Raw genomic sequence first — 57500 nt, 5'->3', positions numbered from 1 at the left:
ATATATATATATATATATATATATATATATATATATTATTTTCTGCCATAAAGCCAATACGCTTTCCTATTCTTTTCCCTAAAGTATGGTGAAATACAGAGTATTAGCTTTGCCAACATCAAGCAATTTGTACAATATGTACAATATGTAATGGGTTGAATTCTATTCTGGACTAAATGAAATTTAATCCGATTATTTAATTCACTTAACAGTACTAGTAATATTGATATCTTTGCCAATTCAATGAAACTTTACAAAACAAACATCTTTGCGGTCTTGTCTATGTGATTTTAATCTTTTTGTCGTATGTTTCTTGTATGTAGTTTTTTTCATTTTCAATTTTGTCTCTTAATAGATTTGTATTTTATATTTCACATTTTGACTTGTCTGTAAGGGGCTGCTAGCTGGCGCTGTTGACAGAATAAATAAAATAAAATAAAACAAAATAAAATAAAAGACGCACATTCATTGCATACACATGCGAAACTGTATCTTAAAATAGAAGAAAGGCCCGGAAAATAAAAGTTACAACAGATGGAGTGTTTTACAAAATAACAGTACTTAAACTTTGAAGGAACGTAATGTTTCGGAATGCAAGATCGAAACACTCTCTTAGCTTTCAAAGAGTTAACGTTGTTTCTGCATAAAAAGCGCCCCCGTTTTCGTTTATGGGAAAGCAAATATCGATGAAAATGCTTTCAATTATGTTAAAAAGCCAGTAAGTAACTTTGATGATTTTTTTTCATTTTTTATTCAGCATGTCAATTACAAGTTTGTATTCTGCTCAAAAAAGAATTACGAAAGACCGACTGTCTAGCTTGTCAATATAGCGTCTGTATGTGTAATTATGCACTGTTATTGTTTACTTTTAATTCTAGTCCGGACAAGAATCCACTTGTCAACAATAACAACGCGGCTTACATATGTACAGGCTGGGTTGACAAGCTTAATACAGTGTATATCAACATGCTTTTTTGGAGTAGAACAAGCAATTTTGGTTGACATTAAAAGCAAAAATAGTGAAGAAATCATCAAAATTTAGCATTACTGGCCCTTTCAGCGAGTTTACCCGTCTTACGATAATGTGACCAACATCCACTTTTAAAGCCGTCTTTAAATGCTTATGGAATTCCCAATTTGCCAGATTATGCGTTCCAGCGGAAAATAATTAAAAGACGCATTCAGCGCCAAGAACTAGAGTTTTGGTACTTGTATGACATGTGAAATATGAAAGACATTTAGGAAGAATAATCATGGCAGAGAACACGTGCACGCTTTTATTATTTTCAGGCAAAGATAAGGAGTCGATTACTGATCGGAGAAATCATAAACCAATAAAAAGTAAATATGCGAACTTTATCCATCCTTTATTACATTTATCACTGTATGGTCAATATTATCACTTTAAAAATATGTGCAATATCGATGGTCACGTGGAATTGCTCCAATTTGGAACAGAACAAAATCTGTGTACAATGGTCAGCATATTTGAACGACCTCTGCCAAAATTGCTTTGAATGGAAAACAAGAAATTGGTCTATTTACACTGATTTTATAGCTACAAAATGATTCTTTCAGAAATTAAATGCATTTGTATGATTTTCAAGAGATATGTGATATTGAACTTTATTACTGCTGTTATCTGTTGCTAAATTCATCATTCAACACACCACCCACACTGAAAGTAATGTCATACCCACCCTCGAGCTCTTAGAGAGGCCAACTCCATATAGTAGTCAGAATTATTTCTTTATCCCTTGGGTGACCACTATACACAGGTTTGAGTGTACATATATACACTATGAGTGTGAAAGTTTTGGCGAAAAATATATAGTTCTTCTTAAAAGCATGTGCATATCAGAATGATGAGAGACTGGCCTTTACGGAACCTCGGACATAACCAAGTACGAGTACATGACATGTATAATTAAAGCATACAAAGAATGACTGTTGATGATTTGTTTAATATCTTGTAATGAAGTGTATCATTCCATGCAAAGAATAAAACGCATTGATTGGCATTGATTGGCCTACTCAGCGTTACCGAACCGATGGAAAGCGCATGTCGCAAAGCTGACGTATTCCGATGCAACTGCGACCATAGGTCTGGAAAAATCACCATGAACACGTATTGCAGGTCAAATATGACGTCCGTTTGTTCTTTATTTTCAGTCCACCGGCAGTGTTTCAGGAAAGAATCTTATAGTTTCGACAGAAGATTTCTTGGATATAGATCAAGAGGTGTTCTTTTGATTTGGAGAACGTAATCCAGTGGCGATGAGGCAAACTACTCGTCCGACATCGGCAACATTAAAAAAGACGTGCTTAATCCGAGGCAAATGCACAATGCTTGCATTAAAGAACTCGGGACTTCTCTCTTTTTCAATAGAGACGCCGGCGATATTTCGTAAGGGGGGTGACCGACGATAAATTATCAGGTTTCCGGAGGCTTGTTATTCCTTTGCGTGCCATGAAACTGGCTGGTACAGCGAGCATAAAAATTCCCTGATCTACTCGACACATATCCACCGTACACAAGGACGCCATGGTTGCCCGGTTTTAAAGGCACCTCGATTGTTTTCATGCTACAAAAATATATTTTATGAATTCTCGTAATGTTTCGGTAGTTTTTTTGTTTTGGCGTGTATTTTTGGACGATCTCTGACAGACTTAACACCATAGAGAGGATGTAGGCTGTGTAGGGCAGCTGCGCACGGCATCTCACCTCAGTTGGCGCTTCTTTGTTCTCTGGCTTACCGGGCAGTGGCGTAAATCCATCGTACTTTGCCCGCGACATAACGTCCACTATAAAACCGCTTCTCCGATTGATCGAGATACCGAAAATGACTGAAACTTTAAGGCGTCCAGGAATCGTAAATCATGGCCACGTCGCCTTTTTCCAGGACGAAGTTTGTGGTGTGTTAGATCTGTACACTATAAAACCATGCACCGTGCGAAAATAATTTGTGCATTCTCACCAAAACCGCGAGAAGGTGTCACAGTACGGCCCTAGTTATAGTCAATGTGTTTACTACCCAACAGGCATTTTAATGCAAATATGTTTGAAGCGTTGAAAATCAGTTGACCAGCTTACTGACAACGAAAAACAAATGCATATCGTCTGCTTACGATTTTCAGGTGTGAATAGAAAGACCATGGCCGTATTCAAATACTTACAGTGTAACTGTGCAAGTCAGAGGGACAGTTATGCTAACTTTTAATGATTTCGTCACTCTTTTGCTTTTAAGGTCAACCATAATTTCTTGTTCTACACTCCAAAGTATATGTTCATATACCCAGTATTTAGCTCGTCAATTCAGCATGTAAATGTGTAAGTTGTGTTGTTATTGTTTACAAATGAATTCTGGTCCGGACTAGATTTCAAAAGTAAACAATAACAGTGCATTTACACATATAGACGCTATAATGACGAGCTAGATATTGGGTCTTTCGCCATTCTTTTGGGAGTAAAATAAGACCTTGCAATTGACATTCTGATTAAAAATAATGAAAAAAAAATCATCAAATGTTAGAATTACTGCTTCTTTAATATTTATCAGGGAAGCACGTGTAATTTAATGATTCGACCTCTTTCTTGATAAACGTGAGGTTTTCAAGTCAAACAGTGTACTCGTGTGTACTTGTGACCTCATGAATACGTATTATTTGTAAGTGTGAATATATATATATATATATATATATATATATATATATATATATATATATATATATATATGTGTGTGTGTGTGTGTGTGTGTGAGAGAGAGAGAGAGAGAGAGAGAGAGAGAGAGAGAGAGAGAGAGAGAGAGAGAGAGAGAGAGAGAGAGAGAGAGAGAGAGAGAGAGAGAGAGAGAGAGAGAGAGAGAGAGAGAGAGAGTGTTTTGACTTTTCGATCTTAACTCAACTTATGGAAGTTCTATGTCCAACAATACTGTGTGTTAATCCGAGATAAAGTCACTAAAAGTGTTCGGAATAATTTTAACCAAAGTGGGTTACTCCGTTGGGTCACAGAGCGAAATCGACGGTTAGCCCGGTCAGTCGGAAAACGTCAAGATGTTTGCTCAAAGGGTCAGATGTAATGGTATACAGCAAAACTTACACAGTATACAGCCGACCCACCACGTGACTTAACATTTGAGTACGCACATAAAACTGCACAGATGAGTTCAGTATGTAATGAATGCAAATTGAAAACCCGCCAATCTCTCCCTAAAAACACACTACTTCTGTCGATCAGATAGGTCGAAAAGTTCATGTTCGGGTCTTTGTTCCGTGGGAGAGTGGAGCTTAAGTCTGAAAATACCCACCAAGAGGCTCCCTTCGTGTATTATATAATAATAATAATAATATTTTATTGCTTGCTTGTAAATATAGGATTTACATCACATTTGTGGCAATAAAAGTGTGATACAAAAATAAGTTAAAATTTTCTTCAATAAAGATAAAGTATTACAGTATAATAATAGTAGCTAATAATAAATATAACTAGGTATTTCTTTGTTTGTATAAAGTAAAAATATAATCTGCAAGTTGTTCATTAAAAGAGAACTCTTGTTTTGTTAGTAGAGATATAAGCTGATTTTCAGTATTGTCGTTTGGGAAGTTGATTTTACTGAAAAAGTTCTTTCTTTGGACTTTGTATTTCTGACAGACTAATAAAAAGTGTGTTTCATCTTCAATACTGTTGGTGTTACACTGATTGCAGTATCTTTCAGTAATTGGGGTTTTTGGAACAGTGTGTCTTCCTTTTTCAATTGCTAGATCATGATTGCTAATGCGAAGTTTGGTGAGTAATTTTCTTTTCTCACCTTGTAACTGTGTTAAGTAGGGTTCTATTCTAATGTATTTGAATTTCCTTATTAAACGTTTGTGTGCGGGTTGAGACACAACAACAGGAACACTGGGAACAGGCGGTGCCGCAAAGCCTATTAAACGGCGTTGCGACTCTGTTGACACAGAGCGTCGAGAAGCTCTATTCCCTGGTACTGTTTGAGTGACGAGAAGCTCTATTCCCTGGTACTGTTTGAGTGAAAACAAACACATTTGGTGAATTTACGTCTTGGGTCACCTGCCGAACTCCGCCGTTAAAGACCAGCCAGTAGCGCAAAGTTGGACGTGGATGATTACTTGATTATGTCCTAGACGTGAAGGTGTCAGTGTACAAACTGACGTGTGGGAGGACATATTTGTAGAGTTAGTTGCCATGGGCTCAGTTTGACTTCGAAAAGTGCTCCCGGCACAGCTATAACTTCGCCGCCAGCTTTTCCGTATATCAGATTCTTTAGTCGCCCGAGTATTTACCTTAGCCAAACGAGTGAAGTAGTGGTTTCCACCCAAAGTCCGAAAATTGCAAGACAGCCTTTCCCTCGCAGTAACTATGGATATCTATCGGTGATTCTTCTCTTGTCATCACTTGTGTCATCACTGCTGACAAAATATTTTTCTGTCATTCACTTCCGTTACAGCGCCCTGGCTACTTTGTTGACGCAGTTGCTGCATCATTTTAATACTTCCCCTCTGGGTGAACATATCAAACAACGTTCGAAGCAGCATAGTCTACATAGTGCTTCTACTCATTGAACAGCGCATTCCAAGACCAAGAATTGGCCTCTAGCATCGAATGCCGGTCAGTAGGCCATGAAATTTCCTAGGCGAGAGAAAGTTTTCCGTTCGCAAAATGGCATCGGAGAGCAACTTTCTCTTCAAGGAAAACACCAATTGTAGACTCTCTAAGAAGTAGGAAGAGATTCCTGTTTGTTGGATTGTTTTTCGCATCCTTCTGTTCTCGCACTAGCAAGTTAATGTATAGATCTGAAATTACTCACTTCTGAGCGGTGTTTGACCTTTGTCGTGTTTGGGACAGTAGTGATTAATGCGTATGAAGGAAAAACAAACACACAAACTCGAGGAGTCTATCAAAATCATTTTATCTCACATGCTGTTGCTTTAATGAATTAAACTTTATCTGGTACGATATTTTTAGCATATTTTAGCGAGTAAATAGAGATAGAAAATGTGAACGTATAAACATGGATACTGGCTACCTACGGGCCCTTCGAGGGTGCAGTTCTGTGTACCTTTAATTGTAAATGTACAGTATACCATTTTGATTGTTCATTTCAACGATATGTTCCGATACAAAATTAATATTTTGCCAGCATATTTGTTTGTCAGCTTCTCACTTATGCATTCTATAAATGTTTATCGCTTTCATAGCGTTGAAGTGTCCTTTCGCCGACAAGAGCGAAGTGTCAGAACAAAGAAATCGGCCGCCAGCACTATCGCAACTCCTTCATCCAACGATCACGTGGAATTTTTTCTTGCGGTCTACTCCTATCAAAGTTGGTTTCAGTCAAAATATAGCAAAAATTTCCTTTTTGACTTTGCTTCAGGACAACAGAGGAATATGTATGTTCTCGTTAACATGCCCTGCAGGAAATAGGTTAGGTCGCTGGGGAACTTCTTTTTTATTTCTTATGGAATGTGACCATTTAAAAAACAACCAACTTTGGCAAAATCATGAGTGGTGTTCAAAATGCGACAAAATCTCAGTGTCATGGGATTTGGAATAGGATATCTAGGGTTTCTTGATACACATGTTTTTTATTCAGAAGGTCTGTGGCGGTGACAATACTTTATATAAAAATGGAGCGATAAAGAACCAATGTCTACTTTTAACAATATTTGGTCATTGTTGTTCTCAGAACTATTACACTTTTTCATCCTTTTTTCGGAAAAGATGATGCAATACAATATATTAAAAGTAGCCCTGACAACACCTGGTATTGTGTGCCATACTATTGTTGATAAACGAATCGTAATCTGCATTAGAATTCATGTGTGGTGTGCTGACACTTTGAACAATAACTTAAAGGGGACAGTCCTCAATCCCTGGTTCTCACATTAGTTCTTGTTGACATTGTGTATTTACTTGGTCTTAGTCTTTTGTTTCTAATTGAAATTGTTATCAGGTTGGTTTATTTGCTTTTAGATAAAGCTGATAAATGATGTGTCCCCTTCACTTTGAGTATTAAGCGAGGAGTGCTAGAATTCCAGTTAGTATAGAGAAAAGTCGGAAATACGTCGGAATAAAAACTACTGGATCCACAAGCCGTCACTTCTGATGTTTTGACATATTTTTACTTCCTTTTGAAAAGCACTTTCTAGACTTTTACCCCCAGCGTTCCCATTGAATTCCTAGCGTTCAACGTGTGAAACACAGCCTGTATGGGTGTACTATTTCAGATGAACGTTGACAATAAATTGTTGCCCGAATTATTTGCGTATTATATTGTACTCAATGGTTCGTATTTGTAAGGCTAGTAACTCGGCATTTCAATGCTCTCTCTGGAGGAGAATAAGACTGTGGTCATATTACTGAACACAAATCATGAAAATTTTATCAAAAGTTCACAGCCGTCGTCCCTTTAAACTATTAGGAAAGTCAGGGTAATAAAGAACGGATAACATCGTACCTAATATATTTCTCAAACTCCTACCCACTCCCCTCACTCGTCGTATCTTTTTAGTAAATGCATATTCTAAAGTTTTAAATGTACAAAATATTTCTTTTTCTCTGCCCGTCTCTTCTTCTCAATGTATTTTGTCTACCAACCAGCCATCTTTTTTTCGACCGCCTGTCTATCTGTCCGTCCATCTTCTATGTCTTTCTTTCGTAAATGCTTTAGCATTCATTATGAGTGGAACGACAACAGCTTGCGCAGAGTCGCGTAATTGGCCCTTTCCGACATCAACCAATGTCGCCATGACGCTTTGCGTGATTAAATATTCAAAAACGTCGTACCTGCCAGTTGAAAAATATCTTCATAGGCCTCATTTTCAGAGATACCTTTAGTTCTCACCAACCGGTCCCACTTTTCACCTTTACCCAAATGTCTCTCTTCACAAGTACACCATCAAATTTTAACATTTCGTCCCTCACTTCTGAAAGGCGCAACGTTTTACATTTTCAATTTTACAGGCGGTCTAGTTCAGGCCATGTATGTTTGAATACCGATACGAGCAATGATAGACTCCAACGTGTCCATGAAATTCCCTAGGTGATTTATTGCCAGGCCGAATTGCGACTTGCTGCAATATGCAAAGTATCTTCTGATGTCGTTGCTTCCTTCTATTAAAGGTTGGTTCACTGTCACATGGGGAATTATATTTTTCGTTGATTTTGGTAAATCGCGGTAGTCACTCGATCATCCGTTGATATGCAAGGCCAAGTGTCAGCGACGGACTTTTGATGAAAATTTTCTGGTCAATTCTAGCGTCTTAAAATGTAACAGGTATTTAGTAAATTTATTGACGAGCCGTATATCAGCACCTGGTTTTTCAAGGATGCCCAACTATATTACTTAAATTTACAGATGTTTTGTTCCTAGAGTATTTTAGGCATTTACCACATATAGTAGATATGGTCACGTGACAGAGTGTTACTACATTTCGTAAACGCCCGGACTGTTAAACCAGGCTGAAGATCGAGGCCTCCAGTAAATGACTTGATGGTAACATTCTGCAATTGAAGTCGGAATGCTCCGAGTTCAGGGCCACGACTATTTACGTAACTCAATCACGTGGTCGATCGCAAACCGTTACTGACAGTCTCCGCAACTTGACTCCGTGCTACAAAGTGACGCTCAGAAACGCCATGGATTGGTTTGTTTGACAAGTGCGCCCATTCACATATCTCAGGTCGCAGCTACAGCATCTAATCGACCCAGGTTGAAATAAATGAGGCTGAAAAGAATAGCTCTGTGACGTAAGAATGGATGTCGTGAGGTGTGTACCGTTCCGCTGGTTCCAACGTTAGCCAACAACACAGCATTTTTAGCATGGCCACACTTTTACATCTATTTTGAATCTGGTTTCGCCTCAGGTCTTTCAATTTCGCATTTTAGATGGACATTTATACCATATGCGTGCCTGACTTCCTCGTTAATTACTTGACAGTTTAGGATGTAGTGCGAAAAGAAGGCATAAAATATGAAGAGAGAGAGAGAGAGAGAGAGAGAGAGAGAGAGAGAGAGAGAGAGAGAGAGAGAGAGAGAGAGAGAGAGAGAGAGAGAGAGAGAGAGAGAGAGAATATTATACAATGTTAAACTAAATGTTTGATTGACTTCACAGCGTTTGGTATAATCAAAGTTTATGATATTTGACTTACACTAATATTTGTCCATGTCTATGCACCAGCAGACCTCTTCGGGCCTCCCAAATCTATTTCACAGTGTTGGCCACACAACTGTTTTAATTGCCAAGTCTGCTTTTCCATTTCCCACAGACTCACGCGACTAACCACGACGATACCCCGATATCCGTACACATACTAACTGTAGACTTTTGATTCAAGCCCTCGTAAAATAGCTATGCCTATGAATTTGGTTTGATTTTACGAGTCTTTTCGTTGCATTGCTGGCTAATGGGCCATGGACATGAATTGTTCATGGCGGTATATCATAACAGCACGAACTTTGTACGAGTGGTACAGTAATGGTTGAATATGAGGACACTGCCAACAGACTTCATTGTGCCAGTAGTTTTTTTCCTTTCAAAAACGCACATTTCATACTGTCTTCTAACCTTGTGGTAAGCTTATGACATGGAATCAACAAGGTAAATAACCAACTTTCATGTGGTACACCTCATGAAACAAAACAAAACAAAAAATGCATGCATTCGCCAGGTGTATTTATTTGTTACACGTTGGTGTCTAATGTTTTTCACAAGTGAGACACTAATAGCAGACATGCTGATGAGTAATCAAAGAAGATGTGTTCGGTAGTTATTGTTCTTTTGTCCTTCTGTGCAGTTGAAGGCATGTAAATTTCAACAGTTTCGGTTTACGCTGATCTCTCTAGATAATCTTAATTCTATGACGTACTTTCACGAAACAAAAGGCTGAAAGGGACATATCCACGTACGACTAGAGAGACTCTCATGAGATTTTGACCAAAATCCAGGGTATTGGTTTGAGATCTCCTTGCGAAATTCTACATTATCTCCATCATAAACATATCAAAATTATTATAGATGTGGCGTCGATGGCAGGCCTGTCATCATGGGTTAATGTCAATATTTAGGTCAGGACAAGAAATAATCGTGCCATGTCAGAAACTGCCTTTGTTGAAAAAAATCTCAAACCCGTAATTTTTCCCATTTTATATATCTTGTTTACGCAAGAATCATGGGACTGAAAAAAAACGAGCATTTTTTCCAATTTATGTATTCACAACAATCATGAAATGACAAGAACACGATACATTGATGAATATTGTGGCGGGACAAACGCTTAGAAAAGCTGAACGCTGACACATTTGTGGCCATTTTGAGGGATTCCGAAAAGGATTCACAACACATGGAAACGGCACTTAATTCAAAGGAACAATCCTTCATGTTAACCTGAATCTGAATGCGACTTTTGTCAGGTTGTCATCATCTACGTGTTCATTCCGCCCCTCAACCACAAAGTCTGCCGATTATAAAAGCAAACGTAACGCCAGGGCAACAACGAGTTGTAGATTTTTTTTTGCTTTGTCTCCTTACTTTATCACCCGCTTCTAACCATCGTCAGAGTCAAAGGACTGTTATCATTGATTTTGGTGTTGGCAAAGTTTCGTTTCTCTTAATGTAAAGTTTTGCGGTAATACATGTAGTGACACTGCGCTATCTGTTCAACTAGATGTATCTCTGGACTGGCCATATTTCATCGAAACCTACCCCGATTTTTCTTTAATAATCATGTTTTGGTGTTCAATCGTTGTTATAGTTAAACGTGAATATATTTAATTCTCGCATATGCACGCGCACTGATCGCACGATGAAATACAAGCCACATCCTTCAAAGCTGAGTCTATGGATACCGCAGACCACTCTATTCCCCGGCGAAATAAAAGCCTTCAAGTATATTTACACTTTAACCGAAGGGTTGAATGCATTTAAGCCTCTGTGATCGTTATAGGCCGGCCCGGAAAAGCTCTACTTTCGAACAGAATGCATAGCGAAGGGAAAGCCAACGATGGATGTGTGTGTAGTGCAATGCCTTAAGGCACCGCGCTCCAGCCGACAATGAGCTAAGTTTTTGCCAGGCGTTCCTCCCACACCAAGCAGAGGGCATGCTCATCACAAAAGACAGATTGGGGCCAGCTTTCACGGGCCACTTAATTAATAGCGGAATTCTCGCAAGTACTCCTATTGCTGAAAACCTTGAGTATTCTGTCCACACATTTCTTTTTTGTCAGACTTGTGTTATGACGTTTGTAAAGTACGAATTCTCAAAGCCAGCACCTGGCCTGAAGAAAGTAATGTAATACATGAAGTAACGTGGCACTTGTACATTCTGGCATAACAAAAATAAAGTGTTATTTTCATTAAATAATAATCGAATGTAAACAAAATTGTCCTTGGGTTCTTTTATAATTTTTGCTGACCATTAATAACTGTCTCTCATACTTTGTCTTGAGTGAGATATATTTAATGACTAGGGTGATGGAAATAGTTTACAATCGCCTTCAATAATTGTCAGGTCAACTATATTTATATAATAGAAACCTCAGTCACTAAAGGGCAGTGGTGAGTGATCAATTTTTGAGTTTCATGTATATCGGTTTTGCAAGGACTCACAACTAACTTCAAGATTGTACCGAATACGTAGGGATAGTTTATATTCCTCCGCCCCTACCATCGTGGAAGTGATGGTTTAAGCCATGGAAAACGTGGTACATTCGTGCTCCTCTTTCGACCCTTGGTTAAGGGGATTTTTCATTGATGAGCATTGGTTGAAGGGAGAGTGAATAGCAGGGGGATGCGACCCTACGCTATGTTAATTGCCCACCGTCTCCAAGCGCTCATTCACGACTCAGAAATGCACCCAGTTCACCTTTCACCCCTTGACCCTTTCCCACCACCAACAAACAGCACAGGCAATTTTTTTAAAAGCGACTGAACAATAACATCATGGCAGCCTGTGCATTACGACGTTTAGGACGCATTATGCAATGCGGTGGCCCCTCGATTTACCCCTTTTGTGCCAAGGGATACGTTCTCACTGACACGTACGTATCCACACAAAAACAAAACAACACATGCACATGTGTGTGACTCGTTAGTAGAGTCAGAGTCCCTCCACCAGGCGGGGGAACTGTGGTAGAGTGGAGGGGCAAACTAAGAGGGGCATGTGTACGATATGTCATTGGCGAAACGTCCGTGGATATGTCGAGCTGAGGATTTCGTATTGCTGGTTTTGCTCGGTACACTTGATGTAGGGCCCTTGATGTAGGATAAAGCTGGTATTTAATATCAGAGATTACTGCACTTTACGTAAGTTTACGCTGATACAGGAGACATTTCAAACAAAAGCAATTCCATTCTGATAGCCTTTGACAACCAGACCTCCAATTGTAGATATCGGGGCTAGCATATCTTCTCTTCAGGAGCTTGCTCCTTTCCTTCAACTCTTTTTTTAACTGCCCCCCCCCCCTGAACAAAACGATGGGAAGAATGAAACCAGAGCGTGGATGCATTTGCCAAAGAAAGAGAAACAAAAGCAAAATGAGCGACTCTCGTGGCAAACAATGTCAACATTCAGAACCTTTAAACTTGCACATATTTGTTTCTCGAAGTCAATGATCACAAAACCATTGCAGTATTTGCGCGAGTGCGTATCTAACCGAAGACTGCACTGAGTCCAAGCGGTGTTGCTGTGACTAAAACCCTTCATTTTTTCACCTTTTCAAGGTTCGCGTGCAAAGCAGCACGATTGAATTTCTACGGGCGGAACAAAATGTACAGAAGTCTGGGGTATAAATAATCCATAGTAAAAAAAGGGGGAAGCCTTACGATCTTATGTGCGATAGCTGTTTTGAGATTAGCGATCAAAATGGCGCACCACATATAATAAATCTACACAAACGCGAATGACGCGTATCTTCACCCCTCGTCCATAGCATCTATTTATTTAGCAAGTGCATCGTTTTTTTCTGTCGTCTTTTTGGGTGCTCAGATTGACGATCTTAACTGTCGTTGATGAGGGAATTACATTGCTGGTCAATATACCGCCGTGTTCACCTCGAGCACCTCTAAACGTGATTATGCACGCCACAGAATACATAATCTGGTCTCCGCTACGATTTTTTCTCGTCCCTCGGGTTACAGAACGCTATACTGCAGCTGGTAAGAAATTCACAGTTGCATTCAGCGAAACTCCATCTGATGTATTCGGGTTAGTCGACATGACACCTACGACAGCAATAGCCCTTGACCATTCGAATTACCCTGCTGTTGTCTTACGAAGTGCAAATGACGAATTTGAAAGCATATTTAGCTCGCAAAGAGATTGATTTCTTGCAATCGTGCGTATGTCAATGATATCTTGGTTTTGCCGGGCGTGTTAATTTAGCTTGCGATAACAATGTCACCCTCGGCAGGACATAAAAAAACAACACCAAAATATCCAAAACACATTAATTTGATAAGTAGCGCTTAGTGAGAGATTATTTGTGTACATTGCGACAGCATAGGAGAAGAGATGGATATATCTACGTGCACTGTCAAAGGCTGCACAACAATGTGTCCCGAAATAAAGTGGAAGCTAATTGAAGAAGACATGATTGTATGCTCTCAGTGGACTACTTATGAAGTCTTGTGATTGGTCAATAATGATTACGTTGTCAAGAAATATGCAAATATAGCATACATAAAAGGTATGATGATGATAGATTGACGTTATATATATATATATATATATATATATATATATATATATATATAAAATGATGGAAGCCATAAGTAATAAGTAGAATTAGAATTTGAAATAGGTCTGTGCACCGACAGACCGGCATACAGAAATGGTGGCAAAGGAATTAAATTGATAGATAGATAGATAGATAGATAGATAGATAGATAGATAGATAGATAGATAGATAGATAGATAGATAGATAGATAGATAGAGATACATACATACATACATACATACATACATACATACATACATACATACATACAGACAGACAGACATACATACATACATACATACATACATACATACATACATACATACATACAGACATACATACATACATACATACATAGGTATGTCGCATTGATGTAACAATAAAGCGTTTGTTCGAAAATTAGGGAGATACAAATCAATGACTTTAAAACAGTTAACCTTTCTGGCGAGCAGAGAACGGTTATGCTGTTTGCTGTATTTGTATAAGTTTTTGTTTTGTTTCCACCATGGGCTAGTAAGCTTTCAACATTGTGACGAGAACGCGATGTGTAAGTGCCACGCTCACTCCAAACCCTACCGACTGTGGAGAAACATACACTAGTATATGGTTAGTCCCCAAAGATACACACATTTTCCATACCGTCGATCTGGATGGAAAAAAAAACACATTGCATAACTGTTGATAAATGATATATTGAATGCACCTATGCAAACTTATTTTAGAAAGGTCCGCGTTTGTATAATGGTCAGCCTTCTCGCTGGAATCAATTGAGCTACCGTCACATTCACAGTCCAATATTCCGGCCATAGTCTACACCCCGATATAATGGGGGCTTGCGATATCGTGGATGTCGTTAACTCAATGAGCAATCCTTGGATTCATTTTTCTCTTGACTTCACAGCTCTGTGGTTGAGGTACGGTGAGCTGTAATCCTGTCTTGGCTAAGCTTTGTTTGGTTTCTTGGTTTTTTGATGGTGCGTTTTTGTCAAATTCCAGCATAAAGTTCTCGCGATTCTCGCTATAGGTTATTGCTACTCTTCTAGCGCTCATATTGTTACCGAATAGTATGATGGAAATTGTCATGTTGTATTGTTGACTTGGGCGCCTTTGAATGATTGGCTGAGAAAAAAAAATGAAAATGTTTCTGGACAGAGAATTTAATTTGTTCAGGATGTATATCCTTCATCTTTTTGCCTGTTATTTGGATTTAAGGATCTCAGACTCATGTCCTGCCCTGGCTTTACGCAAAACGTCAATCTGTAATTGTGACATTTTGTGTCTGTCCCTTCCGATGATCCCAAGCAACTTTCGGTCACACTCCAACCTCCATCCAGTTTGTCAGACTGCGTGTCTGTCTACCAGTCAGTCTGTATGTTTGTACACACGTTGGGTATACATACCGACCCCCATCCAGTTTGTAAGACTGTGTGTCCGTCTACCAGTCAGTCTGTATGTTTGTACACACGTTTGGTACACACCGACCTCCATCCAGTTTGTCAGACTGTGTGTCTGTCTACCAGTCAGTCTGTATGTTTGTACACACGTTTGGTGCACTCCAACCTCCATCCAGTTTGTCAGACTGTGTGTCTGTCTACCAGTCAGTCTGTATGTTTGTACACACGTTTGGTACACACCGACCTCCATCCAGTTTGTCAGACTGTGTGTCTGTCTACCAGTCAGTCTGTATGTTTGTATACACGTTGGGTATACATACCGACCCCCATCCAGTTTGTAAGACTGCGTGTCCGTCTACCAGTCAGTCTGTATGTTTGTACACACGTTTGGTACACACCGACCTCCATCCAGTTTGTCAGACTGTGTGTCTGTCTACCAGTCAGTCTGTATGTTTGTACACACGTTTGGTGCACTCCAACCTCCATCCAGTTTGTCAGACTACGTATGTATAGACGGCATTTCTATCACTGTGTTCATTTCATTACAGTTATCTTGTGTAGGCCAGTTGGTAAGTCTGTCGGTCAGCTTGCTTGCCACGTGTGTGTTTCGTTCTCCATGATGTCGGTCTCTCTGTTTATGCCTGTCTGTTACTCTCCTCATCCCTCTTTGTCATGATCTGTATATACCTGTCTGTCTGTCCATCTGTCTGTCGGTCTGTCTGTCTGTCAGAAATATGTACCTTTGACAATAATGCGTGCATTGACGAAAAGATACTAATACGAACGTCAGAGTATGCAGACATTCTCTCTCAACCATTCAACAACGTTACAGTATGATCAATATCGCATTCCGGCCACCGTCTTAACTTGAGTAGCTGGACATTTTGTGGTCATTGCCTCTCAATCCAAGCCACCACAAACTCAGGCTGGTCACATCACTCGAAAATAATGACCAAGGCCTGAAGACACGGGCACTTGCCGTGCTTGAAATGGAAGGCAAAGTATGGGTTGGTATCACGTCACTTCGCTCTCCTTGTCGACTTCATAACTTCACACTGTAGACTAATTACCGCTTTGAAAACGGACATATCCACGATCGCACTGTTGAAGGGCTCCCCGACCCGTGTACCGTTCATCGGGAAGTGTTGTGTGAATTTTCGTCAGCTCCTGTCACATTCAGTAAAAACTCTCTCTCTCTCTCTCTCTCTCTCTCTCTCTCTCTCTCTCTCTCTCTCTCTCTCTCCATTCCCGATATTTAAACGTTGTAGAGGTTGTTTTCCCAATTTATAGCTGTAGTACATTGGACATATCTTATATCTTCTAGTGCGGCGAGTACTCCGCGAGACGTACTGCGCCCATTGTGACCAATGTCATCGACGATGATCAAGTCAAGATTTACAAAGCCATAGATTAATTCAGCAAGCATTTTGAACAAAACCGTTTTACTTTCGGCAATTAACTATTCTGGAATAATCGTCCTTGAGATGAGCTCTGTCTCATCAACCCTCCCCCCCGTCTTCCAAGACACGGCATCTTTTCAAAACTCGACTCAGTGAGTTGTTCGTTGATTTGCGTGATTAACGTTGGAAGGTATGGATCTCATTTGCGATAATTTGCGCACAGTCACTCTGTCATTATGTTGTAGTTTGGTCTCGAGGAAGGGGTTACTTGGAGGAGGGGGGTCATTACGAACTATCGGCCAATGCATGTATTTTTAGCTTTGTGAATCGAAAACACGGTAACACCAAATGATAAGATATGAAGACAACACCGAGCTATCCCGATGGTTTGACTCGTGGGCATTGGCGCCTGGCCACCACGAAAGATGGGTTGTGGATAAGAATAGAAAAAACTAATTAGAGATGTCACGAATACACGTTCATAATACAAATGGGAGGGGATCCGTCAAAGGCCGGAGGAATTACTCATATACTTTGATGGAGGGTGGGGTGCTAGTCGTACGTCACTAGGGGCAGACCTTAGGGGAGAATCGTTTTATTTTGAGGGTGGGGGATGGGGGGATGTCGGTAGCTGAATGGGAAAATTAATTTTATTTCGTGACAGCTTGAGAAGAAATGTTCCAATTGACAAAAGTAAAAAAAAATGTCGCGATATGTCTGAAATCAGCAAAATTTGGGAAATCATGTTGGGGGCGTTAATATGCGTTTGCCAACATTTATAACATAAGCACATAACAGGTGTAGCTAAAACACATTGCACACAATGGTTCTGTTCCAATGACGGACCCTGGAAAATACATTTCTGGGTTTAGGTTTGAGATAACATCGGCATTATCAATATTTGAATAAAGGCGTTTACTGTGTGACTTGCTCTGTAAATAGTGAAAATTCAAAAAATTACGCATGAGAGGATCCAAAAAACTGTTTTTTAGAAGCAAGATCTCATTTTCTAAATACTGTAGCATATTGAAATGGATCACATAAGCAGATATTTTCTTTCAGCTCATGGTACTTCTACTAGGACGGCTTGAAGCAAAGCAACTGATTGCGTATGAGGGCCCCAGGAGAACAGCGCTCCTTAATCAGCCTGCTCCTCATAATTTTTTTATTAACCATTCATACTTCATTTTTTTATTTACCATTAATACACTGTACATAAAATCGACATAACATAAACATAGATTGTACACTTCTACTTAATGCTGCTGACACAGAACACTAGGTGCAATAATTATTGTGAACCAGCGACATGTAGGTATTGTTGTCAATCATACTTTTAAAAATTAGCAATAGAGAGAAAAAGTGTATCGTTTCTGCATATAGAGAAAATAATTTGACGCAGGACTGACGATACAAAAAATTGCTCTCAATGGTGGAACAAAAATCGCTGTCATACCCACTCCTTCCACCCCCAAGAAATCAAATGGTCTCCCCCCCTCTAGGTCATATATCGCGAATGATACAAAATATTGGAACATAACTGATATCCCTGCTCTGTTTAACAGAGTCACTACCCATCTCATATGTTCACGTCGTTCACTGTCATTGCCTTCTGCGCTTCGTTTCGGTATTACGTTGAGAACACCAACGCAAGAAACCGTACACGGTTGCGCCGAACTTCATTATGACCGTTTTACTCCGTGCCATTGTTTCTCTCCCTTTGTCGCCATTTTTTATTTTAATGTGTTATTTTACCGCCACGCATTTCATTATATATTGAAGGTGTTAAAAATGTGACCAACGTGAATGAAATATTGTTCAGAGCGGTATTTTGTATGTGGTGTATATTCTATACCATGCGACAATTGATCGATTTAGATTATTTATATTCATTTTTGTTTTATCTCTAACTGAAGGCATCCTTGCTGCAATTGGAATATTCTGATGGTAACATGTCGCTATATAGATCAAAACAAATTCTGTACCAGCGTTGTCGTGTGACAATTAAATGATGTCCTATTACCCGGAATATTCGCCAATCAGAATATTAACCAGAAAGCAGACTCAAAGCTTCGCTGCAATCAGTGCGTTAAATGGGGGCTGCCAGCGAGCAAGAACCACAACGCTGCGATTGCCGAGTCGCAGATGTCTGTTTCATAGAATAGTACATCTTCGAAATAACGCAATGACCAATCTTTTCACCTTTCATACAAATAAACCTCTTTGAGAAACATCTACCAAGTGTAGATGAGGCAAGACGTTTTCTGCGACCTGAAAACTGGCAGGAAATCGAACGTAAGATGTGAAACGCGAAAGCAGCGCAGCGCCTTCATGTTGATGGCGGGGTCGCCATGATAGTTTTCGATATTCCCAACCCTTACCTAATGTCGGCTGTGAACGTGAGTTGTATGAGTAAACACTTTGCCACTTTACGTCTCAAACAAAAAGAACTATTTTTTTCCTTATTAACCCAAACTTAATTTCCATTTCCAAATTCTCTTAACTTTCACAAAACAAAACATCTGGCACAATTGGTGGAAAAACGAAAACTCCAAAAAGCGAATCGCTGGATTTCCATATGGAATAATTGCTCTGAATCAGTGGCCATTCAATCTTCATTAACAAGTGACGCTCTTATCTTCCATTTTATACGTCTTGCTGCTGGTTTTTCCCGTTCAAATTGTCACCAGCGATACTGGTAAATCTAGTCGCATTTGAGGAAACATGGCAGAATGGAGAATGGGATTCTATAGAGACCCGGTGTGTAGCAGAGATACTTTGAACAGATAGTATTTCCAGCCCTTTTACTAGCGACTCTCCCAGTTTGTCTAGCGGGATAATCACCAGCTGGCATTGCGTAACGTGCTCAGCTTACCGCGTCAGTTGAGACCTCTTTCTTTGATTAATGTCCATTCCGTAAAATGGAAATAAAAATGTGTTATGGAAACGAACAAACAAAAAGAGGCATTTTTAAGCTAAGTTGAATTATTGGATATTCTCTCAACTCTACATGAAGATGCATATGCCACTCTTTTTCCGCTTTTGGAACACAAATCAACAATTTGGATTTCTTGCGTCCTTCGTGACTTGCACGTGTCATATCAGCGACGTGTAAACATTCTCAGCCTGAAATTGCCGGAGCAGATAAATCAATCATTTTAAGGTGATAAAGTCGGGTCAAAACTGCCTTCATGTCTGCGATCTCCACGCATAGGAGTAACTATTAAAATGTTTGTCGAACTTCAAACGAGAGTTTTTTCATAGTCTTCAGAGCCATCGGTACAGATAGAAACAAACAAGTGGTTTGATCTTTGTGTATATGCGATTTGTTTATGGTTTCTGGAGGAGCCGGGTAAAAAATTATCTATTGGTTGGATTACCTAAATGTTCATATTTTTTGTAAGGACCAATGGAAAATGTGCAAGAATTCCTTGTATCTGACTCTGATCGAGTGATAATGTAACAGCAATGATTACAAAAATATACATATCGGTTGACCGAGGTGATGAAATTGGTTATATACGATATTTTGGTAGAAAGTGCGGTTCGTATGCGACAAGAATACAAGGGAATTCAACGTAGCTAGTAAGTTCATCCGAGGGAGTGTCTTTGCGATCCTGACACTCATATAGACACCTTGATTGAACAGCGAAATTTGAAAGACGACCTCTGTCGTGTTCTTGTGTGAAAGGATACGTTGCGCGTTTGTGTTAAAATCGGTTCAATATTATCGCATTATTTCTCTCATTTTCCAGCCTTACCAGCTCACACGCGATCGAGAGATATTAATTGTAAAAAATGTCCGTATTTTAGCGACATCGATTCAGTGCTTGTTGCCATCGAAGCAAAGATGGCGGACGCAGCAGTTAAAAAGACAAACCGAAACGGTGATACGACACTCGTGTTTGCATTATCCTGATACAGACGTTGTTGTTACATCCCCGGTTTGCTGATTCGGCAGCCATCTTGAATCTCTGAGCAGGCAACGATAACCTCCGCGCGTTTATTAACAAATTCCCGGTTTTGTTTCCCCAGTACGTTTGACCCGTTTAATCGACTGCATTGAATCATTAAACACATAGAATACGGGTACCACAGACACATACTTATTTGTTTCCTTCTTATTTCGTTTTCAAACTATCCTCGGCGCCCCTGTCGTCCATGACTTAGAAAATAAAACACACTGGCTATGCACATCGGCTGGCGCAGACACATACAGCACCGATCAAACTGTCCAAGCTCGATTTTATTCCTAGAGAACGTCGCAAGTTGATGTTTTCTCAATTTTCGGCTTTGATGTCAGCCATTGAAATGAAGTACAGTTTTCAATCTCTCATAGGAACAGTCAACAACGTCGCGGCTCTCAATCAGTGACGGTACCAGCCAAAGCTGTCGTGCACTCGCCGCCTAAGTAATAACGTATCGCGATCTTTTCACCGAAGTCAATTCTTCGACTGTTGCACAATGGCTGGATTAAGATTCATTGAATTACTAAAAAACGGAAGCTCCTGTGTTTCTGTCTCTCCACGGATCATAGATACCACCAGGCCGAGCGCTTGTCCATTTCTGGTGTAAATTTCGGGTTCCCTAAACTTCTAGGACTGAAATTTGACCAATCGCTCATAAACATGCACTTTAGAGGCGCTCTCTCTTTTTTTTTGCCTTGTGAAAAAAAATGAATGAAAGAAAGTCGCGTTCCAAGATATATCTTTTTCTCGTCTTAAGCTGTTGTATTTGTAACGTCTAGCAATATTTCAATATCTGGAAATTTGGTATGAGACCACAACACTCAGCCCTGTCAGAGTATCCTGTTAAAATTGCGACGAACGGTTGCAATCGCATAATTATTTGTTTATTCCACCTTTGTCTTGAACTGGAGTCACAGAGCAAACCATTTAGTATTCGTGAATGTGTGCAAAATGACACCGTTTTGCGTACCTACTATGCCAGATTTGGTAAAATGTGAAGGCCATCTTTTAATACGTGGGAATAGAAGTCGGCCTTCCATGCTTATGTCCGGGGCTTCGACCTGTGTTAAACGGCCACCAATACAACCAGCTCATCTGCTTTTCAGCTCTGGCAATTTTTTTCTCTAATTACCTATACTTCATGGAATAACTAGAAGGACCAAAGTGGTAAAATCCCCAGAGACACATAGGAAAGAGGAACTCAGACTCCACCATGAGAAAGAAAATGATAGAACAGAAGGGAGAAAAAGCATACTGATGTTTCTATGTCCTCATATTACTTTTCATGTGATCGATTCCAAGAGCTTTGAATTACGCAATACACGTGGCTTCTAATAATCCTGTTTACATCTGGGCGACAGAAAGAAAGCACAGTTATGACGTTTTCTTAAACCCGCAGTAAGTAGTAAACGTCAGCCCCCGTAAAACCGACTAATTAATGAAGCTTCCTGGGCGCGCGAAAATTTTCGACCAATCAGCGCCCGCGTATGAAGTATAATTTTTCCCCTTTATTCCCCTCCCACCGCGGTTTGTTACCTGGTTCATTTGAAAAGTGGGGGTAGTCGAAGGCACACGTAAACCACTAGCCCTCACAGAGCGTGTCACAGTTCTCCCCCTCAGCCGAGGAGTGAAGTGGACAAGGTCAATGTGTACTCGATCAGTGACAGACTCGTGACGTTCCTGGCTGAGCTACCACAGCGTATAGAGGACACGCATTTTTACATTGATTCCGTGGAACTGAACCGGCTTGTTATGACAGAAATTTCGCCGCGGCACTGCGAGCAACGGTTCGTTTGACATCGATTTCAGATACTAACTCCTTCAAATTTCATTTAAATAACTAATAATGTTGGGACCTGTCCTTTTAAAAAGCGGTGTCAACTCAGTCGAACAGGTCAATTTAACTCTGACATAGCTCGATTTTTGTTTCCCTCCGAACCGAGACTCGACATACCTAGACCAAGTCGCTGCAGCTAGAGCCGGGTCCTGAAATAAATACAACCGCTCGGTCGTTAGAAGGATCCTTCCCGTTATACACTCTCAGAGAAGTTAAGCGTTATTCAACATCCCGATGGCTCCTACCCCTAAATAGCCTGGAAAATATTTGTGGTGATTCACAGATGTGAATTGGTCGAATTTATAACAAACTGGTGTGTGACTGCGGGTAGCATTTGGCCACGCGCTATTATCTAAAATCCAACTTGAATAACTAACTCAATTCCGTCTTTCTTTCTTTCTTTCTTTTCCCCTTTTTCTTATTTTTACAGGGATGTTCGCCCGACCATCTTTTAAATTGGATGAATGAGTGGATATTTTTCTCTAACCGCCCTACCGGAGAATGCAAGAGACGAGCTCAGCTAAAATCTGGCAGCAAGACGGCAGCGATGGTTACGAATTGATCGCCGGTGTGAGCCTATATAGATGGACAGCGAATGTTTGCGTTAACCGAGGTTTTCACGAATTTGTCGGGAAATGTGCATGGCATACCGCGAACGATTGTGCACAAGCGTGTAGAGCATCTCAGACTTGGTGAATGTCACTGAACGGTTGAAGAGCCGGGAAAACTCAAAGCCCCGAACGCGATAACCTAGCACACGGCGATGTGCACGCTAATCGGAACCAAAGACGCTCAGCGTCTCTACCATTCGTGTAAAAACGAACCAACTTTGCGGACAAAACGGAAGATGAGACCTTCCGACGCGACAATATCATCCGCTACTCTTTCACACTGTCAATTTACTACAAATTTACAGAAAAGCTACAGCAAATGTAGTAATTCCACAATTAAGACTGTATACAGCGGCCTTTGTAGTTCGAAATCCACTCGACTAAAAACAGGTCCGCGCAGTCAGAACCCATGGGTGCTAAAACCGTCCAAACTGACGGCCATATCAACCATGACAGGATCGACCTTCCCCCTGAACGACACTAAACAGGGCAGCCAAGTGTTTCAGCGGTACGGATCTGGGTGTTCGGGGTTTAGAATGAACTCCTTCGGCCTCGACACGTCTAGTTTTATCGGCGAAAGCCAACCGCCGCTACCTGCTAGTATGGCCGCCATTTGTATGACGAGCAATGGCAGTGATACAACAAACAACAGTACAGCCAGTACAGCCTGCAATACCCTAACACCGTTCAAAATGGCAGCAAATACGTGCACTTCACCCATACGGAGACCGTCAAATACCCCAAACTATGTACTTTTCAAAAGTGGGGCAAAGGCGTCAAAGACCGACGAGGTCCGATTCGTGAACGGGTTTCAGTACGGCAACGGCATACGTCTCAAGACGGGCGAGGAGTATGACAGTTACGAAGACAGCGATTCTGACATCTCAACCTTCGAGATAGATTCAAACATTTCCAGTATATCTACTTTGACAAGTTCCAATGGCGGGTCAAGTTCAGACAGCAGTTCCGTGGATTCGTCTGAGAGTTCGGACTCGGAATCGACGGCGTCGTCAACATCTTCAACGTCTTCTTCCTCCTCGAGTAGCGACTCCGATATGAGTGTATGTAGAAGACGGTACCGAACCTATTCACATCCTTTCGCAAGCAACGGTTTCAAAAAGGTCAACGAGTACACAAACATGCAGAGCAATACGAGCCAAAGGGAAAACGCCGTTGTTTCTTTCAAATCGCCGACGAGTTATGGGAAACCGAGTTTGAATTTCACTGCCACGGCGTGCAATGGCACACCGCAGATACCCACAAAGACAGCACTAAGTCCCTCGGCAAATTCACTGATTTTGAAGAAACGCGAACAACAATGGACGGTTGAAACGCGCACCGTTGTAAAGCCGGACACCACCAAAAACTTCACCGGTAGAAAGGAACCCTCCCCTGCGATTCGGAAAGCAGTGTTGGACGAGAAAGCATACGACGGGACTGACGGGGGACAGTCTACGAAAGACGAATGCACATTGTTGGAACTGAACAGGTGCAACAGCCTGCCAAAGAGATCGTCCAAAGCCAATCCTCTACAATCCAAGCTTAAAATTAAAGAAACGCAGAACGCGAAGAAAATCCCTGGGAATAGTGTCACTTTTAAAAAGAAGAGAAAAAGGGCGAAAAGCGGAATGAAATATGACGATTTTGTATCAGAGATGAGGGGACAGCAGAGCCCCCCGAGAAAGAAAAGCAAAATTGGAAGGTTGCCAAATGGGAAAGAGGGTTACGAAGAAGTGTCTAGGACGAAATTAGCCAGACAGAAAGACACTCTTGAAAGTCTGCCACCCGACAGTGCAGCTCTTTACGCTGATTGTTCGAATTCTTCCACACACAGTACTGACAACAAGCCGTACACATTAACAGCAGAAGGTCCCAGTGTCGAAGCAAAGAAAAACAAGAATAAACGATCTAAAAAGGCAACAAGACAAGGAGTAAAGAAAGCAGATGCTATCGCCGCTGCAAGAGTCAAGTCGCAAAGCGAAAAACGAGAAAACAAGCTCATCGCCAAACGCAAGGGAAAACCGACTTCCATGGTACCAGGCAGGAATCCATTCAAATTTCTGGCCATGTTCCCTTTGGTGCCATCACTGGTTGTCCGCAATGGGGATCTGGAGCCAGCCGTATCGATGAGGGTTGATGCCAACAATCCACCTGCCAAGGGCCATCCCATCTGGAAGTGGAGACTTGGAGGGCCACCGTTACCCCATCCAGGCACTTCATCAACAGTAAAAGTGCCAGGGCGTGGTACAAAGCAATATTCTAAAGCATCAATTGATGCTACATAACACAACGGAAAATAGCAAAGACTATAATGCCAGAAGATTTCCATATATATATATATATATATATATATATATATATATATATATATATATATATATATATATATATATATATATATATATATATATATATATGAGAGATAGGGGACAGAGACACGGAACAAGCTGATAATGTTGACATGTTCATGTATACATATGTAATTTTTATTCCAAGCACAAACGCCAACGATATGGACGTTTGTCAAATGTGTAGAGCTTTAAGTGTTGTGTCCTTTTGATTATTTAATACTGTAATTCCTACAGCGATAATTTTGTAAATTTTGACATCTCTACTGTAGTTGACATACTTTTCTGTACTGTTGTAATTCAAACCGCATGGTAAACAGATGAAGACAGCGAAATGCCCGTCTTCTCGTTACCTCCACCGTCGGCTTTTGTTCTCGAAAGTTGGCGCCACGGGCTTGAACCCCGACATTTTTCTCGTGTCCTTCCTTTTTCTCACAAATGGCATTTCTTCGTATACGTTTTTGAAGAATAATTGTTTTTCTGCTTTTTTTTAAAAAGAAAGTTAATTTGTAAAAGAAAAAAAAATCTTTAAAGAGTACAGCCTTGTAGGACAATAGTTGTTATCATATAAGATGAAGATCCAGGTCAATTATGACGCATAGTGTTGTATATTTCAAAATCCGAATATTTTGTTTTGAATCCAGTTTCATGCCAAGTGTGTAGAAATCATGATGTGACAGTCATTTCAGTTCATGTTCAATGCACTGTTTCAATAAGAGTGAGCGATGATGAAGACGTCGCACGTTCTGCCTACCCGCAGTCTTTTCCGTAATTTTTACGTCTAGTTTGGTGGTACTTACAAGATATATCGCCTTATCCTCAATCGAAAGGCAAAATAGGGCACGATATACTTCTGAATAAAATGGCGAACACTTATGGCAATATGGCTGCTTGTCAATTTGACCTACATATCTATGTATGTAATTGCCTTTATGCGCCTTTAACGCATTATAATAAGGCTATTGTTTTGCCAGCCTAACGCCAAGGCATGTCCGCCATGGCGTTATAGAGCGCTCAGTCCTGATATTCGCATGAGAGATGTTAGATACCGTATTCCTGCCGCCGCGGTTGATACGGTTTACCCTTGGTCTTGAAAAACTGCAAGCTCGCGTAGATGGCACTCTGCCCCAGCCATAGTTGGTTTCAAGAAAGGTCGAACTGCTCGTTTGCAGCTAACACTTCATGGCATCATGGGTGAGTGTTTGGAAAATCCGACCGAGCAAACACACGGAGACCGAACACACGATCGTGCTTGTACCAGGGAACGCAAGTCACTGCTCACTGTACCATACATTCCGGCAAAAAGATTGTCCAGTGTCCAAGTCTCCCATCTGAACAGTGGATTTGACGGCCAAAACACCCCACCGAATTTATTCAAGATTGTACAGCTCGACAAAACTGAACAGTTATAATCACAGGAGTTCGCTTAGAGGCGAATATTAGAAACTGTTTGAAGCGTACGTGAAGGTAATCTAGCTATAGGCAGGTCGGTGAACGTAAATTTGCCGCGTTTACTCGACGCCTGATGGCTCTGAGCGACGATCCTTTGGTATACCAAAATCCCAGATGCTGCTTATCGCAACCATCTTCAATGCCCCAGATTGAATTTATGAAAATAAGCCGTTAGAACTTGTCAGATGCAATATTTCCACCGCCGAACACATTCAGGGTAGTCAAGCAAACCTCACAAATGGTAAAGACACAATATGGCTGGCTTGCCTATTCTGCGGATGATATAGGCCTACATAATACACGCCACGTTTCAAATACTGTACGTTCAACTATGGTAAATCAATGAAAAGGGAAATATGTTTAGTTTTTCTGTTCTTCAAAACTTTATAAACGATACAACGAATTCGGTTTAGTGTGTATGGCCCTCGCAGCATTGACACATCCTCCATGTCTGTCATATTGCCGTTTTTATGTCTCTGTGTTAAATATCGACAGAGTTAGAATAAATTTGTTGAAAAATTACTATTTTACTTGATCGAGTGAAAAAAAAACTCGCATTTTAACTACGTCAACAGCCGATTACGTTAAGGGATCAGAGCAATATGAAAATATTCGACTCTCGACGCCGTTGTCACAAACCCTTGACGCGAATCCGCACGCGCCCTTCCGCCTTCACCGCGATGGTGGTCGAATAACTGGATGTTTCCACCTCGGGGGTGAAATTTGTCAATTCCCTAGTAACTCTGCATGGCAGCAGAGCTTTTGTTGGCCCAAGAAATAGGACAACACTCTGAACAAAGTAAGCTGTAAATTGGATAGTGTGTTATGTAATGAATTTTCTGGATCACAGCGGAGCCTCTGTATAACTTGGAAGTCGTCGTAAACAATCGGGTGCAGAAATTCAGTTAGCTGAAACAGCAGTTCGACGTATAATTCTTGGCATTTACGTTTCCCGCATCCATGGCAAAATGAATTTGCCAAAAAAAATATCAAACTCGATGCCTGAACTCTGTCATTAGGAAAGGAACTTTTGAAAGGAGAGACCTACAAATCAGAGACAACCATGTGGCCGAAACTATTACAATTAAAATGTTCAGACAGAGCACGCATTGGTAGGATCGCTCAGATCATCAGAAAGAAATCCAAATCTTGGGCACAGATTTTGCAAAACGGACTTGCGTTAGCATGCTTATACGCACACAATGGTGTTGAGTCTTGCGGAGAAAAAAAAATTGAAAATGTTGGTACAAGTGGGTTTATTCGTGGCAATGGTAGCTTGTCTTTCTGCTTAGACTTCCTACAGTCTGCCGTTGACTGGGTAACGCGGGGAAGAAAAGCCGTCAGAAGTCAAGCGTGCCTTAGATTACTCGGTCGATATATCATTGTCCGATAAAAGTCATCGCATGGCCCTACAACAGCCGGAGAATTTTAGAAATGGGTCGCCTTCCGCGAAACCTGAACTTGTTTTCAACTCTTTTCGACTGTGGTAATCGCTACCGCGGTCTCACCTGTGTCACAGTTCAACCCTAACACTCAACCAACAGCAAAGGCAATCGGGCGAGCTGTCCAAGCAAACAACAAAAGCTCCATCTTATGAACCAACAGATCACCAAATAGACTTCTGGAAAGAGAATAATCCAGAATGGAAAAATTGAAAAACCTATGTATAAAGGAAAGACCCGGAAGCCTTCTGTCGGACAAACCCCCTCAAAGGCAAGCTCCAGTCAGGTGGAAGTGTTAATGGCATCATTCAAATCACAAATGACATAGTTAAACTACCTTAATAACGGCCTGATTCGGACAGTAGCTGAAAAAAATTGTCACAAAATATGATTTTTTCCCACAATCTGAGGGTAAAAAAGATGTTAACAATTAAGGGTTTGGTAATTATGTACGCACCTTTTGCAATGTGGGGAGGGGTTAAGATTTTGGACTCTACAAATTTACCTTCAAATGGCTGAGTGGATCTTTTTTTTTGGGGGGGATTGAAATACAGAAAGGTATTGATTAACGGGTCGGGTTTATCAACCATGTTTTCGTAGACTAGTCTGAAAGGCGAATAAGCTGAGATTTTTTGATGAACAGGTACAAATCGTATGATGTCATGAGCGTCCCTCCCAAAATATAGCGGATAATAATTACATCAATTAAAAAAAACAAGTGAACTATTGATAAAATTGTACGTGAGGTAGTTATCATAATTGTTGTAAACTTTTTTTCGAAAAAGTGTCATTCACATACATATATATATATATTATATATATATATATAACCTTAGGTTTCATATATAAAGTTAGGTTTTGCAAACTACAATAAGACAAGATCAAAAGAGCGTGAAACTTTTGGAAGGATAAAGTGGAGAAAGTGAGGAAATTATGTTTGCATATGTTTATTTGTTTATTTACAATGGTGTTGCGAGCGGCCAAGTTCATAGGCAGTGATCGGAAATAAAAGTGTGACATATTGCTTGTCCTCGTCGTCGTTTACGTCAGTGTCACCCATGGTGAGGTTCAAGTAAACTCGAACGCTTTGGAAATTCGCTCGCCCCATCGTTCCAAATTCGGATCTTGTCGGTGTTCTACTTTTCTTTATAAAGTATCAAGCGGCAAAAAGCAGGCCAGTCGCGCGAGTAGTTTGTAAGGTGGCAACTTGTCTAGCAGAGCGTGGCCTCCCTTCGAAAGAAGCTCGTTTTATTCAGCCTTATATTCCACCTTGAAAATACACCTTTTCGTGTTTTTTCATTATACATCACCCAATACACATTCCATTCTAAATTCACTGACGAAAAATGTTGTCGTGTCGGTGAAAACATACAGACAATAGTTGTCAATCCCGTACTGAACAGCAAAGTACAGTACAGTATCGTCGAATATCTTCCCCCTTTTTTCCTATTTGACAAAATCGTGTATGCCGCTGGGTACCGAATAAGAGAATGCTTTTCTGTTGTCCCTACTTAATGAGCTAGAAATGCTTCACAACCGTTTTAGCAGTCTTTGAAGCTTCATGATTGCGCTGACTTAAGAGAAAAATTGGTGTGACAGAGTCACGCCGTGGGATGTACAGACGGCGATGTTTCCGTGGCTATAACTTGAAGATGGCATTATTGCAGCCGCACAATGCTCTTGACCCTGTCATATTTGGACGACTCTCATGGCAAGAGATTCCACGAGACGAAAGAACAAAAAACAAAAATTCGCAAGAAACCAACATACACAAAGCCGAGACCAGCTGGACGCTACGAGAATGCAAATTCTCAGACCCTGTGCAACTAAGTTTGGTTCAGGAGGCAGGGCAGGTGAAGTTTTATAACTGTGGTTTAGGTTCGAAAACTTGGAATTGTAATTTTCACCTGCCGACATCGACCACAATTCATCTTCTGTTTCACCATGTCCGAAACATCGCAAAGTTTTGAACTGTTCATTCCCTGCAATCTCTCAGTCGCTCTACGCCTGCCAGATTCAAAGGAACAAACACCGAGAGTCGGTAGACGTTTTAATGCTCGGTGATTCACTAGTTGACGCTGTGCTCAAAACGAGCAAAAGCGCTCCAACCTCCCAAAACATCAGCAGTTTCTTGGCGCGTGTCTAGAAACGAAAAAGTTGCCTGACCCAAGCTTTTAGTCAAGTTGCTATGCTTCGGTTACTGGAGTTAAGCTAACGCGTAGAAAGATTCAGTAAGCCTCTAACTTATTGAGCTAAAGTTTTTCATCGAAAACCGATCAGAAAAATTCAGCTTATGAGACAAAATGGTCAATTTCTGATGGTATGATTTCTTGGAAGAAAAAGTTTGGGGCTTTGATGTGTTGGTAGGTTCAAGCATGGCAAGTTTATCATCGATGAAGATACAGAGTCGCGGGGGACGAGACGTGCCGACCGCTTGTCAGTCAAACGCGTCCGAATGCGTGAACACAGCGAAATTTAATGCATACAGCTTCTGAAAAGGCTTGGCTGGCTGAAAGGTCACAGCTCCACTGGCAGTGCGCGCTACAAAGCAAGTAACGTGTAAAACAGAAGTCTGTACTCCGAGTTTGTTGGCTGTTTACGGGCTCTCCCGATCTCGCACAGCTCCAGGCGAATGTGGCCGTCTTCCCTCTATCCAAGGTGACTCGCGACGGGAACATACTTCACAAGGGACCAGGACAGACACTGGGATTTCTGCGGCACAAGGACTGTGATCGGAACCGGGGAAGTCGGTAAAAAGACTGTTTTGCCTTGGGGGCAAAGGTCAGTAGCGTTGCATGGCTCAATCAATGGCGGTTTGAAAAAAATCACTGAAACACTCGTGTACGACAACAGCCGCACCGATTATCCAGACAAAACCAACAAAATCATAGTCGACTAAGGAAGCATACAAGGTCTAATTACCAGATATTCGAGAAAAATGACTTAACATACCAATTCGATTCTAGCGCACATATTTGAGCCTTTTCAGCTGATAATAAGCGATTTGTAATTTCATGTTACCGACGTTTTGGAACAATATAGTCAACAACAGGTAAAATATGTAAATTTTATGTTGTTATGTAGTTACTACAAACATTTTGGGAGTTGTGAGCGTGTACGTAGATATCGAGAACTACGCGTTAAACAAAGGTCATCTTGTTCGAACTGGCGGCTCACTTGAGCACAGGCCGGGCCTCCCAAAGATATGACAAGAGGGTTGTGACGGTCCACGTTTCTGCCCAGTTTACGTAGTTTACGCGAAGCCATTCCCTCTAAATGCGTGACATTTTTCATTTAATATTCCTAAAGAGACTAATATTTGACGAAATACTCTATTTAAGTGTGGTTGGGATGGGCAAAGTTATCTACTTCGAATTCTGCACTAAGCAACTCAAAACACTGCGCTATGAGACATGAAAACATGGCGAACCACAGCGCCGATATTTGATGCGCCTTCACGTGTGCTTCCCGAATATCGGCGTCGACCCCCACTCCCACCCATCTCGATGCGAAACAACAATTTAATTATTTTCGGACAGCATGGCCATCCGAGCACAAGAAACCGAACGGTCAAAGCCAGTGCTGGTGTGTAAGTTGGCAAGCTGGCACAAAATGGTTCCTGCAGGGGTGGGAGGTGTGCAACACAATATGGCGGACACGTTCCCGTCAATATGCATATTCTTGTGTCATTGAGTGGATTCGGAGTTTCATTGAAACTTGTACAATTTTTTTTCACGGCCTCTCTTTTCACCATATCTTGCGTGCCAGGTTTACAAGTCGTCGTAGCTTCACTCGGAGAAAAAAAACCGCACCTAAGCTCCCAGATTCCCGTTCTAAGAATAGTTTTAAACGGTCAGCGTCGTTTTGTGACAAACTTTCACAAAACCGTCGAGTGCAGCGTTTCCTACGAGGTTCTTTTAGCAACATTTATTACAAGTTGCCCATAAAGCGGGGGTTTTTTGACAAGGTATATGAACAAAGACAAAGTTGTGTGACTTACGAATTGTCGGATTTTCGTATCTGCTCATTATGCACGGCGTTGCCAGTATCAATCTTGTTTTTAGTATCCGGTATATTCCATATCATAAGTTTTTACTAAAAGTATCACAGTAATGAGTAGGTGATGGGTGCAAGATGAAGAAAGTGTCATGTCACCATGGCAACGAATTTGCTTATATGGCTATATATACATATAATAATCATTCGGGAGATATGGTTTCATCAATTATCTTTGGTTTTACCCAATTTGGTGATTATTCTGCCTTTCAAATAGGTTTTCGGCCCAGCTATTAGTATTGCCACGGCCGAACCTTGCGGTCAGTCGGGCACGGCACACATTGCCGCACCTTCACCCGTCATTGATCATGACTTCGGACGGCGTTGCCAAGGGTCATCTGGGAGTTGCTACGGAAACCAGATAATATATCTGTATCATTTCCACCATCTATCAGTAGCAGAGAGAAAAGGTTCGAATAGTATTTATCCATCCCCAGTCCCAACAGATAGGCTTGTAATTTTGTTCCCTATTTTTTGGATTTTCTGCCCCGTTTCCTTGGCTGTGACTGAAAAGATGACGCTAGTGCAAACACAATAGGGGACTGTAACTATTGTTGTGGAAAAAAATCTTTATCAAAATGTTCGACATACGACATTTGACGAACATCCTCGGTGTTTCAAATATCGGAATACAAAATATGCAAAGCTATGGTTCTATCAGCTTTGAGCAGGTCGAGATTGTTCAGCTTGGGACTGCAACGTACACCTTGACATGTTGAATTTAGGTACAGTTCTGGGATGTCCAATATACTATTTAATGGGGCCTAAAACATCTGGTGAATCCCCCTTATGTTTATTTTGTATGTAACAGCAAAACATGTCTCAATAAGTGCAAACCAACAATTGTAAAAATAACATGACATTTTATTCGCCGCTTTCAATATACTGTAATAATGACCATATACTGTGATTTTGCTTGTTAACATTAGTAAGCCCCTATCCCGCGAAATTGTACTCCCGTCACATGACTGATAATGTGCGTGTCTACATACTATCTCTCCCCTCCCTCCCTCCCTCTCTCTCTCTCTCTCTCTCTCTCTCTCTCTCTCTCTCTCTCTCTCTCTCTCTCTCCATTAAAGTCCTTTCGGTTCTTCTTGTCCACCGTTGTCCTAGTCCTTTGCTAATTAAGAGATGAGGAGGGGTGACCCTGCTATCTTTCCTACAAAAATGTCGAGGCGGTGTATGTTTCCACGGCTCCAGTTAGCACACACTCGCGTTCAGACCAAATGAAATATAACAGAAAGACAATCAGAGGCTCCGTGGTTTCATTTCGCCCCCGTATCCGTTTCTGTATATTGGCGTCTACTGCTAGTCTGCCCCCGTCATATTTGTTACGCAGACAATCGCTGCAACGCTGTTCTTTCATTTGGGTGCTACTCCAAACATGGCACAGAGCTGACTCCGCAAAATCCCGCTCTGCTGGTTGAACTCGCCCTAGTACGTTCCTCCCTGGTTCGCCCTCTTCTGCCGCTATCCCTGGCTACTACTTTGTGTACGTTGGGAAGTCAACTGAATGTGGCTTCCACTTCATTCCCCCAGGCACATCTGCGCTTTCTAGAAAGCGAATTGATGTCACTATGCAACCTTTCAATTTTTCTGCGAAATGGCACAACGCAGACACCTACAAGATAAAAAAAAATGGTGGTAAAGACAGAGATATATCCATGCGGACTTCGCTTGACAGCATTAGAGTCTAGGGTATATTGTCTAGTTCAAAGTTTGTTTTTTTTTGTCCGCAAACGTCTCGTTATGGAGTTTCGAAAAAAGTGTCCAATATATTTTACGTTTTCCGTAATAGGTGTTGTAATTGCGTTGATATACTTCTTTTTTTACTCGACTGATTTTTGAAGGGGTATTTTCACAGTGAGTGTGTATGTATGTATGTGTGTGTATGTGTGTGTGTGTAAGAGAGAGAGAGAGAGAGAGAGAGAGAGAGAGAGAGAGAGAGAGAGAGAGAGAGAGAGAGAGAGAGAGAGAGAAGTCCATGGCGTCGTATGGCATTTGTAAAGTTATGTAAATATTCACTGCAAAAATCACAAGAAATGCTGTTTACTGAAAAGTGTGCTGTGTGGAAACTCGTTCAGCCGACACAATCGCCTGTTTACATTATATGTCGGTGTTCTGTTTCGCCGTATTGTTGGGCATTGTTCGTAGGCTACGACTAATGAACCGTCAACGACAACCAGTGGCTTCAAGTGTAGACCCCTCGTTAGATCTTTAGCATTTCAAGGCCTTTCCTTGTTCAATCAGTTGTGACGAGGCGCGGTGGGACAAGAGCAGATCCTCTCATTCGGCGAAACCCCCCTACTTTGCCCGCGACAGTCATTGGTGATTAGAATGCCGAATCGTCTGTTGCGACTGAAGAAACGCACCACCTCATCTCTGTCTCGTCATCGACGTCTGGCCACAGCGAAACGCTCTTTTTAACCACCCTTTTTAGATATATCACAAAAGTACAAAACGTGGTGTCCATATTGTTGCTGTAGGTGTAAATAAGCGCCAACTTCCCTAGCGAAAGGCAACCCATATGACGGCAAGATCGTGAGATTTTTTTTGGAATCGTTGTCTCTATCCTTCTTTCTAAATTAGGTGTGCGTGATTACCTTGATGAATCTTCCGTTCTTTCGGCTCACTGAAAATGAATCGCGCAATGGGCGACGGGTAAACAACCAATTCCCACAGATGCCATCGCTAGTCAAAATTGACATCATCACATTCCGATTTCGATGAAGTCTATGGTTATCTCTCTTCATTTCCACAGTGTGAGCAAGAATTCACAATAAAATGTTACACTAACATTATTTTACAAATCGACAATTTTATGCTGGTATTAGATTGAAAACTACACATGACGTTTTACCGGTTCTGACGTAGTTTAGTCACGACATGATTGGTGAAAATAGAAATGGTACATTGTAGTCAGCGTTCAAATGACTTTCATTAGTAACATCAATACTGGATACCTTTCCCAGTTTCACTGTGACAACATTGTTTTGCAAATCGCCGTACTTGTTGTAAAATAACAACTTTGAGTGCAAAAATGATTGTGGCCTGATATGCTTGTCTTCCAGAGTGGCACAATATACCCGGCATGTTCAACCAAATAAAACGTTCAAATATCTTCATTTGTTTACGATCGGAAAACGATTACTAAAAAATATAGCTTCCATGGTACAATGATATTCGAGTCTGTGCCCTGTCCTGTATTATCAAGAATGTTAACTCATGTGCAACTTTTCAAGCCTCCTTTTGAAGTATATCGGTGTTTATAATAAGTCGCCTCTTTCAAGCACGGAAAGTTCGACGTGGCCAACTACAGATACCCAAGTTGGAGCTGTACTCGAACTGAAGCAAAACTTCGCAGAGTTCAAATATTAGCAAAAACTCCTTTGAAAATTTGGCCTGGGTGATATTTGCATGGTAGATAACGCTATTTCTGTCAGTCACTGGCTGTCCACTTTATCACGGGTTGAACTTCATTCAGTCCGTCCTATGTTATTTATTGAAGAACCGTGATTGCAAATAAGTGCGAACGGCACATGCTGACGTCAAAATCCACAACTAGTTTAATCGTGTAGAGCATGTATGCGAGGAAATGTGTGTGTTGGCTTTGCACTGCTATTATGTCTATTGTCTGCGTCGGAGGTTGAAATCCCGATCTCTGCTAAGTTCCTGACACCCTGTGTCAATAGCAGGAACTTAGGTCTCCCGTCAAAACTGACTTAGTTGTCACTGGTCTGTTACGCGAGACGCTTGCATGCCTACGCGACGAAGCCATGTCAGCTGCATGAAAAGCGTGCATCAAAAATATGAACACCGTAAATAAAAAAATGATCAATGAAGGCTTTAACTGAGATGATAAAATCTGGCGCAGCTTTTAGAATCGGTTCTTCCGATTATTGGGTAACGAAGACGGTTTTAAGTAATCGACGGTGCATTAATCGGTCGGGGAATCCCTCTCTGACCCATTGCATATAAAAAAACACCATGTGTGGTAGGAGGGAGAGAGTGGCGGGTAGACTGCCACCTTTTCCTCCCTACACGTAGCTAGGAATAGCTACGCGGTACCCGTACCGTGTTGTCATAAACTGCTGAGAAAGAAACTGGGCTGTTCAATACTACAGAAATTTTCTTGGAGATCGAAGAAGCAACAGCACAGAACAGAGCGGCAGTGACGCGATCAGTAAAAAAATGGGGCTCGACCACTTTGTCGGGGCCAGACATGCCGGTCGTCAGAAAGAACGGGTTTACTTCAGCAAGTGACCCACTTTTTCGACAATACAGTGAGTATCGTGGGCACTGCGGAGATTTAGTGAGTACCCTAATCACCGATCGTTAAAGCACGTGAGCTCTAAAAAGATATTTGTGGGTGTCAACTTGTAATAACTCTAGTGATTTTCTACTGTCATGCCCATATTTCCCGTGATGTATAGGTTGCAAAACCCCGAATATAGGTAACATAGTCACGCTGTTGAGAGCAAATGCATGCAGTGTTTTGGCGATGCTAGTTGCACATTGAGGTGTCCCACAAACCAGTGGTGACAGCCAGAATGAGTTATTATTAATGGTATTTAAGAACAGGCATGATACTTCTACACGTACGCGCCCGAATACTCTGTTATTAGAATATCGTTGGGCTTATAAAGAAAAAAATTAAGTGTCATGGAGACAACAGAAAGTCGCAGTTGAAGGTTTCTCAACACCACGGCCCCTTCACAAATTATAAAGAAAGAGTGGACATACTTAGACACACATAGAGAGAAAGCTAAAATTGGAAGACGGGCCGACGGGGACTAAAGATGACGTGAACATAGGTAATTTCAGTAGTGGCGAAAGAATGAGCACGCACATGGGGACGAAGCAGAGAAGAAACGATGAATAACAAACATGCAGAAAGGGAGAGAGATTTCAAAGTTTATGATGTACAAAACAATAGATTGTTGAATTAGACATTCAGGCAAGTCTTTGATAAAAAAGATAGGCGGATTGGAACCTTACAATTAACTGATACTTCTAACTGAAAATGATTTTCACCCAACATTATCAAGACGACCCTTCTCAGTCTCTCTTTTCATAGAAGCACAGCCCCCAGGGTTGAAGTTCGCATGGATTTCAGAATCTTCGCTGATCAAATACAATGCTCGTCCAAGTTCTCTGGGAGTGCCGTGGCCTCTTTTCTGCGATGCTCATGTTCGAAAACTCTGATGTTCGGAGACGAACTCGCCATTTTGAGGAAATCGGTGACAATTAATTTCTCTTTTCCCTCTGTGATTAGTCACAAAATGGTGCGCTGCTTATAAAGCGCGACAGAATCCTGTGAAAATGCCGTGTTGCCTACACCGATACAAACAGATCTTGCGCATTTGTCTGTACAGGTCAAACATGAGAGTTTAGCACTAAAAACATCATTCTGTTTAGAACTGGTACAGCCTTTCTTTTCCAAGAAGAGCTTGACTCGTTTCCAGTTCTCCGTGTGGACAAAACGTAAGTAGGCGGGTCTGGTACCGGCCCTGGAGTGAGTCTCGCCGACCCTGGAGTGAGTCTCGCCAGACCCGCGCTCGGCCAAGACACTTTCACGAGCTTCAAGCCTCGCTAGGGATCATCGTTGCTGACGGTAATGGTGGTATCAACAAAACCAAGTCTGTTCAAAGTCACTGTTTGACTTCTGAATTCCGTTGCATTGAGCATTACTTTTGGCCAACCCATCTCTCTAGTACAGGGACTTCATTTTAACTCGAACGTGGCCTCACTTTCTCTAGTTGTTTTTCTGTTCACAGTTTCTGCGGCATATGACACGTGAGCGAATCTTTCCAATTTTCAAACATAATACGGCATTCGCTGCTACCGATTAACAAGCCAGCACTGATCTGTCGGGCAGCAAGGTCGTCAAAATATCTGATCTGTCTCGCGTTCTTTATTCCAATAGACAGTCGCTGCAATTATGATCTTAAGAGGGTAATATAATTATTAAGTGAGGAAAAAATGACACACACTTTCGCGGTTACATTTTCGCGCGGCGTTTTCAGTCGTTCCTAAAGACGTCATAGTATGAAAACACTCCCGGACGATATTAATTCACTTCTGCAATCTAGCCTTATGTTGTATCTTATTGCATATTCTCCGATTTTTTTTCTCAGCCGAATTAGTTTCGTTGCGTCGTGTTCACGTAGTCTCGTGATTTGTTATGTTCTGTACCACGTCTTCTCGTTGTCTGCCAAATTTCCTCGGTAGCCGAGGTCACATGATTGCTACCGCAGGTTCATACATTTTCAAGGCGGTGTCAAAAATTAGCGACATCCTTGTCGATATCCGTACAGTCTTACATGAAGGAAGCTTCGGTTTGGCAAAATGACGGCAAAACGCTTGATACTAGATTGAAATATGCTACTGTGATAGTTTAAATTTCATTTGACAGGTTGCCCAAGGTAGTATATAGTGACTCGGAGAACATAGAGCAGAATTGCACAAACGCAAACCTGAAATGCCTGTATCGGAAGGAGAGAATGTCACAGCGCAAAGTGACAGGTTTATAACATAGGGCAGGATAAGGGCACCCAAATATGATGAGATCTTGGAGAGTAGACAAATAACGTTCCGACGAAGGCGCACGCCACCCCAGACGCTTGTGTATTTGTCAGCTATTTGCATAAAAGTCGATTTTCTGGTTCACTCGATCAAATGTGCGGGTCTCGGGGGTGCTTTATAGCTGAGCTGAGGTCAAATTCAATGGATCAATTTCTCTCTCTTTTCTCGAGCCGTACACGGTACAGGGATGAAAGGAAGCCTCTCTTTGGTTTCTAGATGTCCTTGCAGTGTAACATTGACCAGACCGCGGGGAAATTACAGTAGTTGGTATACGGCACGGCTCTATCGTTTCGCTGAGGTGTTCTTGTCTTCCAATATAACAGTCAAGTCTATGTCACAGACCTGCTTGTTAATGTGATCATATTTTTAAACATATTCCCAGGCCATGCTTTCCCTAACACAGAATCAGAACCGAGGGGGCAAAGTAACACCACACCAAACCAGACCCATACTGCTGTTTATCCTCTATGCCATTGGGCACATCAGAAATTACGGGGGCTATTACAATGGCATGCCCTTAGGTTACCCGCCATAATCCCCTCTCATGCTCGGCTACACGTATAAGTTTCCCGGGTTTGTACAAGCAAGTATGCAGTGTCTCGCGGTATGTGGCTCATAATCTTTTGTGTCTGTGCCCAACTGTGGCCCGCCATGTTCCTTTATGCCCGATTCTGTTGGTACCATGCACCACGACAACAAGCTTTGTGTCAGCACATATACCAGCAGGGTGACTGACATGAAAACTCCACATTTAAGTTATGGATGAACAATGATAAAGCCGGTGGAAATGGCGCAAAAATTACGATGAATTAATAAATAAATATGTACTAATGTCCAGCTTTGAGACATTGAGATGGATAGGTAGATTACGTATATCCCATTACAATCACGCTAGATTTGTGATGATGTCACTTTTAGATGCAACGGGGTTCTCAAACTTCCGGATCACCCATCTTTGAAGTCGGCAATGGTATCCCACGCCATGATACTGTGGCGTCTGCCAAGATTCATTGCATTCGAAAGAACTCTGAAATTTCATTCGAAAGTGTATTTTATTTCTTTCTTTCTTTGAATCTTCATCCTTGATCACATGTCCTTCCGTGTTAATATCCGATGGCTTTTACTAGGCTTTTCAGTCGATTGCCGTCTTCTTGCGACTTCTCCTTCCAATTTGCAATTAAACGGTTTTACGCCTCCCAACTGCCCGCGTTGTGATATACGACGTGATTTCATCGCTGTGGTCAAGGAAATCAGGGGCGTAAATTTTCCTTTCTACATTTTCTTTTATACGAATGTCAATATTATCCGTATCATAACCCCTCTGTGCAGATTGTTAGCAGTAACTGTGGTTTATCCCAGAATCTCGTTATGTTTAATTTCGCTCCCTCATCATGTCTTTCTCTGATCAAAAGTGTAAACATGAGCTTCTGTGCATCACAAATGTGGAGCCTTCCCTTCCTTGTCCTGTCAGATAGTTGGTTCGCTTGAAATCAGTTTTCCCACGAAATTGCGAACCTTTACGCCTGCTTTGAACAATATCACGTACAGGGCAGTTTTTTGTGTTAAGGTAGAATGCGCCCCGGGGACACTATTTTTTGGACTCTCAAATATTTACAACACTTTTCTGGTCTACTGCTTATGTTGACTCATTTTGATGCATGTGGAGCAATTGAAGTTTTCACAGCCCTTGTTTCTGTGAAAATCGAAAATTTCATTTTCCATATAGATATAACACAGGGTATATAGCGGCCATTTTGAATTTGGAACGTCGGTGAATTTCAAGACATCTTTCTCTAATCCCACATTTTGTACGTTGACCCCTGATTTTAATTCCCGATTATGAAGGAGAACAAGTTAAATTTTCCTTGATTAGTGTGTAGGTGATAGTTTAAACTTTGTTCCTTCAAGGCGCTTACTATCTTAATCAATTAAAACTCTGTTAGTTGAAACATTTGATGGTTTTTCCCATTGTCTTTGACCTGTTTATAAAATACAGCTTCTGCTTTTACAACTCATGTCGAAATGTCTCGTTTAACAAAACAACACAGCATGTACTGTCCTGATGTTGGTGTTGGTGAGTAAATTTCGTCCGGACCACGATTCACTTGTACAGAGTACCATTGCTGATTGCACACATTACGTATTCAGACCGTGTAGTGCTTTATATTTCATCATATCATACGTTTGGCAGAAGGAAACAAAAATGTACCTGCCAGTGTTTGCTTAGTGAATAATGGGAAAACATCAAAAGTTACAGTTATTGACTGTTTCACTTGGTTGGTTCAAAAACTGCTTTTAATCGGAAAACTGATGACAAACCGCCATTTTGTACACAGGATTCAGTATATAGAAAAAATTTGCCTTGCCCACGCTCCTTATACACACAGATATACCTGTCCGCTCTGAGAAGTGTGCCCGACCTGCTCGTACCATTGCAGTGCTGTTCTATGACGTCATTTTTATGTTATGTCATCACAATTTCATTCACCGTTTGGAAGTAACGCGAAAACGAGTCAGAGACACGACATGATGTCCAACTATTCAGCACTTTTCGGTTTTAATGTATTAAGGGCACAAATACAAGCGAACAGATCGCGCCATCGGTCATTGTAGGGTTTATGATAACCACTATTCTATGGTGTGTGTACGCTTGGAATTCTGCCTACCAAAACCTTGTTTATAAAGAATGCATGTGTCATTCCCGGACAAATACTCTATTTCCAATGCTGGCCCGAGTTTTCCACCACCACAGCTGACAGATCAAAGATGTGTCACATATCAGCGGCCGGGGAAGGATATGTTCTGGGGGTGAATAATTGGCGTCGTCAAGTTGGCACTCATTCCCATACCTCTACAGAGCAGAGGTGGAAAAGCAGCCTATTTTATGATTTGACAACCTTTGCCTATCATCGGCAATTGAAGACCGATTAATGGTCTCGTTAGTAGAGATCAAATCCGAACGATAGTATTAATTTTATCATTCACTGTGGCGCATTTTGTGGTAATGGTTGTTCCCACAATGGCGACCGTCTCTACGCTGCAGTTTGACCGCTTATTAAAATGTGCTCAGTGTACCCGCCATTCCCGTCCGCGGTGCGCCTTTCATACACCGTATGGTTCAGATTCTAAAAGAAACAACTGGCGTTGCATCGGTATAAAAGGCCACTTCTTGTGCTATCTCCGTGTATCAGCATTTTGAAAAACTAATACGTGAATGAAAATGTTCAGCACATTAGCAGAACACTTACTCGGCACTTTTCAACACGATCAGGCTTTAGTGGCTGTGTGAGTTTAGCTCAGCTTGCCGCGGCTGTCGTTGTTTGTGCACCCTCAAAATGGAAATTTTATAACAATCTCTTCCCTTCGATGTCATAAGTGCTGAAATTATGCAAATGTTACAGTTGGTGTAAAATTTGCTACCTCGATCACTGGGAAGTGGTCTGAACGCCCGCGGCAGCGATCATCACTTTTTGGGGCGCGACTCTACATGATGGAGGCATAGCAAGCCCGCATGAGGGAGACTGGCACTTTTCAAGACGGCAAGGGAACATCTTCCGTCTGTCTCTACACCTTACATGTATATTGGGAAGTTTGTTATTGCCCGTAAACATTTGTACACGGTGTATGGAGTGTCCGTGACTAGTGTGGGTAAAATTAGAGGCGTTTGCACAATGGTACGCAAAGCTTGCCAAAGGCTTGACTGTGTTCAATAGCAATGGGTTTCCACTCCGCAGAAATGAATTCCCCTGCTGCAAGATCTTGTTCAAATCCTAACATTTTCAAAAGCAGTGTCCAGCCGAGAACCGACATTAGAAATACACTCCGTGAAGAGGTGTTCCACGTTTGAATTCTCAGAGCACAACAATCTGCACACCGACATGAATTTGCGACCGACCAACTTGAAGGCGCAAAATACGCACGACCTGAAAACTATCATTTATAGACAAACGTATGTTGACAAAACATGAAATTATTAAAGGTATATCAGTTATCAACTTTTACCTGTGCATGTAGTCTTTGGTCTTAGAATGATTCCATGTCATGGCTTCACAAAATACAACCGGCGTTAGGTTCCATTTTCTACGTGAAACATTATTTTGAGAGCTTTCCAATCACTTTGATATCACGTTTATCCAATGTGTTCCTCACATTAGGACAATTATATTCAACCATATAGGATGGACCTTATTGTCTCGAAAATGAACAGAAATTAAAAACAAAGAAAATTAGGGCAAGACACCAAAAGGAAAGGCTAAACTGAAAGAGAAAGACCATGGTGCTAAATGTATGAACGTTAAATGGATCCATATTCACAATTTAACATTTACGTATGAATTCAGAATTTGTGAAGGCCCTTGTGACGCAGGCGCACCTCGGCAAACGAAAAGTTCTGTACGCCGAGTGACAGTCAACATCGCTACACGGTGACGCGCCCGGGCATGACTATAGCGCTATCGAGGCACAAAGCCTTTTCCCCCATCAGCGCGGGCCAGGTTGTGTTATCTTTATGAACAAGGTTAAACTAGATTCAGGGTAGATCTGCAAACTAACGCCAGAAAAAATAACGTTAACTTCATCGAGTACACACCATGTGACTAGGTAGCTACACCGCTATCTCTGGTCCGAAGCTGTTTATGCGGCCCACTGACACTGACGCGAACCTACCGGCAGTGGTCCACCCCGAAAAACAGTTCAGCTCAAGTCGCTGGCAGATCTTTACATCTGAGGAATGGCAGTGAGAACAGTGACTGCATCATGCATAGTACCTGTCTGAAATTACTCCAAGACACTCTCTACAGTCTCTGTTGAAGTCAATAGAATTGGCACAGACCATAATTACAAATCCTGCACCCCAGACGACAACATTCTCACCCGACTTCAACCCTGCAGCTCCCCTCTTTACTCCACATTCATGATTAAAAAGCCGTCGTACATACTTTAATCCTCCCCGATACACACATACAACTCTAAGAAAGCAATTTAACTTTTAACCAAACAGCTCGACAAGGTAGAAATAAAATGAGCGGTGAAGCCTAACATTGTCATATTTTATCGCATCATTGTGATGGAAGCAAACCCGGACATATGCGCCAACTCATGGTGACCGCACTATCATTCAACTTAAGCAATTCTTTGGAAGGTACGCAAGTTAAATGTGCAGGAATCTTTGTTTTTGACCAATACATTTCGTTTCACAAAGTGTAGGCCTACACATAGTCAGAGCAACCGTGGCCTGAAAGTTTGACTTGTCAACGACTGTTGCTCTCTATAATGTTTGTCTATACCAACTACTAGTTTCATAAATCATAATTTATCCAGTGTGTGTTTTAGGAATCGACTATTGGGCTATTCTAGGTTTTCTTTGCGACACAACCCCCCCATATATATATATATATATATATATATATATATATATATATATATATATATATATATATAATATTATATATAATATTTTATATATATATAAATACACACACACACACACACACACACACACACACACACACACATATATATATATATATATATATATATATATATATATATATATATATATATATATATATATATATATATCATATAATGGCTTAACCAATTACGCCAACACCATTTCAAATGCGTTTTAACGTCATGAATCATGTGTCCCATTTTCTATTAGGACTAAAATGTAACTGTGCGATCTTCCTTCCTAAACGCCAAGGCCGATGAGCAAGAGATGAGAAAAATTCTGATCAAGTTTGGTCCCTTTTTTGAACTGAGGACGGGAGATGTTCAGGCTGACTGTACAACCGTTGTAGAATTTACGAGCAGGCATCGAGGGCGCTTGTATTTACCGTTTATCTTGTTGGACTTGTTTGGTCCTTGTGCGGCGAGGCAGCCATTAGTGTATGCATTGGCTGAGGTTGGGGTTCGAGAACCGTGATGGAAATGCATCATACTGTGTGGGCTTGTGCTCATGGCCGGCAGCCCAGACTTGTGTAACTGCGGCAAGCTTCAGCTTTATAAATTGCTTGACACAGTGGTCAACATAAACATCTATCACCGAGTCACTCACAAATATTGTTTAAGTCAATTTTATTCGTAACAACTGGACACAAGATGTCGGATTCCCTGTCTTCGTGCTATATTAATATATGGTATCTGTAATTTGTCCTTGTCCATTATGCTGGCCCATAATCAATTGTTGTTCTATTGTGAAATTACAAGTAAAGAAAAGAAACCGGATTTGAATATGTAAATATGAGTCAAAGGCGCGAATATCATCCAGCATTAATATTTGAAAATCTAACGTAGACTGCATGTGACGGTTGTTTACCGTTCTCTAGTTAAGACCTCTTTCTGCTCATGCGCATTCATTCCGTACTGTCTGATAACACATTACCATCATGGTCGCCATAGCTACGAAGGAGAACGACGGTGATGACTGATTCAGCACATCAAAAGTCAGTTGCCTTCACAATCCCTTTGTTTCAGATCGATGGTCTGTGAAGCAACTTCATCGCATGAAATTCATTACATGTACTACCTTGGGGAAAACATACTATCCGAGTCGTGCACGTGTTGCCATGACAACATGTGTCCATCTACCTTATTTTCAGACCAATTTAATTTTCCTAGGAAAAAGAATTCCCTCTTGTATGACTTCTTCTCGGTGTTTTTTACTTCGCGAGATTTATCTTATTTTTTACTTCGCCAGGTCGTTGACCGGTCGTTGACGTGTAGGTAGATAGGTAGGTAGGTAGGTAAGTAGGTAGGTAGGTAGGTAGGTAGGTAGGTAGGTAGGTAGGTAGGTAGTATGTCTATGTATGTATGTATGTATGTATGTATGTATGTATGTATGTATGTATGTATGTATGTATGTATGTATGTATGTATGTATGTATGTATGTATGTATATTTATATATGTATGTATGTATGTATGCGCCCCCCGTCAGTATGTCTCTCCACCACCGTATCTCGCCCATTTATTTCTAAATGTTTTGTGCTAGTTTTTAACTCCACGCCATGTCTACTGAGATTGCAAATCGAAATGAATACATGCACGTTCCATACTTTTCGCTCAGCGTTGGTTGAAGTTAATCTCGTATTAGGAATAACAGAGCGTGAAACTTTCGCATCGAGACCCTTTTATTATGATCGAAGTGTGACGTAAGCATCGCCAGTGGCACAGTAAGGGCTTTAACACGTTAAATGCGGGGGGGGGGGGCGGTGGGGGGCTGGCGCTTTTCAATCTGAATTGTTTGCACAAAAAACGGCTTTCCCCCTCTCCTTGGTGACTAAAATCAAGCGATCCTCCTCCCGAGCTATTACAGACTTGCAGTAGCAGTGACAACATCTCCTTCTGGTGGATATTTTTATTGGTCATTCCAGACTCCGCATTGAAATGCCAATCTTTTCCCAAGCACAGCTTGTTTGTGTAGTCAGTGGGCAATGTTATGTTCTAAAATTCACTTTACAGTAGCAGCACAATTGCCACACATAGAATTAGTAACCAGACATGTACAGATTGGAGGGACGAAAACATTAACCAGCATTGTGATATATATATATATATATATATATATATATATATATATATATATATATATATATATATATATATATATATATATATATATATATATATATATATATATATATATATCTCTCTCTCTCTCTCTCTCTCTCTATATATATACAATGCTGTTGATGTTTCGTCATTGCAATCTGTATATGTCTGTATATATATATATATATATATATATATATATATATATATATATATATATATATATATATATATATATATATAATCCAGGTAAAATAGGACTGAGTGCTGTTGCGTTGAGAATGGAAGAATAAAATCAATAGAAAAATAAAATCAAGGATGAAGTACTGCACAATCCAATACTGTGTTTGCTTCAGTTGATTATCTGAATAAATAGGGCTACAAACAACGTTGGCATACAGAAATCATGAACATTGATTTTGATGAATATTAAGTTTGAAAGCGATGATGATGATGATGATGATGATGATGATGATGGTAATTGTGGTGAAGATGATGATGATGATGATGAGGAGGAGGAGGAGGAGGAGGAGGAGGATGTTGATGATGATGATGATGATGATGATGATGGTGATGATGATGATGATCCCCTTGGTGGTGGTTGAGGTGGAAGTAGTGAAATAGACTAATTCTTTACTTCTGTAATTTTTTTGCTTTGCTCGCTCATTAATTCTTCATGTCCCTTCCCATTTTATTGTTTCATTATTTTTACACACGAAACACATGTTCAGTTCAAGTCAAGTTCATGACTCCAACCGAAGGTTATTTTGTTCGTTTGAAATGGTAAGATAGACAACAAAAGTTTATGTTTTACGTTTTCCAACAGTTATCTGTCACCATTTTATTTTTTTGAAACAAGAGATGAAATGAAGCTAGTAATTTTGAGAAAAATGTAAGTGTTGCAAACGTTTATCAAAAAATGTACTTGACAGTACGAGTCAAAGCTTCAGTATCCTGTTTCAGGTTGTCATTCCATAGTCACCGTATCACTTCACAGACTTTACCTTTGTGCGTTCAACTTTCAGTGCAGTCTATCCAAAAGTTACAAATAAACCATTTCCGTCCTTGCAGAAAACAATGGCTACTATGGTTTATGCAAGCAATAAAATGAACCTCCCATGTATGAAAAATAGTGACCCTCCCATTGCACCACCCCCCCTGATAATTCTCCCCACGCCCTAACTACTGCAATCATTCTTAAACATGGCAGCCAACAAACATATCACATTTCATGTGTACTCTGTGATATACTATGAAAGAAAGCATGCCTACCTAAATGGCCCATTTAAAGCCGTCTACGGTCTGGCGGAAAGACTAAACCGAACGTCGGCGGACGCGCGACTAGCAGGACTAGCGACCCTTGCGATAAAACATGACAATTTGTCCGGCAATGGTAAAATGCTGGTCAACAAGAGACGTAAACAATACGACCGTACTGTTCAATTCAAACGTCAGAAAGGTCACGGAAGTACAGAGGTGTCAGGTGTTGCCGTGCAACGCAATTAAAAACGATGATTATCATTTTAATGGCTTCCCAAAAAAGAAGGGGGTTCACCTTTCTTTCAAGGGACTGACACTGCTAGTGAGGGCAGGAGCCAATAATAGGCCTCGTATGTCACCCCGTGACCTGTTGAATCGGGGTGGCTTTTCCCGCCAAAAGGTATCGGTCGCCATATAAGCAAAAACATCACTCGGCATCTGTGATACTTGAAGTATTATAGGTCGTAGTGTATTAATATTTCGCCCCGAAGAAAAAATAAGCGGTAGTGCGAATCGTAAAAACATTGAAACCCGACACAAATATACAATCTGAAGTCAAAATAATATGATGCAGGGATTCTCAGGTAAACATTCTTGGTGAGCGAGATGTCTGACGGTGCTCACGTAATGCTTCAAATCTGTTTTTTCCTTGATTTGTTTTTCATTTTTGTAATCTCGACAAGAATGGCATTAATTTGCTTTCAGCACAGAAAATAAAACGTGTGTATGACACCGTTAGAGCAAAAAAAAAAACCATACGAGTAGTACACGTGTTAGTACATTTGAATCAAAAAGGGGCAACCAACCAGTCTTTTCCGAGAAATTCTAACCATGCGTGTTATTACATATAATATGGTACTTTGACGTATATTGAAACAAAAATGTATGGGAAATAATAGTCGTATTTTAGCCCTTGCCTGCCCATTTTTCAGTTGCCCGCTGAGCACTGCTCGCTAATCACATGTGGGAAAAGCTGTATATTCGCCCGTTCCCCGCCCTCTGATTTGCAAAAAATTGCCCGCCCGCCAAGAAACCGCTCACGAAAAGCTGTCAGAGCTCTCGCGTGGAGAATTCTGAACCAATGAATTATTGACGTTGCCCCTCCATTGTTTATGGCATACTCACAACTTTCTATGTTTGTAGACTAATTGCAAAGACCATCTCTAATCACGTGGTAGTAGTAGAAATAGTTTTTGGCCCCCGTATGTAGGAGGCAAACTAAGTGGGGCAATGTTTATCGTAGGGTGACTGGTGGAAAGCATAGTAACAAAGTAAGTTGCATACATTTCAGGACATCTGTTCCCTGAAAAAAATTTCTGTAGTTGTAAGTTTTCAAAACAAAAACATATGAGGGAAAATAAAACGGTGGTTGATTGGATTGCGACGCAATCAATTATTGGTATTATTATCATTATTATTATCATTGCCTAGGAGAGGGACCATTGCATTCACTGTGGAGTTTTCTGATGACAGTGAATGCTTAAAATATGATTTCAGGTTGTTAGATCAAGTCTCATAAAAAATGTAATCGGAATACAAAATAAAAGGGGTCATCATAATGTTTACAATTATTGGGGAGGGACTAGTTTAACACCATCCATAACTGTCTCTGCCCGAGAGAGACAGACAGACAGACTGACAGCGACAGAAACAAAGTTTCAGAAATACACAGACAGGAAGATAAAGGGTGGAGACAGAGAGATAGTAAATGATGAGAAAACTATGATTGTGAGATTCTGAGATAGCGGTATAGTACTGCTATATGCATGACAGTTGCCGTACCGGAAAGTATGGCTTTACCTCTGTCCTCGTCTATTCGTGTAATTCCTTTTCAGTCTCTCTCTCTCTCTCTCTCTCTCTCTCTCTCTCTCTCTCTCTCTCTCTCTCTCTCTCTCTCGTTATTTCATGTCACACGTAACATGCAACGTATTCATGGAAGTTGAGGTTGCAATTTGAGTGGGGAAATTATAACGTTATTTGTCATGATAATGAGATTCTTATTACGAGAGTAAAACAAGTTGCTGTTTCTAAATGACGCCACCGAGGCAGTGATTATGACAACAAACAGTGAAGCTTTTAGGACTATCCTTTCTCGAGGTGTTTCCTAGATGAACTACCAATTATCGTAGCAACACGGCCTTTTCTGTTGTCGAGCACGATGCTATTGAAGATTGGTGTAACAAATGGATGGTTTAAGTGATGGTCCATAGATTCGTGCCCTATGCCGTTGTATACGTCAAACATCTACCAAACTGGAGTATACCCTTAATTTCCATTCACTCATTCTTCACTCATTCATTCATTTATACGGCACACCACTGGCAAAGCATTTTGTATTTGATCGGAAGAGATAAATGGTGACAGAGGTTTAATATACATACCAGTTGAATTACAGCTTTTCACCACTGGACTTGATTCAAATAGAGAGGCAAATCAGTACTTGGAGCTCTAGACGGATAAAAGAGTCAGATGTTAGAGAGTAGGATATGAAAAATTTAACACTATCACAGGAAATTAACAAGAAAATAGGAGTTAATAGAGTGTTCGGTAAACTATAGTCCGACTGTTTCGTCCACGTTTCCATGGTTTTCTGTGTGGGTAAGTCCTCATCTTTGGATCCAACACTACGTGAATGCTTTGTAACAAGACCCTCCAATGGGTCTTTCAGCAGACCGTAGCTTTCATTGCAAGATGGAGGACCGCCGACGGCTATGTAAAACCCCATTTAGTTGAAAAGAACGCGAGGTAATGCGATATGGAAGAAGAAAACTATAGAAAGATTAGTCACGTGACTGTGAGCTTTGAAGTTCCTTGTGTTGTTATTTGCTTCATGGTGCGTTCTCTGCAGTGTTGGATTCACTCGCACAACGTCAATGTGGACGTCATTACAATCTGAAGCTCAATCTGAATCTAGTTAAAGTGTTCTTCTGAAAATAATCCAATACACGTGTTACGGGTACACCGCTCGAACAACGTACAGTGTACGATACTTTTAAATTGATAGAACAAGCACACAATAAGCCCACGGCATAATATTACGCGATGGAAAAAACGATCGTCAAACGTTTAAGCCCTTCGGCATCTGAATTTTAATTGTCGGTAACAGCAACATGTGAGTAAAATTGGTGAATGTTTGCACGAGTCTTATCAAAGATATTTCTACGACTTTTCAACTCCCAAGACACACTGGCATGTTTTCTTTGAGAAATTCTAGTTCAGGATCCCATACATTGGCAATTGTCATCTTGTAAGCTATTTATCTATTTATCTATTTATTAAACTATTTATTCGATTACTTATTTATATATTTACTTATAATCTACTCCGAACACAGTCTCGTTAACGCACGGATACTTTTGCTCGCAGGCCCGGTATAAGGTCACAAAGTATTTGCCACTGCCCTACACACGCAAGGATCGGATGAATAATTCAAAAATTATACGGATCGTCATTATTATAAGCAATTACAAGCATCGTCAAAAAATCTACTTGTCTGACCTTCCCATCAAAAATTCAACAATTCATCAGCATAACACAAGAAGTAAATATGATGTTTCTAAAGCCCACAGCCGCTCATTCAAATATCGTTTATCCACCATTCCCAATACTATATTTTAAACTATTTTACTGTGCCTGTTTATTCTTTTCTGAACCATTTCTTGATCCTTGTCCATGTCGACTTCTTGCTTGTTTTTTTTTGAATATGTGCATGGTGCTCACCCACTTTTTATGCGTTTCCATTTTGATGTTTTGTTATTTATTTATCTACTAGTCTTTTATTGAGCTGTTATTTAGTTTTATTTTGTATTTGCATGCATATTATTCAATGCATGAACATCCACTATGAATGCATTGACTTTGAGTAATAAAGTTACAAGTTACAAAAGGCTTTGTAAGCAGAAGAAGGTGCTGGCGTCGCTTACTCTCTATTCTTGTATTGCTATGGATAATGACCATCGTGAATAATAATTGAGGTGAACCTTTGACGGAGCGCACATCAGCTGTCATTCCCTTAAAAAGCACTGTCCAAAAATCAGTGACAAATTTGACTACAAAAAAGTTTAATAATGTAAAGTATTTAAGAAAGACTTTTAATCTTTGTTCAGAAAAACAAACTCATGTCTCTTCTTACCAAATGTTGCACAGATTAGCAAAGAATTGAATGGTACATATAGTATTTCAGTATTTCGATGAGGTTAATCACATGTATCTACTTATTAAATGCAAAAGCAAGCCGATACGAGTTTACTATTCGCTTCCACGTCAACAGTTTTTCATATTTTACAGATAGTTGTCTTGTAATGCGGGATGCATTTAAATTTCAATCCCATGATACCTTGGAGTACCAGATACTACCGACGAATGTAGGGACATACAGACAGGCAGAGATTAACAGACGGGTCCTCATGGCAAACATACACACCACACCCATCGCATCCTCTTACACTGCTGCCACTGTGTTAGCATCAAAAGCAATTAGATATATCAATGTTTAAGACTCCATTACGTTGAACGACCACGTGACACTGCACGTGACAGTATCGCTACAATGGTGTTTGGAAAGGACGTCTTTCGTGCACGGAAGCGAAGTCTTTCGTATCCGGAAGCGAAAACTTTCTATATTTAAAGAGACAATCATTATGGCTGTATATAACCTTGAAACCGATTATTATTAATTGTGCTCTGGAAAAAGTATACATTTTGTTTACTAATAAAGTATGTTGAAGCACAAAAATTCATTGTGCCACAGTCCCTCAACACGCCTGTGGGTGGAGGAACTGTGATTGTGTACAATATAACTACTGCTAAATGGGCATTTTTGTCCAAATTAAAATTCGGTTGTCAACACTAACACTGAACACTCCACACATATATGACGTGCTGATAAACTGAACATCATGCACTTCGACACGATTTCGGGAGTTGACTAAAGAACAGTTTATGTGAAAAAAAAGACCAAATCGCCGCGGCGGGCAATAGTACATCAAAAGTTACCGTCATGAAGATGTGTATAAAACGAAGAAAAATCATTCGGAATATTGAAGTACTGCATAAGCCGTTGTCTACAAAAATTGTTGTTATTGGCGGTCCACTTTAGGTCAGTGCATGGCTTCCATTGTCAAGAATGTAGTATAAACATACAGCTTATAGCAGCTGTATTCACACATCCAAATACTTAGTATTTCCGCGTGCTTTGAAGTCAGTAGCTCAAGAAACTTTTGTTGATGCACAGAACAAGCACGCTGGGAAGTTTCAAAAGTCAACATTACAGTCCCCTTAAGTGCGCATACTATCATTATTTCAAACAGCTGTACTTTCGGTTTTATAATGCGCAAATTTTCTCTGGTCGTTGATGTAGGTTTAGTGCTTTGAGGACAATTTTCTAACTTTGTATATTGTGTTGCCCCGATACAGGTACAAACTTCCAAAAAAATATTAATATCCGACTGCTATTCGTCATGGGGAAAAAACCAAAATGATACTTAGTTTATCATAGAACAGGCCGCCGTAATAGGTCTAACTGAACGCAGACTTTGCAGATATGAAATTGGACAGCATTTTCGGAGGTTGACAAACTAGATAAGGACTCAAGAAAAACTTTCAATAACTTTTCAGCATGTATGCAGCCAGAAATCACTACTCTTGAAGTGATAAAAACGCCCTTTTCATTTTAAAAAATCATTTTCTATAACCCAACTTATGATCGCGATGGTTTTCAAATCACTTGAACCTTTGTAGGTTGGATGGCATCATTCTAGAGTTAAAGCACACGTACACTTAAAGGCGGTGACCAACAGTGTCAACCCTACCATACATGCAAGCATACCATATTATTGTCGCTGTCTGAAATCGGGACGCATTAAATATACAAAGTTGGCGAAAATCACAACTATTTGCAGATATCAGTATGCCGGGCAGTCGAAAGTCATCCGAACAGCCAGATGTCTCTACTATCAAATTTTACGAGTTTGACGACAGTTGCCGGGGAAACAGTGCCATTTCTTGGATACAGGTTCTTGGAATTTTTATAGCCATTCAGATATGCATCTCCATTCCGGTAGATTTTGCCACGTGAAATATCAGTTTGTCAGGTATCTCTTTGCATAGAAATTTTAAAACACGATTCTTCAAAGTTACCATGATCGTCTGGAGATAAGACTGTAAACATTTTGATGTTCTGGAAATCCAGTGACTTAAAATGTCTCTATCTCTCGTTTCCCTTCGCCTCCTCTCTTCTTCCCCTTCCTGCCTGTCTCCCCTTATGGGGAGGGAGTAATGAAAGTAACCAGGAGAAGGCTAGTCAGGAGACGGTGAATCTTCAGGTAGCTTACTCTCCATGATCCAAGGTTCGGGATGGACAATTGGTACAGGGGAAGGTGGTCAAAAATGGAAAGGGGCAATTTGCAAAAAAAGATAATTACTTTTGTAGCAATGTCGATTTGAAATCATAATATTCACAACAATCAATTATTGTTAATATTCACATAACGCTAAGCGGTAAACAGTGTGTAAATCACCTGGGGTAATATAGCACGTATGTTGTGTAAAATGCGAATAAAAAGTTTGCTAAATTTTGGAACTTGAACGAGAAAACAAAATTGCATGTAAGCATCCTGACCTCCCTCTCCCTACATCTGATGGTCCACAGTTCGAAAATCTTATTGAAAAGGTGCTTTAGAAGTTCAGAATACCGTGATCATCAAGACTAGCCTTCTGTTTTCAAGGAGTATACCTTCGAATGTATCGTCATGAAAATTACATTTGTGCAGATGCGTGGACTCAAATGATAGAGAGAAATGCACTCTGTTCCACACTGAGCTTCAAGTCGCTGTAAATACCACGCCTTTTCCATAGAATGTGATATTTTCCACAGGTAATCAGCCAACAATTCAACTGCATACAAGGTACTGAACTAATATAGTCATTTTTGAAGGATGTGACTGGATATGCACACTAAACAAACATGAAACTTGAGCGAGTAGTGTTTCAAAACGTGTTACTGAACAAGATTTCACTGATTCGTCTCCGAACCCCTGACTTTTAATTATTGCTCTGAGTCATTATAAACATCTCCAATTGAAACATTTTCAGCTGTCGAAACATTTAAAACATTGAAATCTCCTTGGTTAATAGAATGATGTGGACAGGGTGAGGGAAATCAAAGAGGAAAAAGAACTTCAATCGTGGATAATGAGTAACGTAACATTGACACTTTATTCATCTTAAGGTCGTATGCGCCTCGAACATGAAAGACTTACACTTTTGCTCGAACTTTTCTTAATGAAACTTTCAACCACCTCTTACCAAATCTAGAGTAAAAATCATGTGTCACTGTGCAAAGTTTTGTATTAGAGAAACGTATCATTGACATTTACCGATATTTGAAATTCAAAATGGCCGCCTACCTGGGCTTATTTTATCATGATGGAGAAAAGTGAAATTTCGATTTTCATAAAAGAACGACCCAAAAAATATTTCTTACCACTAGAGCTTCAGAATGAGCTCCCAACAAACTGTAGACCGAAAAAAATTGAGAAATTTGAGAGGTCAAATATTTGTCCCCGGGGCACATTCTGCCTTAAAGGCTTTTTGAAGGAAAAAATAAGTTTTGGCAAGAGGCTGACAAGGATGGGAGGACACAGTAGCCATGATTCATATATAGTTTTCTCAAAAGTTTCCCCCCAAATCATATGAAAACACAACGGATCACAGAATGTTTTTGGATAAAGGTGTATGCTTTCAATCATAGATATTGGAAAACTATTGAGTACACTTTTTCCTTCCTTGCGGTTTCAATGTCGAAAGAAACCCTCGAAGTTCTTTGCTGTGAACACAATCTCTCTTCCATGTGCGGCGAGACTGTGCTTCATTTGAATTTAAGTAGAGTAGCACCATTTTTAAAGTTCAACTTTTCTCACTGAGACTTCACTCGTCAAAAATGAAAAAAAAAAAAGATTGCCAGCGGGACTTTTATGCGTTTCCAAATGTCAGTTGATGGAATATGCCATGACAGGGATATCTTAAAAGTAAATACCGTTTTATAAAGTGTAAACATCATTGTGCCGATAGAGGGCGCTTCACAAAATGTGCTTATGGAAATTGCATAAATACAGTAATGTGTGCCCGATAGGTAAATTGCAGTTGGTTGAATAGCGGCGGCGGTAGCCGTTCGATGACGTGTCAGATTCGGTATTTGTCACATAGTGCTCGTTCCCTTTGCGTCATTGTTGACATGAACAAACAGACAAATCGGAAAACATCGCAATGAAGAAATAAAGAGAGTTCATAGTCTGAGACATCGGGACCGGTGGTGAGACAGAGAAACGCCGTGCTGTGAATGGCTTTCTTGAGAGAATTGGCTTGGATTGAAAAGAACCACAACAATGATAGTTTGAACACAGCCCGTCCATACACACTGATTAAAGAGCGCAAACAATTTGCACTGACCACCCGTCGAGCGATTCGTGGCAATCTGAAGTAATGCTGTTACTTATTTCCCAAATTGGTGTTGCCGAAGGACGTTTAGCAAATAGACCTTTCGGGGTTCGCTGGCGATAACCTTGGCACCGAAAGTACTCTCAATAAAACACGATCTGGAGAAATACCAGTTCACAGCACGACGTAAATGACGGACAGGTTGATCTATTTTGTTTTGATTGAACGAGCACTGTAATTTACAGCTGGAAAAGAACAACACTATAAAGAGATTTACAGAGCTGTTGCTCTGATAATTTATCGCCTATGACAGAGACACAACAAAAATTCTTCTTCCAGCCCATATATCCAGACTGTCATGACGAAGCAACAAAAGATTACACAATGATTTCGATGATGGCGCCCTTGCTGACGGAACTTCAATTCCCGAAGAGACGAGTGCCTTTGCCGAGGTCTCCACAGCAGACTTTACACGGCAGTTTTCGTTCGCTGATCGCTAGTTTCAGAGCTATATTTTCGGGTGTCTTTATTCGAAAATATTTTGATTCGATCAAAATGATGATACCATGCCAAAGGCAGAGAAGGAATAAAATAAATCCGATCAAAGTCTGCAAAATCAGTTATTTAAATCAGTTATTTTGTGGTGAAAATTAGTCGTTAATATCTTCCTGTAGCTTGTCCAGAGTGAAAGGCCAGTAACTCTAACTTTTGTCAACTATTTCTATTTTTACTGTCAACCATAGTTTCTTTTATGTCAACATAGCGTTTAAAATATGTAAAATGCATTTGTTGTTTACCTTCGAATTCTAGTCCAGACCAAGAGACACTGGTCAACAAGGGAATAACAATGCAGTCTGTACAGTGTCATGTAAAGGCTGAGTTTACAAGCTGAATACTGTGTATCTCAACACGCTTTGGGAATTAAAACAAGAAACTGTGGTTGACATCAAAAGCAGAAACAGTGAAAAAAATCACCAAAGTTAGAGCTACCGGACAGAGAAGTTTGAAACATTACCATAACCAAGTAATATGCTAAGGTCATTGTTCTTCCTAATAAAAGTCTTTTCTTCAAGCCCAGTTATGTTTTACCTATAAAATTGTTTGATAAATTCGTTAATTCGAGCCTGCGCATATAGAGTGACATGTACCGATTCGAATCTTTAAATCAAAAAAATCAGTTTATCTATCTATAAGCATATGTCTATATTTTATATCAAGACCTGTTACATCAATCTCTCTCTCTCTCTCTCTCTCTCTCTCTCTCCTCTCTCTCTCTCTCTCTCTCTCTCTCTCTCTCTCTCTCTCTCTCTCTCTCTCTCTCTCTCTCTCTCACGCTTCACACGGTTCCACATGTTCTTCTTAGATACATATATACACACAAATAACTGGCATTTTCAACACAAAATTATTCCTTAAGCCATCCG

At 40.6% G+C, this 57500-nt stretch overlaps 1 protein-coding gene and 1 long non-coding RNA gene across 3 annotated transcripts; one reads left to right on the top strand and one right to left on the bottom strand.

Annotated features, from left to right (window-relative positions):
• The first annotated feature begins 15497 nt into the window (after positions 1-15497).
• Positions 15498-26174, top strand: LOC139140973 (serine-rich adhesin for platelets-like). Of its 2 annotated transcripts, none has more exons than XM_070710491.1 (2): positions 15498-15631; positions 22764-26174. In XM_070710491.1, exon 2 carries the CDS (start codon positions 23097-23099, stop codon positions 25227-25229), a length of 2133 nt encoding a protein of 710 aa, XP_070566592.1. In that variant the 5' UTR covers positions 15498-15631; positions 22764-23096; the 3' UTR covers positions 25230-26174. The 2 variants fall into 2 exon arrangements, with proteins under 2 accessions (XP_070566592.1, XP_070566591.1); XM_070710490.1 differs by lacking the exon at positions 15498-15631 and adding an exon at positions 21983-22283.
• Positions 26175-33085: 6911 nt separating this feature from the next.
• On the bottom strand, positions 33086-47824 carry LOC139140971 (uncharacterized). Its single transcript, XR_011554111.1, has 2 exons — positions 47653-47824; positions 33086-33863 (listed from the first exon to the last, which is right to left on the bottom strand). It is a non-coding gene; the product is annotated as an uncharacterized lncRNA (long non-coding RNA).
• Between the last annotated feature and the right edge of the window lie 9676 nt (positions 47825-57500).

The sequence above is a fragment of the Ptychodera flava genome, chromosome 9, assembly GCF_041260155.1.
Source record: "Ptychodera flava strain L36383 chromosome 9, AS_Pfla_20210202, whole genome shotgun sequence".
NCBI lineage: Eukaryota > Metazoa > Hemichordata > Enteropneusta > Ptychoderidae > Ptychodera > Ptychodera flava.
Note: the sequence above shows the minus strand (reverse complement) of the source record. Positions and strands in the feature narration are given on the sequence as shown.

Coding starts and splice junctions, on each gene's coding strand:
- LOC139140973 (XM_070710491.1), top strand. CDS start 23,097: ATGTGCACGCTAATCGGAACCAAAGACGCTCAGCGTCTCTACCATTCG.